The 69525-nt window shown below is 51.7% G+C and overlaps 2 protein-coding genes across 3 annotated transcripts; one reads left to right on the forward strand and one right to left on the reverse strand.

The window, feature by feature from the left end:
- Positions 1–6109: 6109 nt before the first annotated feature.
- CLDN18 (claudin 18) lies at positions 6110–21702 on the forward strand. 2 transcript variants are annotated; one of them, XM_051781815.1, is made up of 5 exons: positions 6110–6329; positions 17787–17951; positions 19879–19984; positions 20302–20412; positions 21246–21702. In XM_051781815.1, exons 1-5 carry the CDS (start codon positions 6110–6112, stop codon positions 21412–21414), a joined length of 771 nt encoding a protein of 256 aa, XP_051637775.1. In that variant the 3' UTR covers positions 21415–21702. The 2 variants fall into 2 exon arrangements, with proteins under 2 accessions (XP_051637775.1, XP_051637774.1); XM_051781814.1 differs by lacking the exon at positions 6110–6329 and adding an exon at positions 13636–13855.
- An 11583-nt stretch (positions 21703–33285) lies between these two features.
- Positions 33286–44682, reverse strand: A4GNT (alpha-1,4-N-acetylglucosaminyltransferase). Its single transcript, XM_051781800.1, has 4 exons — positions 44548–44682; positions 36858–37067; positions 35749–36198; positions 33286–34587 (listed from the first exon to the last, which is right to left on the reverse strand). Exons 2-4 carry the CDS (start codon positions 36972–36974, stop codon positions 33976–33978), a joined length of 1179 nt encoding a protein of 392 aa, XP_051637760.1. The 5' UTR covers positions 36975–37067; positions 44548–44682; the 3' UTR covers positions 33286–33975.
- Between the last annotated feature and the right edge of the window lie 24843 nt (positions 44683–69525).

Genomic DNA, 69525 nt, shown 5'->3' on the forward strand with positions numbered 1-69525 from the left:
AGTCTAGTATATATTAATTTATATTTTTTCATATTTTAATTGATATACTATAGCATACATTAATTTATATAATATATGTAATAATTTATATAGTATATATTTTAATTTGTATAATCTTTCCTTTACATTGTTTGATTAATAAAGTAGTTTAATTTCTATAGTATAGTATAGTATTTATTTATTTAATTTAATTCTTTCTGTCTACCTCTCCCAAGCAGCAAACTTTTCCATGGCTGGTTTCCAGAATGGAAATTAGTGAAGGTGCCTATAAGATATAGCAGTTTCCCTCTTCTTTTAACCTCACTTTCTGCTTTCCTTGGCTTTGAAGCACTTAACTATGGAAGCCCAGTGGTTTATCAGCACGGGAGGAAAGATTTGTAGCTCAAACTATCCATTAATTTGGGCTGAGGCCTCCGATTCTTCCCTGCAAAGCTCTGATCCAGGAGGCTTTGGAAGGTGAGTGTTGGGATCTGCTCCCAGGGAACAAGGGACAGGAGAGGGAACGGCCTCAGGTTGTGCCAGGGGAGGGTCAGGTGGGACATCAGGAGGAATTTCCTCATGGAAAGGCTGGGCAGGCACTGGAAGGGCTGCCCAGGGAGGTTTGGAATCCCCACCCTGGAGGTGTCCCAGGAAGGCCTGGCTGTGGCACTCAGTGACAAGGTGGGCATCAGGCACAGGGGGTACTCCAGGATCTCAGAAGTATTTTCCAACCTGAATTCTGTGATTCTGTGATTCCAGTGATTGTTCAGGACTGTATTTATTGCACAGAGACCTGTGCACGTGCTCAGCTTGTGACAGTGCCAGGGACACAGATCCTGTGTCTGCAGCCCGTTGGTTCCTCCTTGCTCACATCCTGGGCTCCCACACTGAGCTCTCGGGGTCATCTCAGTCCAGGAACTTGGTTTAAACAACCTGTTCCCAAACACCAACAGACCTTGGCACAGGTTGCCCAGAGAAGCTGTGGCTGCCCCTGGATCCCTGGAAGTGTCCAAGGCCAGGTTGGACAGGGCTTGGAGCAACCTGGGCTAGTGGAAGGTGTCCCTGCCCATGGCAGGGGGTGGAATGAGATGGGCTTTAAGATCCCTTCCAAGCCAAACCATTCCATGATTCTGTGCTCTACAGAAGACATATCAGAGCCCTGCCAGCTAAACTGGCAGAGGTGTCCATGTGCCAACCCAGGGCACTGCAGCCCCTGTGACAGGGGAAGTGCCATTCACCTTGTGTGGTGGATGAACCTTGTCTGGGGACACTGCAGTGCAGGGCACATTCAGGACTGAAGAATGGTAGAAAAACGTAAATTGAGGTTGGGTGGAAACAGGGCTTTCCCTACATCTTCCAGCACTGCTTGTGTGGCTGCTCCTTAACACAAAACAGGGAAACAACCAGCAATGAATGACTTCTCCTGAGCTCGTTTTGGTGGACAAAAGTTCTCCTGCCCATGTGTTTCCTCCTCCTCCTCCCGGGGCCAGGCAGGAATGTAGCAGTTGAGAGGTTGGGTGAAGTTCACCCCTCCTGAGAAGCTCCTCTTGCTTGGGCATGTCCCCAGGGATGTCATGGTTGTGGAGGGCAGGTTCTCCTCGCTGCTCTTGGGAGACCCTGAGAGTGTGGAGCTGTGGGTGCTGTTGGGACTTGTTGGGAGCACCAGAAATGCTCCGTGTGGCTCTGCCTGTGCTACAAACCCTGTCCTACCCTACCCTGCTCCTCTGAGTCACCCCCTCCACCCAGCCCTCCCTGGAGAATTGCAAAACCCACTGTCTATAAAAGATTTCCTGGTGTGCCCAGCACTCCTGGGGCAAAGCTGATGATGCCATCGAATGTTAGAGGTCGGCCAAGGGGGGAAGGAGGGACTCCTTGGGGTGCCCTGGCAGCTCCTTTCTCACCTCATGGCCAACACTCTTGATCAAACAGTGAGAGAAGTTTGATCAAGCGACACCATCAGAGCTCTTGAACCTCACGAGGGTAATGAAAAGAATAAATAAATTTTTTGGGGTGTGTTGCTAAAAAAAAGAATCACAGGAAAATACAAGTTGGCTGGACCAATTCCTTCTGAATTTCCCTCTCCCTCTCCTCTCCCTCTCCTCTCTCTTTTAAATATTTTTCTGTTTTTGTAACTAAAATTAGAACCAGAAATGTGATTTCAAAATGCAAACTGGAGAAAATTTCCCCTTGGTTTATTGTGCCTATGAAGATCTTGGCTTTTCTTTCCCCAGATCTTTAAATCCAGGACAGGATTAAACCTCTCCTGAGCTCATCTGCTGCCACACTCCAGTTCTCTGTTTCCCAGTGTTTTTGCTCTCCAAAACAAACCCCAGACAAGCCAAGTGCCCCCAGGTCCCCAACCCCAAATTCCTTTACAAATAACACGGACAGCACTGCAGTGCTTAGCCCTGGAAATGGTTATGCCACCGTTTCAGGTGGGCAAACCTGGTTCCAGAGGTATTTGAGGCTCCTACCACTTTCCAAGCTTGTTTTTATTTAACCTTTGTCAGGCTCTACGCCTGGAAGTTTTATCTCCTTCACCACGCAGCAGTTCAGCAAGGCTGGGAAGGAGGGATCCGAACCAAGGTGTTATTAGCAGGTTATTTGGCACTTAATGGGGAGAAGAGATGCGAGATTCTTTTGGCACAGTGGTACTTCTTTTCCCTCCAAAAAAAAAAAAAAAAAAAAAGGAGGAAAAAGGATTTTAATTGAAGCCTGCAATGTTGTATAAATGGAAGATCTAAGTTTTAATTGAAAAATAATTATAACCACTTAATCATTTTAAATGAGGGCTGTAATTGCAGTCAGTTCATAATAGCCAAATACAGACACTTAGATTCCCGCAATAAAGCAGGGATGGTACAGCTTGATTTGCTAATAGCTCTTCCACTTCTCTCCTCTTTTGTCTCAAAGATTAATTCAGGCAAGGGCTATTAGTGCCGTTAATTGGTTCTGCAATTTAGACCTTGTGCTGGTGAATGAGTGAGTGATGCAGACCCATCAGCCAATAATGTGAACACTTTGTCAATGTGTTGCTCATTGTCCGGCTCCTCAGAATTCCCGCGGCGGCTCCTCCGCCACCCAAGCCCGGCTCCCGGGGGGGATCAGGGCGAGCGGGGCTCCTCGGGGGTGAGGGATTCACTTAGCTTTAGATAGGTCACCCAGATGCCTTTGAAATCATTGCTGCCTTATGAATAAAATAATTAGGCAGCCGAGGCGTCCTCCTTGGCGGGGACAAATCCCGTATTCAGGAGGAATCTTGCCCTCTGTGCTGGAAGAAGGAGGTTCAGTGGGGTTGTGAGGGGTCCCCTTCCTTGGGGCAGCAGCACGAGTAAAGCCAGTCTAAATCCCTGAAATCCCAGAGAACCACAAAACTCGACTTTTTACAGGTGTTTTGGCCTCAGCATCAGTGATGGGCAGAGGGCACAGCCGGTGGGCACAGCTGACAGGCCTGAAGTGCCAGGGCAGGCTCAGGTTGGATCTCAGGCAAAGGTTCTTCCCCCAGAGGGTGGTTGGGCACTGCCCAGGCTCCCCAGGGCAGTGGGCACGGCCCCAAGGCTGCCAGAGCTCCAGGAGGGTTTGGCTGATCCTCTGGGGCACAGGGGGTGTCTCAGTCCTGTGCAGGGCTGAGGGTTGGACTGGATGATCCGTGTGGGTCCTTCCAACTCAGCCCATTCTGGGATTCTGTTCCTTGGAGCAGCCTGTGGTATCATTCCTTAGGAAGAACACCCGGGGAAGGCTTTGCCCTTGCCATGTCCATGTTGTGGGAGATAACTGAGAAGGTGCTCTCCCATCAAGTGGGTAAGTTTGGGTGGTTGAAGCAGTTCAGTCCCTGGGTATTTTCACTGTGAGATGCTCTCAGCAGAGAGAACTCTCCTTTTGGTTACAGTTTGGAACTTTTTGCTTGGGAATGATGCTACTCACATACCAGGGCCCTACTCTTCTGCCTGCTGTAAATTGGCAGAGCCCTTGAAATAAATGGATTGATGATTTGGACGAGATCTGCCCCTGTGCAGCACTTCCCACCCCAGAACCGATACGCACGAAATTTCTCCTTTGAGGTAACTTATTGAACACAATCCTTGGCTGCCAGGAGTCTTTTCTGTCTCCAGGTGAGTTGTGACAAACACAGGGAGTGTGTTTGTGCTCTGGCCTGGGGCTCTGTGTTTGGCTCTGTGATACTGGGAACGCTTTCCGTGATTAAGCTCTGTTTGACCGATACCGAGAGCAATGACCAGCCCCAGCACAGGGTGAGGTGTGTCACCAGCACTGGTATCGCTGTGCCCAAAACCAGCCCAGGGAGGGAGAGTGGATTAGGAAAGCGCATGAATCACCAACACTGTTCTTTTGGGGAAAATGAGGAGAATGGGGTAATGTTACGTTTGAACCTGGGGACTGTTGGTGACACGCGTGCAGTTGTCTTTTCCCTGGTTGGTGTTTAATTTTGGGCACTAATTTCATGAGTGATGTGTAACAAACTTCAGTATTAGGCAGAACATTTTCAGAATTGATAATTGAGACTCTGGGACAAATAATCTGAAGTGAGAGTGACGTCTCCCTCATGGATACTCTCTGATGACTGCTCAGAGCTTCAGGAACAGCGTTGCTCTGCTTGGGGTGTGGGAACAGACTGGATGACTTCCCAAGGTCCCTTCCAGCTTGGTTCTCCCCAAAAGATGCAGAGCCAAAATAATCTCTAGGAGCCAATCACGGTGTTCCCACAAAAGGCTGGATCTTCTTCAGAAGGAGCTTCACAGGGAAGTCCTGGAGACACTTCAGACTGAGCATCTGGGAGAGACCCTTGAGCAAGGGTGAGTGTAGCCAGATGACAGTGGCCACCTCTTCGTGCTCCCTGATGACTTTCCACTTCCACCACCTGAATGTCACCCCACTGAGCTCCACTTCTTCTGAAGGTCCCTTCTGGAAGCCTCCACGTGCCGGGTGTGAGTCTGGCACTGCTGAAACAGGGCTTGTCATCCCCTCCCTCCCATGGGGAGCAGCTCTCCTGCACATCCCCCTTTCCGTACCAGCAGGAAACTGGGCAAGGAAGGAGGTTTTGAGAGATGGAGCAGAAAAGTCATTCTTTTCTTGCCCTGTTTTTTTGTCCATCTAAACAAATCCCAATTCATATCTGGATGAGGGGTTTAAAGTGAATGAGGATATCCAGCTTCTCCTGTTTATTTATTTACCCTTGGTGCTCCCCCAGCAAACTGCAGGTTTCCCCATTCCCTCCTCAGCAGCTGCTGCCTGTCCCACGTGCTCCCAGCCTGCCCTCCCTCAGCAAGGTCCACCCCAACCCCAGGGCCTGCCCTTTGCTGTGGGACTCCCTCCTTTACACACAAGTGTTTTGGTGGAGCAAACAGAGCAAACAGCCCCAGACAGAGGCACAGTAACAAATCATGGAATCAGCCAGGCTGGAAAAGCCCTCTGAGACCATCGAGTCTGAACCAGCACTGCCAAGGCCACCACTAACCCATGTCCCCAAGTGCCACATCCACAGGGCTTTTAAATCCCTCCAGGGATGGGGACTCCACCACTGCCCTGGGCAGCTGTGCCAGGGCTGGTTCAATCCCTGGGTGAGCCATTCACTTAAGAGTTGGACTTTGATGATCCTTGTGGGTCCCTTCCAACTCAGAAAGTTCTGGGATTCAGTAAACCCTTTCCATGAAGAATTTTTCCCTAATATCCAACCTAAACCTCTCCCCTTGGCTCAAAAGCATCATCCTTGCCAGGGAAGGATTAGGCTCTCCATAATTTTTATCTGTTTCATCCATTTTAGGCACCTCTGTGCTTGTTCTCCCGGAGCTCAGAGTCGCTCCTGTGGGATCTCTCCGCTGGCTGTTCCAGAGGGATCTGCTGGTCCCCGTGGGACCTGTGCTGGCTGCACCTCTGCCTGGAGGGAGAAGGTAAACAGAGAGCGAGGCGTTCACGGAACAAACGGCTCTCGGTACCGGGCGAGGGAAAATTATCTCACCAGAAACAGATAAAGGGAAGGGGAGGTTCGTGTGGTGCCAACCAGGCCTCTCCTGACTCCATCCGTGACGTAGGCGCTGCCTCCAGCTAAAAGTGCCCCGTGCCCTGGCTGCCTGCCCCACACCCGGCTCGGGGAGGCTCCTGCTCGCCTGGCACCATGTCCGTCACCATCTGCCAGTCCATGGGCTTCGTGGTGTCTGCCCTGGGCATCGGGGGCATCATCGCATCCACCTGCATGGACCAGTGGAGCACCCAGGACCTGTACAACAACCCGGTGACCGCCGTGTTCAACTACCAGGGCCTGTGGCGCACGTGCGTGCGGGAGAGCTCCGGATTCACGGAATGCCGAGGGTACTTCACCATCCTGGGGCTGCCAGGTAGGGCCCGCTGGCTCACAGGGCAGGGGGTGGGGGGCACCTGCCAGCAGCTCCGTGGGAGTGGCTGTGATGGGTGGTTTTCAGTGCAGAGCGGGAACCCCGAATTCCAACCAGAAGGGATCTGGGGTGCTCCCCCGGTTTGGGTAACAGGTCCCTTGGAGAGACCTCCAGCCAAGCCCCCTTCTGTGGCCAAGCAACTCTGTCCTAACCAGAGTGGGGAGGATCAGCAAAACTCACCCCAGCTGATTCTGGATCGTGTTCCTGAGGTTTGTCCAGAGCTGCTCCGTGGGGCAACTGATCCCCTGCGCCGTGGGGTCAATTCCTCCTGTAGAATTCCAGCTGTGTGGCTTCCTCCCAGAAGCCACTAATATTCTTGTCATTGGAGCAGATCCTTTCCTAAGAGGATATGTCACAGTTTGGCTCACAGTATTTCGGGATGGGCTAACACCACCAGGCTGGATTTCCCCCTAATTCTCCTTTGGTTCCAGTTTTCTTCTTCCACGGGAATCATTCCCGGGCCGGTTGTGCCCGGAGTATCTCGGGGTGCAAACAATTAGGTTACAACAGGATTATCTGGGGTTTTTTCTTGCCTTAATACAGTGAGAAAAAAGGCACTTAGGCTGTTACACCCATCTGGCCTCTGTGCTTTGACACAGCGAGGATGGAGGGAAGAGCTGCTGTCTGGTGTTGGATGTGCTGCAACATCCCAGAGCAGGTGCCAGGGACGTGTTTTCCTAGAAGGAAACGAGCCTGATCCTGCCTGGACATCCAAAGCAGGGTGTTTGTGCAGGGCTTGTGTTCCATCACAGTCAGCAAAGCTGAGCAGCTTCCCCGAGGGAAAACTCACGGAGCAAAGGGCAGGACAGGTCGGTAAAACTTGACTCCAGCAACTAATTACTCGTTTAATGGTTGGACTTGATGGTCTCAGAGGACTTTTCCAACCTTTATGGTTCTATAAAGAGATTAAAGTTGCCACATGAAGAATAAATTGAAGTGTAAAAACCCAAATCCTCCCCACACACAGATACACCCACAACACGCCGCAGAACTGCCTCAATTCTGCTGCTCTAAAAGCTTAAAATGACAAAAAAATGTGACTCCATGGAAGAAGCAATTAAACTTTTCAAGTGTTCAGCTCTGGGAACTGCTTTAATCTTTGAAGAAACCAGACTAGTTGAGATTTGGGGGGTTTTGTTCTTTCCAAATATCTTTGTCGCTAAGCTCAGCGTTACAGCAAAAAAGAAAAAAAAGGGATTTTTTTGGCAATTCCCAAACCTGCAGACTGGTGTCTGTAGGGTGGGTGTTAGTTTTCTAAAATGGAAATGTTGGGGGGGTGGATTTCCTGCAGGAGCAGGATTTTCCTGCTTTGAGACAGGCTGTGGGAGTTCAGTCTGTTCGTGTCCCTGCCCGTGGCAGGGGGCTGGAATTAGATGGTCTTTGAGGTCCTTTCCAACCTGTGATTCCATGAATCTGTGATTCAGTGAGTCTGGGATTCCTCACCTCCATCCCACAAGCTCTGTGGATCCCTCCCAGCCATGACAGAAATGAGCATCCTATCCTAAATATCAGGATTTCCAGGGAAACCATCACCTTCTGGTGGAATTCCCAGCTGGGTTTGCCGGGTTTCTGCTGCCACCCATGAAAAAGGGGTTTGAAAGACCCCAAGAAAGAAATTTAAAAGACCCCAAAAAAGAAATGTAAAAGACCCCAAGAAAGAAATTTAAAATAAATCTGAATATAAAGGTAGGTGGGTGCCTGAACCCCCCAAATTTGCCATCTCCACCCTCAGGGCTGTGGGGGATCTCTGGGAATATGAATATTTATGTGCTTTTTGTGACCGGTGTTATCAGCTCTGCCCTACAAAATGAGGTGGAATTTTTTCCTTTCTTTTTAATGAATTCTTCAGAAGTCCCCCCCTCCCTGCTCCCGTTTCCCCCTCCTGTTATAGATTGGCTGACACTTCCCAGTCTCTGGAGGAGCCACAAACCCACTCTCCCCATTGCTGTGTTTTATGGATTGGCTCCATCTCCCAGATCCATCTGCTCCTAAAGGCGTTTCTTCCCACCCACCACCAGCAAAGGGCAACTTTATCCCAACCAGAGTGTGGGGGAAATGAGGCTAAAAAATCAAATTATTAATTTAAGATATTATTTAAGAGCATGCTCCCCATGTTTATTTTCACCTCGCTCGCCATTAAACCCCCCTCTCTACCCACCCCGTGGTTAATGGTTTGTCAGCATTTCCATTATAAACCCCTATTTATTATTCTGACAATGGCAATTTATATTGGGAACAATAGTGCCAGAGTGAATAAAAATAATAGGACTCTCACAAGCAGTGAGGTGACCTGAGCACATCGAGGAAGTTTTGCTTTCCAAGGGTTTTTTTGCCTCAATCCCTCGCTCCCCTAGCAAAGATTAAACCTGTCTTGCCCATCATCTATCTTCAATTTGGTTGGGAATTTTAATTTCAAATAGATGGAGGAAAAATCAAGATAATAGATGAAAATGAGAAATAACCCGGGTTCTTTGCTGCTCAGTTATAAACAGTCAGTCTCTGGTGGAATATGTCACTTGAGAACTCAACCTGCTTGCTCTGATTTGGCTTTCTCATGTTGTTTTTTGCTGCTGGTTTGGTGTGGGAGGGTCTGGAGGACACAGAGGGAATTAGAACACACAAAAAAGGCACAAATAGCAATAGCTGAGCTCGGGCAAGGCTGGGAACTTCACCTCATGAGGAAATCAAGAGGCACCTTCTGCTAAAAGGAGCATTTTTCCAGTTGCTTCCAAGTTTGCTAAACTGCAGGAACAAGGGCAGTGATTTTCCTGTTTGTTCTTGGTGTCCTTCTCCCAGCTCAGTGAACCTGCTCCAGCCATTTCTGAGGAGACAATTTATTCCCTTTCGACCCTTCCAGAAGGGCTGAGGCAACAAAGCTCTGGGGGCTTGAAACAGAGGAATATTTTTGCTTTTCCAACAGCAAGCTTTGAAAGCCTGAGAGCAGCCTGGTAAACTTCTCCAACCAGTAAAAATGTCCATGTTAGAGGGGTCAGAGTGAAACCAATCCCTGGGAATGTAAGCATGACTTCTCTGTGACACAGCTGCTCTCAGCTGGCTGGTGAGAAAGGGTGGCAGAGGTGCAGAGATCTTCCCTAGGAGAATTCCTGTCTAGGAATTATTAACATTGGCTTCTCTGCATTTCCTTCCTTCTGTATCCATGTTCTGACAAGGTTCTCTTTGAGTTCCTACAGCCAACACACATTTTGTGGCAAAACCCTTGCTTTTGGAGACAGCCAAGGAACAGCATCTCTGCTCCCTGGAACTCTTTCATGCCCAAAGTTTGTGAGGATGGGGGCTGCTGATGACCTGTCATAAACCTCCACTGGTGGTGGCCATGGGAAAGTCTCTTCCACGTTCTTTTTGCTGCTTAAAATCCCTTAACCCAGTCGAATTTCGAAATATCTGCAGGTAACTCCTGTAACCTTCTTGAAGCCTTGGGAGACCCAGTTTTGTGCACAGAAGGATTTAGGTGGCCCAGGTGGGCTGGAGACTTGCCATAAACCCACCAAGGGCACCCGTGGGGCTGGGGGGGGGGGTTTGTACTCCCAGCAGGAGCTGAAGGAGGTGCAGGGATGGGGGAAGAGCCAATGGGGGACCCTTGGAGGGGTCTGGGGCACCCCAACCCCCAGTGACATGTGGGGTGGGAAGAGGTGGCAGTGAGCTGGGTGCTTGTGTCACATTCTTACTGTTTTGTGCCATCACACCATGCAAAGGTGAGAGACAGGTTAAAAGTGTTCTAAAGGATCTGGGATAAGGGCTGGAAGAGGAGCAAGGCAAGGGAAATCCAAGGGGCTGTGGAGATGTGGGGCTGGGATACAGCTCATAGGCAGCTTCATGGGCCACCTCAAAGGACCCTCTGGACCATCTGAACACCAGTGGGGTGGATCTGAGCTGGGATGGGGTCCTTCCATGACCCCTTTTCCCCACTGAGTTCCAGAAGGGCCGTTCAGCCCTTCTCCTGGTGGAGCACACGCTCCTGGAGCCCGCGGTTGTCACAGCAGCGGAGGGCAGGGGGAGAAGGGTGGGTTTGCCTTGGCTGGGTCTGGACAAGCTGGAACGGTGTGAACAACTGGCAGGGTGTGAGTTCTATTTGCAAATTTGAAAGCAAACATGAGCTGTAGGTGGTTTTTGTGGGAGAGGCAGCGATAACATTGCGGGGTTGCCATGGGCCCGGAACGGTCGGAGATAACGGAGAGCCGACGCCTGGGCAGATAAAACAAGGGGGAGCTGAGAGAAAGGGGGCAGAGGGGACTGGGCACAAAGCCCCCTTCCTTCCCCTGGTTTGGGTAAACCACTGGAGATGTCCCAGTAGTCACAGGAGCCCCGTTCTCTGCTCCTTGGAGAGGGAGCTTGGCCTTGGCAAGAGCTGTGTCCTCACCGAGCTCCTTCCCAGCGTTTCCACGGGACATGGGAAACCCTCTGGCCCAAGCTTTCAACCAGCAAGCTGGAGAGCAATCCATCCTTCAGCCACTCCTGGCTGTGGACATCTCCCACAGGTGGCTGGAGAGGAGCACCAGGTGGTGCTAAAGATGCTCAGACTTGTCCTACAGCTTTCCTAGCACCCAACCACCTCTTTGGGTGTGCTCTGAGCCAACAGCCCAGGTAAAACTCCCAGGTGACCTTCTGTTATCTGTGGAAATGGGATGATGAGTTTTTGCAAAGGGAAACGTATTTTTCCCTGTGTGGTTCAGAAACAACCTTTAAAAATAAGCTTAAAATCAGAATTATCTGAGAGGGGCAGAGGAAATGTGCTGGGGAAGGGGTGGGATGGAAACAAGTGTAGGTTTTTTCTCCAGAACTTTGCTTCAACCAACCACTGAGGGAGCTTTGACTTCCCACTGTTTCCAAGTGTGATGCTGATTAGAGAGTAAGAAAGAGCAAATGCTGGGATGGCTGGATAACACCTTAGCCAATATTTTTAGGGATGAGCAAACAGAACCCCCCCAACCACAATAACTCTTCCAAGATGACACCACGTGGAGAGCTGGGCGTGGCTGGGTGTTTGTCTGGCTCTTAGCTCAGGGCTGCAGCACGAGCATCATCACCAAAATTGCTTCTTCAGCTCCATTTTTGGGGGAGCAAACATGAGGCTTCAGTGGGAAACACACAACCCTGAGCTGGTTTATCTTCTTTGGAGACATGATTCAATCTGGCCCTCAAAATCCAAGCCAGACTCATCCACCTGGGCTTTCCTGGAGGCTGTTGGTGATATTTTTGGGTTGCTCTGGGGTTTAGGTGCCCCTGAGTAAGAGTATGGAGGAGAAGCAGCATCTCACATCAACAGGAGGAAATTCTGTCCCCAAGAAAAGGTGTGTGAGGTGACAGATTGGGTGGCAGACCCTGGCTCAGGGCACATCCAGGGATGTCCCTCTTTCCAAGAGGTGTCTTGGGGGAGCAACAGAGCTTGGGATGAGAAATGGTGGAGGAGGAGAAGAAAAGGTGGGCTTAAAGAGCTGCTCCAGCTTCTTCCAGCTGAAATCAGCAGGAAGGGTTTGAGGAAGGACTGGTGGCTCTGAAAAAAATTTTAATTCTCCCCCTCTCCTTTGCTTTTTTCTCCCCTGGGGTTATTTTGAGCTGTCACCAGTCCCTGGGTTCATTTCTCTGGGCAATGTTGCACACTCAGGATGCACCCCTTCTTGTTTTCCTGGCTTCCAGGTCCTCCCCATCCCTAGTTGTCCCCCCAGCTTCTAGGTCCTTCCCAGCCTTGGTTTATCACAAAGATGAGCAATGTTCTCATCCAAGGTGAGCAATGTTAGCCCATGCCCTCTCCCTCACAGAGGATAAGCAGTTCCTACCCCCTCTGGTTCTCAAGGGCTCCCTGCTGTGAGTTTTGTTCACCTTATTAGTTTTGCTGGCAACTTGGCACATGGCAGAGCCAGCCCTTCCTCTGACATAAACTTGCCAAAGTCGGTGAAAATTAGGAAATTTGAATAAAACTACTGGAAGCAAAGACATCTCGTGCCTGGGCCGGTGGTGGCCGTGACTTGTGGCCACCAGCCATGGAATGGTGCTCTGGCTGCCCCAGCAGAGCCCAGCACATCTCTGTGTGCTGCCCACCAGCTTGCACAGCCCCACGAGCCAAAGGGGTGCCCTGGGAGGGAGTTCTCCAGGAGGCAGAAGTGAAATCCAAGGGGTGGTAACCCCGTTGTAACTCCTCCATGCACAGAAACAGCCTCTCTTCCTCGTAGCTCCCACACGTGCTGATGGTGCCTGGGGCAGGGAGGGGGACCAGGACTGCTTAAAGTGGCAATTTGTTTCTAGGTCAGAGCTGAAGGCAATCAGTGGAGAGGAGTATGAGACGGGGAGGGATGAGTGTGAAGTCTGGAAGGTCCTTGTAGCTCACTGTGCTCTGCTGGCAGTGGCAGGGTGGGTTTATATGGCTCCTCTAAACCCAGCACTTCTCCCCCGTGCAGAGGAAATGAATTTCCTGTTTTTTATATCCCCACCCCTTTTCCAGGACCATCCTTCCAGTCAGTACAGACAAGCACCCCAAAAAGGCCATTTCCCAATGGTCCCTGTGCTCTCCTTCCTCCCCTGAGGGTTTCAGTGGGGCCACGTGTTGGCTGCTGGGATGTGGGCGGGTGGAGAGCTGGGCTGGAGGAGCTTTGCTGGCCTCTTGGTGCCTTGGGTTGTGCCATGATCAGCATCCCACACAACCTCAGCGATGCTCCAGGGGCCTGCAGGGAGCAGCCACGTCCTTGGGCTGGGCTGGTGGCCCCACACCCTCTCCCAGAGCCACCACTGGTGTCCCTGGTTGTCGTCGTTGGTGTCCCCGGTCGTCATCGTGCCTCTTGTGGGGACACCTCCGTGGGTGCTGGGGTATCGAGATCCCCCGTATTGGGCTGGTGGCATAAGCAGAGGGCGGCCTGGGCTGAATTCCCCTGGGAACAAGGTCCTTCCCTGTGCCAGGAAGGCAGGAGGAGCCCGAGGGGCAGCGCAGGGTTTCGATTTGGGGCCGGCACAGGCCCCAAGTGGGTTACTCAACGCTCGGCAGAGCGTGGCTGCTCCAAGGGGGAAGGACAAGCACTCTGAAGGACAAAAGCTCATATCTGCAGCCCTGCCAGCACAAACCTCCTCCCCAGCCAGAGTGAAACTGGACTATCTTGCAAAAACACTTTGAGCAAACAGCGCTCCACGGAAAGCATCTGATAAGAGCGGCCGCGTTCCCGTGGCTCGGGGAGAGGACCCGGCTGCTCCCATTAGTGCTGCTGCTCCCCCGGGCATCTCGCTGCTCTGCCGGGGACACACCATGTCCACCACCCTGTGCCAGGTCATGGGCTTCCTGGTGGCCTCGCTGGGCGTCGCGGGGACCATCGTGGCCACGGCCACGGACACGTGGAGCACCCAGGACCTGTACGACAACCCCGTCACCGCCGTCTTCCAGTACCAGGGGCTGTGGAGGAGCTGCGTGAGGCAGAGCTCCGGCTTCACCGAGTGCCGGCCCTACTTCACCATCCTCGGCCTGCCAGGTAGGGCTGAACACGCTCCAGGTTTGACCCGGGAGCTCTTCCTGGAGCTCTGCGCCGTTCTCATCCAAAAATGAAGCAGTAGGAGCTTCCCAAAGGAGTTATTCCTCTGGGAGGAATAACGTTTCCAGGCCACTCAGCGTAAAAATGTGTGTTTATTTATTGCCAAAATGATACTTTTACTCAGTGGAAGTTACACCTTGGAGAAACTTGGAGCAACCCGGGGGGTGATTTCTGGCTGAGCATCACAAGTTCAGGCATAAATCAGCCCTGCTCCGGTGATGTGAGGGAAGAGAGGGTGTTAAAACCCCCAGGGATTGTCCCTTTGAATGGGAACCCCAGGAAAACAGCTGTGTGGAACTGTGTGTTGGCAGAGAATAATGAAAAGGATTGGTTTTTCCAAAGGGAAAACTGGAATTGGAGAAATCCACCCGCGAGCAGGAAGGGTGAGGAGCGGGGGAAGGCATGTTGGGTCACTCCACATTACCTGGGCAGGGTTGGTGCTGCAGAATTGATTGCAGGGGGGGTGTGTTATTTTCCTGTTTGCTTGCCAATTTTACCAAAAGAGCTGATTTTGCCTTCCCACTGCACGGGAGGGTATTCCAGTGCTCCTGGCCCATGGGAGAGGGGCAGCCAGCCTGGGAGCTCTGGTGCCAGCCTGGGAGCTCTGGTGCCAGCCTGGGAGCTCTGGTGCCAGCCAGCAGGAAATGTGCCCTGGGAGTGTCTGTGGTGCCCAACTGCAAACAGGTCCCAGCAATGACTGCTGCCCACAGGCCTTCTGAGTGGATGTGGGCTCCAGCCCTGTATCCTCAGGGATGCCGACCTGGCCTCTCTCTGGGAAGCTTTGCTGAGGACCAGGGTTTGCTTTCTGAGGGCTGAGATGGGGTAAATGTGTCTCTGGTTTTCTTCAGGATTGCTCAGGCCACTTCTCTTCCATTTGGAGGAGCAAACCTGATATTTAGAGTCCCTTTTCCTATGGCACCATTTGTTTTAAGGAATAACAAATATATTTATCAAACTATATATATATGAATGTTGTCACTTTATATATATTTAGAATGCTGTGTGCAGGTGATTGGTTTTCAAAGAGCAGTGAGACAATGGCAACCATCCTTTTGGTGTCAATTTATCTTAATCCAGATTTTACATTTTAAATTATTTTTAGGTAATATGGCAAATATGCAAAGCAATATCACAGGCAATATCTGTTGTGTCTTAGAGATATTCTGTCAGTTTGGATCTTTATGTGTCCATTTAATTGATGAATACCTTAAAACATAAGCAAAGAATGCCCCTGTTTGAATTGGGTTAACTTAAAGACTGTATTTTTTTTCCCTAAACTTTCTATATCCCATCAATCATTTGTCACAAAGTCAGATTTCCATTTTTTTCCCCAAATTTTGTATCAGCAACAGAAACGCAGGTGATTTTTACCTTAAATGACTTAAAGTTGTTTTACTTCCTCACCTCTCACTACTCTGGGGAGAAAGAGGACTCTTTGGTTTCCCTTACATCTGGAAAACACAGGGATGCAAACTGTGCTTTCAGATCACTGGCATTTATTTTGGTGAAGAAACTTGAATTTTTGCTATTCCCTGGTTGTGGGACACCACCCCTTTGTACAGAAATCAGGTGGGCAGATATGGAGCCAAGTTCTCCCCCCTCATGCAAAAAGTTTATCCCAAACCCCAGTGGTTTCTGTGCTTTCCCTAAACTCCAGGGCTCTTTGCTCCTCAGGCAATTTTTTTCCCTTACTCTCCTATTTTGTTTGTCTAAACCCTTCCACTCCCTGCTGTGGGAGGTCATTCACCTCTGTTCAGAGGACTTTTGGTGGAAACACACTTGAAGCCTCAGTGCTCACTTTCCAAAGGGCTTCCAGTCCCAGGAGCCAAGTGAAGAGTCCTTCACGGCATGGGACAACTTTCTACTCCTTCCCATCCCTTTGTGGAGATGGTGCCTAAGTCACTCTCATGGAGACAGGAATGGCCAATTGGCATTTTTTCCTCTGTGTTCCACTCCCTCCCCTTCCCAACAGCTCCTTTTCTATGGAGAGTCACCAACTTGGACTTCGGTGCTCCAGCAAAAGTGCAACATCCTCGGCTGCCTGGCCTCTTGTGTCATTCCATGGACACACCAGGAACACATCTCCTGGGGACCAACAAGCTCTCTGTCAGATCTTGGCTTAGGGTCCCTTCTTGATGAGTTGCAAACACCTCATGATAACACCACAGAACCACAAGGTCTGTAGGAAACACCCAGGAATGAAGGACCGTGTTAGGGCCGAGGAGCCCCTTCAGGATCCCCGGTGTCTGGATTATCAGCCTCTCCTGCCTGCCCTGAAACAAAGGCACTTGCAAAGGAACTTCGGTGGTTGTAAAGACAAATGAGATGGAGCTTTTCTTCTCTTTGCAGCTTTGTGCTTCCCATCAGGTGCTGCGGAACAACCTTTGAGGGCTGATAAGGCGTATCCGCAGCTCCTTGTTCTCCGCTGGAGAACAGCTAATGAGCTCGCACCTGGGGGCTGATGAATGGCAGATTGAAAATCCCCGGCTCGTTAGCACTTGTTATCGGCTGATAAGGGCAAATTGAGTCATAAGAGGCAGCCCCGGTGGGACTGCCGGTGGTGTGTTCCCAGCTTGTGGGTGGCAGGGTGCCTGTTTCTGTGAGCCCACGGTGCCAGTGCTGCTGCTCGGGGTGCTGGTGCCTCACAGCACGCCACCACCCACCCTTGCCCTCCTGCCCACCCTGTGTGAAGCCAGCAGAGTCCGCTCTGTGCTCCCTGGGCACCCTGGCCTGCTGGGGTGACAGCCAGGCTGAGGGAAGTCCCCGGGGCTGCAGAACACTCTCCTTGCCCTTCTCACCCCACTACGAGCCCAGTCACCTTCCCTGGAGAGGGACAGTCACGCCTGGGGAGCATCAGAGCCAAGCCCAGGGCTGGGAGAGCTCGTGGGAGGGCAAAAGGAGGCTGCAAAGTGTCCCGGCCAAACCCCAACAGCCCTTGAAATGCTTTTGGCCCCCCCTCCCAGCGCCGCCGCCTCCCTGTCTGTGCCCGGGAGAGCAGGGGGAGAAGTGTCTGGGGCCAGCTCTGGATTGCAGGAAAGATGGGATGTGTGCCACCTTATTAGAGAATCACCTTGGTATTCACATCCCCTTTCCCCCTCCACTTCTCTGTTTTTAAAGGTGCAAGTTTCTCTTTGATCTCTCCTTTATTTTTCTAGGGAGTCTTGAGGGGTTTTGTTGCCTTCAGCCCTCAGCTCCCTCAGGAATGACCCACCAGCATCCCAGCCTGCCTCCAAACAAGCATTCCCACCTCATGGCAGGCTGCTGGACAAACTCAGGCTGGGGGCATTTGTGTGCTGTATTAATGAACATGGACAGTTTTATACAGGACTGTTACAAATCACCATGGAAGGGATGTGGGGAGGGAGGTCGTGGCCAAAGTTTTGTTGGTGTGTAATGTTTGTCAAGATGATTTTCCTCTTCTCCTGTGCCATGTGCTTTCCTGTGGATCAGGAACATCCAGAACTGCATTTGGAGCCATGCAGTAGCTGGAAGTATCATGGAGAGCTGGGTGGAGCTGTCTGCTTTCCTTGCTGCTCAGGGATTAAAAATAAGAGTGTTTTCTTAGTCAATTTAGTAATGAAACAATTCGTGCTTCTCCCAGCTCCCCACTAACTCTTCTCCATGAATTTCAGCTGAATGAACCATGACTGATGAACAGTCATAAAAAATCCTGTCTAAGCCATCAAACTCCTTGGGAAGCTGGGGCAGAGAGCCCGTTCCAGAGATAACACTCCAGTGTAAACCCAGCGCCCGTTTGCCGAGGTTTTCTTCCTTAGAACTTATCTTTTCAGACAGAACCAGCCTTTAAAATGCTCCCAGGCTCTGGCAAGTCTCTTGTCAGTCACTGCTTGTGTCTCCCTCTGTTCCATAGCCATGTTCCAGGCCGTGAGGGCACTCATGATCGTGGGCATCGTCCTGGGCATCCTCGGCCTCCTCGTCTGCATCTTTGCCCTCAAGTGCATCCGCATCGGGACCATGGAGGACTCTGCAAAAGCCAACATGACTCTGACCTCTGGCATCATGTTCATTGTTGCTGGTAAGTGGGTGGTGTCCCGTTTTCCCCGTGCCTGGAATTGAGGGTGGCCAGGTCTCCACACAGCTGCTCTGGAGCCACCCAAAGCGTTGGTGCTCTCACGGAGTTATTGGCATCTGTCCTCCAGCTCGGCCTCCTGGGGTCAAGTGGTTTCTACCTCTGCTTAGTAAAAAAAAAACACCCCAGAAACCAGAAGTTTGTATGAACAGAACAAGGAAGACTTGGAAAAAAACCCCACAGATAGAAAGGAAAACATCTCTCTTAATTTGTTATATATGTGTTGTTGTCATGTACTATTTTATCCTTTATTTATGTATCATATTTTTTATGAGTTTCAGGCTTTATATGTAATAATTTTAGGAATAATTTTAGGGGTTTCATGGCTCAGCTTGTAATTTTAAATACCTTGGGTTATCAGGAGGGCTGCAGGAATGCCCAGTGTTGCCCAACTACCTCATTTTAAATGTTTAACACATCACTTACAGGTTTTCCTACTTTCTTTTTTTCTGAGATAGTAATCAAATCAAATCCATATCCTAATGAATGGAAGGAGAATGCCCCTATTTAAAATCCTTAAAATCCCAACACTTAACTTTTGCTGGGACATGAGACATACAACACAAGTTAAAGGTATTTCATAACTGCAAGTTGGAAAGAGGAACAACATTCTGCAAAACAGCTTTAATTTTGCACGTTAAAACTGCCACTTCAGAATCACAGAATGGTTTGGATCAGAAGGGACCTTAAAGACCATCTCATTCCAAACCCTTGCCATGGGCAGGGACACCTTCCAGTGGACCAGGCTGCTCAGTTTTACTCCTTTGAGTCAGTGGGTTGAGAATTTGGGCAATTAGAAAATCCCACTCGTGTTTCTGAAGATGTGACCGGCTCCTGGGATGGGACATCCCTTGGTTGCCTTCACCCATTTCCAAACAAGGTCCCCAGGCTCAGCTGGTGAGGAGCTGGGCCCCCACATGCCTGGTGGAGCTGGCCCTTGGTCACACCTCTGCAAGCTGGAGGTTGTTCCCTCCTCAAACAAGGGGGAGAAGTGTTAAAGGTTTGCTCAGATTTCCCCAGTGCTGTGAGGAATTGTTTTGGGAAAGACCCAAAGGTCTTGGTGGGTGTAGGAATGATAAATAGGACTCTGAAAGCCCAGGAGATCTGGAGTCCACATATCTGGGCCAAAAATCCTCACATGACACTTGGTTTTGTTTTGTTCCTCCTTCCACAGTGTCCCAGGCCAGGTTGGACAGGGCTTGGAACAACCTGGTCCAGTGAAAGGTGTCCCTGCCCATGGCAAGGGGTGGAATGAGAGGAGCTTTAAGGTTCCTTCCAATCTAAACCATCCTGGGATTCCATGTTCAAGTGTCCTATGAATCCCTCTGCTAAGGAAAACAGGGGATTGGCATCCCTGCCAGGCTCCTCAGGGCTGGGCATCACCCTGAGCCCTTGTGCACATGGATGGAAGAAGGTCCCACCTCTTGAGGCTGGGCTGCCAGACCTGGCAATGAGCAGGTTGTGAATCAAATGTATCTCTTCTTCCACAGGGCAGAGAACGTGTTTTCCACTCAAAAAAATAATTCCTGGCAGGGAACCTTTTGTCCATGTTTGTCACTGTAAAACAAACCTTTAACACTGGGTATTTTCAGCTGCTGAAATGATCTGTTTGTTAAACTCACTTTCTGTGAGAAAACACATCAGGAGGAAGATTCCTGCTGGGATGATTTGGGATTGTGGGGGGTGACATTGCATTCCTGCTGTCGGAATTGTAAATGCAAGGAAATCCTGTCAGAAAAGTGTAACGTGTTGTGTTGCTGAAGGACACAGAGCAGTGTCTCACCCAGCTTTCTAGAGCTGGAAGGTGCTTCCCCAAGGCCACAGGTGACTTTTGAACCGTGTGGGTCTCAGTGTGTCCCTCTCTCCTGTCCAGGCCTGTGTGCCATCACCGGTGTGTCCGTGTTTGCCAACATGCTGGTCACAAACTTCTGGATGTCCACCACCAACATGTACCAGGGGATGCAGAACGTCCAGAACAGGTGGGTGGTCAGCTGGCTCAGGGGGCTCCACAGTGGGGATCTCCCTCAGGGCTGCAGCCAGAGGAAAGGTCCATCTGGGAGGACGTTGGGATGGTCACAGGACTGGGAAGATTCAGTCCCTTGGGAGATAAAGTCTCTTACCTGCCCTGGAGACGTTGGCTGGGATGTCTCTGCTCCTGCAGCTCAAGGAGGAGGTGGGGAGCCCACTGAGGGACTTCTGGGCACTCCTGCGGGGCTGGGGGAGGATGACAAGGCTCGGTGTGTTCTGGGGGAGCAGCCTGGCCCCTGCCCAGCCCTGAGCAGTCTCTGTCCCACAGGTACACCTTTGGCTCAGCCCTCTTTGTGGGCTGGGTGGCCGGCGGCCTGGCCCTCGTGGGGGGCATCATGATGTGCCTGGCTTGCAGAGGGCTCATTCCAGAGGAATCCCGGTAAGCTGAGCTGTGGGACACGTGGGAAGGTGCTGCCTGAAACCTTGGCTGTTGGGGTAGCACCCAACCTGCCCAGGACGTGTCTGTGAGATCCCCATCACAACAGTTACTGTGATGGTGGAATCACAGAATCATTTAGGTTGGAAAAGACCATCCAGTCCCACCATTAACCCAGAGCACTACATCAACTCCACCAATACATGTTTATTTATTTGCCCTTTTTGGGTCAAAAGAGACCATTTGCCTTCTCTGACTGTGTGACTTGCAAACAAATAGAACAGGAGAGAGACCTTAAAATCTAAAATTTGCAATGTGCTGGTGAAGTCAGGCCCATTAATTGCAGCTTCATTTGCAAGGTGCACAGCAGATCATTAGAAGGTGGGGATTGCATCAGGTGACCCCTGTGATTTATGCAGAATCATAGAGTGGTTTGGGTTGAAAGGAACCTTAAAGACCATCTAATTCCAACTCCCTGCCGTGTGGGACACCTCCCACCAGACCAGGTTGTTCCAAACCCCATCCAACCCAGCCTGGAACACTTCCAGGGATGGGGCAGCCACATCAGGGAGAACTTTGTACGCCTACACAGCTGGTTCTTGTACGTGGGTCTTCACTCAGCCAAGGAATTACTGATGAGAAAGGAATCATAAGTTCATGAAAAACCAGGAAAGGGACTTGCAATCTGTCCATGAGTGGATGGTTTTGAGCTCACTGAGTGTCTCCAAGTGATGATGAAGTTGCCTAAAATCCAGCAGCAAACAGGCACAGAGGGTGCCAGGTTGGGTGGTCCCAGACCCCCCAGTGCCTGATGCCACCTCTTGTGTCTCTTCCAGGTACAAAGCCGTGTCCTACAACGCATCAGGACCGAACATCTCCTACAGAACGGGGCCCTACAAGGGCTATGAGCCCGACCCAAAGACCAGGAAGGGCCCAGGGTATGAAGAAGCTCCTCGGAGTGAGGAGGGAAGACGCTCCTACCCTTCCAAACACGACTATGTCTAGCAGACCTTCTGGGCTCAGCTTGTGCTCTCTCGTGTATTTGTAACTTCAGAAGCAAAAAGTGCAGCAACCAAAGCAGTCTGTGAACAGGATTGTGTTTTCTGTCGTGTTTTCTACTCTGAGGTTGCATCCTGGACATCAGTTTTATTGGACTGCCTGCCACGAGGAGGTCTGTAACAAAACACTGCCTTCTGGTGCTCTCAGAGTAGAACATTTTGCTCCTGTTTTATGTATAACTGATATCCAGGAGCGGTGCCTTGTGCCCTTTCCCAGTTATTCCAGTAGTGAAAATTCCCCTTTAATAATAGCTGTGTATTTGAAGTAAATTCAGCCGTGTCCCTTTGGATGTGCCCAATGCAAACAGACCCCACAGTCATGGAATTCTCCTCCCTGGTGACTGTTCCTGCTCAGTCACACCTTTGCTTTGCTGGTTGTACTGATCTGCTGGGAGATTTAATCTGATTTATGTTCCTTAGACATTTGCTGTAACCCGTGATACCAAAGTGTATTTATTTCTTCTGATCTCTCCAGGGAATATGAATAATCCATTGTTATTCCTACAACAGATCTTTGCTGTAACAGCTCCAAACCTCTGTGTGTGACCAGTGTTCCTGCAGATGTCATCTTTAATGAGGCCAGGAGAGTTTCTCATTTAGAATTAATTACAGTTACGTTTGGAGCAGAAATCCCAGGGAGCATTAGATATTTAACTCCACACCGACACCAGGACTTGCTTGTGTTAATTCTTCCCCCAGTGATGTGAAGATTAACTCCTTGGTGGGATGTTGCCTCTTCCAGTCAAGCCATCAGAGAGGGAGTTGATTTTTGAAGGGGTCAGAGGAAGGGATGTGAGAGCTGAGATGGGAGGGCAGAGCTTTGTGCTGTCACCTGGCTCCAGAGCACATCCTAACAAAGCTCTGCCAAGTGCCCATGAGCAGAGCAAAGGGATGAGTTGGAGAGAAAAAAGGGCTCCAAACCCTCCCAAGTGGCCACTTTGGTGGGCACCTGCAGGAGGTTTTGGCACCACTTGTTATCGGTTCTCTGCAGGAGTTCACTGGCACAATGGTTTTGGTGACATGCTGGTGTTGGTTTGATGTTCTGGAGGGTTCAGAGTGGAGCTGAACGTCCCTCCAGAGCTGGGCCTTTGGTGGGTGAAGCTGCCACCAGGCTGGTGGCATCTCTGGTGGCTGGCAGGGATGCCAGGGATGCCAGGGGGCAGGCTGTGCTCCCAGTGGGCACAGTCTGGGTCCACCACCTCCATGTCCATCCCTGCTCCAGGACCATCCCCTGTCCCCAACCCCCAGGTCCCCACAGCCACCATCCCAGAGGCAAATCCCAGCAAGGTCCAGGAGGGGGGAAGCTGCTGCCCCTGGGGAAGGTCAGCAGGAGGAGGAGGGAACACCTGGGAGCTCATGGTTGGAGAGAGGTGGGAAGAGCTTCCATCCAGCTCTTGGATGAAGAGCTCTTGGTCCCTCTCAGGCTGGACATTGGCCCCTCCTGCCACCTGGGATAAATCCCTCCTGGATGTCAGGGCTCACCTTCCCTTTCCTACTACTCATGGGCTTGTTTGAAGGATCTGTTTTTAAAGGAGAACAATTCAGTTTTGCAGAGGTAAATCCTGTTCTATCTTAAAAACCTTGACATTCTTTTCCATGGTTTTATCTCCACTCTCAGTATAAACTTAGATTTTTCTGCTTTTTTTTATTTTTTTGCATGCTGGATTTATTTTTTGGCTTGTTTGTTTTGTTGGTCGTTGTTGTTTTTGTTTTTTTTTTTACGTGAATATTAAAAAAGAAAAATCTTAAAGACCAAAATCACTGTTTCCAGCTGTTTCCATTTGTTCTGTCCTTGTCATGACCAACATCTCCAACCTTCCTGCTCAGCTAAACTCCCCTCAGCTTTGGGTCCTGCGGGTTCTTGGGAGGAGGATGGACAAATACAAGGAATTGAGGATAAAAATAAAAGATTAAGGTGTGTTTTTTTCCTGTTAGTCACATGCTGAGACAAAATCCCAGAAAATCAGGTGGAGAAGCATCAGGGGACCCCAAGTCAGTGAGGTGCTGAAGTCAGAGCTCCTTTGCTGGGAGCTCTCTGAGGAGCAGAGCTCAGTTTCAAGGCAGAGATTAAACACTTCTAAATACTTCATTGTTCTTAGGAGGGGGAAAAAAATTGCTGGTATGTTCTCAGCTCCACTGGAAAGGGGCTGAAAAGCACGGGAATGTTTAATTTAGATAGGAAACACACAAGTGGTGACAAGCTGAAGGTACACAGGGGGATGGAAACGAAGGGAAAACCCCCAGGAAAAACTGAAATGCAGGTTGAGGGCTGTGTTAGAACTAAAAGCATCCCAAGGAAGCAGCTTGGAGAGTTACATTTTATTTTTATGCAGCACAAATTCTCCAACAAATTCCCTGAGCTGGTTCTCCCTGGGCTACACTTGGATGGGTGTAGATGACAAGAGTGTGGGCAGGAGCTGAGGTAGACCTGGATCCAGGAATTCCTGCCCTTGGAAGGTTCCTAATCTTCCAGCCATCACTTTTCATTTCCCTCGGCCCAAAACTCGCAGGATGGAATATTTCAATGCAGGGAATGTCACTGGAAAAAAAAAAAAAAACATTCCAAAGGGGAGAATCCTTTCTCACTGAGCCCATCTGTGGTGTGTCCACTCCTGCTGTGACACTGCTGGGACACTGCTCCTGTGTCCATGGTGTGACCAGTCCTGCTGTGACACTGTCCCATGGCTGTGGCTGGAAGGGACTTTATCTCCTGTGGTGCCTCGGGGACTGTGAGGATCCTGCTTTAGGAGAAGCTGCACCCCCAGCCCTGGAGCTGCTCCTCCTGCCCAGGGAGAACTTGGGGCTTGGGCTCTGACTTGTTGGAGTGAGTCCAGAGGAAGCACCAAGGGGATCAGAGGGCTGGAGCAGCTCTGCTGGGAGGAAAGGCTGGAGAGTTGGGATTGTTCAGCCTGGAGAGGAGAAGCTTTGGGGTGATCTGATTGTGGCCTTGCAGTGGCTGAAGGAGCTACAGGAAAGACTGAGAAAAGACTATTTCCAAGGGCCTGGAGTGACAGGACAAGGGGAATGGCTTCCCACTGCCAGAGCAGGGTTAGGTGGGATATTGGGAAGAAATTCTTGCCCAGAGAAGCTGTGGCTGCCCCTGGATCCCTGGAAGTGTCCAAGGCCAGGTTGGACGGGGCTTGGAGCAACCTGGGCTAGTGGGACGTGTCCCTGCCCATGGAGGAGGTGGGACTGGATGGGCTTTAAGGTCCCTTCCAACCCAAAGCATTCCAGGATTATGTGATTCCCTGTCTTGGGACATGGACCTAAATAGCCCAAGGGGAAATCTCTGGGTCTTTACTGAGGACAAAGTTCCCATTTCCAGGCTTTCCTCTGCAGGCTGAAAAAACCCCGAGAATACCCTAATTATTTCTTGGTCTTGGCAAACAAAGGGAGATCCAGAAGCACTCCCAGGATGCCCCAATGCCTTGGTGGCAGCTCATCATGTCCCAGGGCTGTTCTGTCCCAGTGTCCACAAGCAAAGGACAAACCCTCCTGTGCCTGTGCCAAGTCCCTGACCTGTGGTGCAAAGGGAAGGGGACACTCGGCCCATGGGCTGCCCCTCACCCCAAACACATCTGCCCCCCACACTGGGTACTGCAGGGGCACCTGCCACCCCAAAAGGTGTGAATTGGGCTCTGCAATCCATGCCCAGAGGAGCAGGAGCTGCTGGAAGGAGCAGCTCTGGAAGGAGCCTGGTGGCTGCAGGCTGGGAGGAGCAGTCCAGCACTGGCTGGGCTGAACTGGGCTCACTGGTTTGGCTGATGGGACAGCACCCAGGAGCTCTGAGCCTCTGGAGTTCTTCTGGCTGAAGAACTGACACAGAAGCCAGAGGCTGCACATCTCCTGCCCTGTGAGCAAACCCAGCCTTGCCTCCTGCTGCTGTCCCTGGGGAGGGAGGGAACACAACCCCCTCCCACCTGCTGTTTTACCTTCACTGAGAACAAACTTCAGGCCAAAGGACGGTTTTGGTAGCACCTGTAGAACCAAGTCAGGGCAATCCTGACCAGTGACTGATGTGGTTTTGTCTCCATAAATTTGATCACCCTCTGACAAACACATCTTAGAGGAGCTGATTAAACACAGGCTTGTCCACCAAAGCCAAGGCTGCAAAGCCTGGCTGCATTTTCTGCCAGCACAGCTCTCTGTGGGTTCTTGCTGAGCTCCTGCACCATTTCTAAGGGTGTGAGAGCAGATTTGCATGGATTTGGAGCAAGGGAAGCAAAGACACCTATCTGAAGCTACAAATTGGACTAAGAGATAAGAACTCTCCTGAAATCTATATGCAATTAAAAGCCCAATCTTCCTTCCTACAGTGACAAGGTTATTGCTTTTATGGAGCTGAACAGAGATGGATGAGTCCATGGATTAATAGCACTAAGATTTATGACACTGTGCTTGCCCCAAATATTCTGGGAGAATAGCTCTCTGGGTGAGATATTCCAGCTGAATACATTTGATAGGGTTTTTCTTTTCCTTTTTTTTTTTTTTTTTTTTCCAGCTTGGTATTATTTGGGAGAGTTGTGCTGCATTCAGAGCTTGTTAGTGCTGTGGGTTGAATATTTACTATATTCACAATTTATAAAAGTATTGCCAGGAACTGGAGCCCCAGGAAGAAAAAGTCATTGAGAAAAACAAAATACAAAAGATATTATTTTGAAGAGCTCGAGACTCCAGTGGCATTAAACTCTCCACAAGGGCCTGAGCAGTGATTTTAGTGTAGCTGTGCTGTTTTGTCCCATGGGAAGAGGGTCATGCTCCAGGGATGTCCCAAATCTCTGGCTCTGTTACAGCACCTGGAAGCTGATTTTTCAGGAATCAGCTGGGACAGGAAAACCAACCCTTCAATTTGGCATGGCAGTGCAAAGGTTCCCTTTTTTCCCCCCCAGAAAATCACTGATCTGGGTGATTTCTCCTTCATTAAATTGGCTCCTTCTGGACTTGTTTTACTATTTCCAGAGACTCCCAGGGAAGATAAAGCCAAAGGAGTCACTTCTGGCAGGAGAAATGAGGTGTCAGAGTTGGTGGAGACCCTGGAGCACCCTCTGTGCTGAGCTGAGCTGGGGACGAGGCTAAAACACCAGGAGGAAATGAAAACCTGGGGGAATTTAAGGAGAGAGGTTTGAGGCTGGAAGGGTTGGAGTTCCACACCTAGGCAGGGCACAGGGGGGAGGACTGGGCTGCTGGACTGAAGGACAGGGAAAATGGGGAAAACAGGGATATTGGACAGGCCCTGCTCCTCCAAACCTCCCAGGATGGGAGGGCTGCAGCATCCAGCGGCTCAAAACCTTCAGGGATTGTTTTGGGCCAGGCTGGAGGGGTTTGGAGCAACCTGGGAGAGTGGAAGGGGGTGGGAACAGGAGGACATTTAAGGTTCTTCCAACCCAACCCATCCTGGGATTTTATGACTTCGAGGAAGAGCCTCTGGGTGTTAAACATCCCCCTCTGCCTGCCCTGTGTCTCCTACCCCAGCCTGGAACTCCCTCCCTTCCATACCCAAACCCAGGGGAAGTTTTCCCCCACTTTTCCAGGACATCCTGGACTTGGTGTGGAGAGGGAGAAGCTCTGAACCACCTCAGGCATGAAAACTGCTGGGAAAACCAATTTAAAAATGACTCTTGCCCTTGCTGGCAGGTGAATATGCCCTGGGCAGGGCACCTACCTTGGCACCCACTTTGCCACGTTGTCCAGGCAGAACAGCTCCTGCTTCCTGCCCTTTTCCTGCCTGATTTCTTTCGGGAAGAAGTTCATTTTCCTGCTACTTTTGGATGGTGACAGCACCAATGCTCAGCCCGGGTTTCCTGTCACCCCTCTCCCAACAGCAGATGCTTTTTGCTCCCTGCACCTGGAATTTTTTACAGGTGAAAAGGCGTTTTCAGCATCTTTGTGGACAGTTTTGTGGAGGGTGTTTTCCTGGTTCAGAGAAAATTAAGTTAATCCTGCTTCCTAATATTCAAACCCACCTGGAAATGTCAGAAATAGGGATGGGTAGAAGTCTGATCCAGGAGTGGGTCAGAAAAGAGAAGGGGGAAAAGGGAGAAGTGCCAGTTTTCCTGTTACATTGCCCAAAATGTCCTAATTTTAAAGGGAACAAGCTCATAAATGCATTGCTAGAAATGTAGGAAAGAGAGAGAGAATTGGGAAAATGAACTTGATTTTCACTGAGCAGCCGGGTCAGGGTGGTGTGGTCACGTTCACACTGCAAAAAGTCATCTTTGGGTTGGAATTTCCCCCAGTTCAAGCAGGAAAGGAGCAGCTGCTGCCCGTTCCTGGGCTTGTGGCACCATCCAGTGGCTGCTGGCAGAGCATTGTCACCTCCTTGTCCCCTCCACGTGTCCCCTCCCCGGATTTCCGGAGCATCCTCGGGCTCTCAGCCGGGTCCTCCAGGGAGGAGATCCCCAGGGCACCTCACAGAGGACCCTTTCTCTATTTCCAAGCTCTCCCCAAATCCTCCTGCTTCAATTTTATTTTCATTTGGCCAGGTGAAGGCCTGGAATTTCCTTTTCGTTGAAAATAAGGAAACAAGGAATAAAATAATAATAACAAAATAAGGCATAAAATAATAATAAGGAAATAAGGCATAAAATAATAATAAGGAAATAAGGTATAAAATAATAATAAGGAAATAAGATGTAAAATAATAACAGGGAAATAAGGAAAAAATAAGGGGGGGAAAAAGGAATTAAAAAAAAAAGGAAAAAAAAAATCTTCTCAGTATTTGTGCCAGACCTTCCTTGGGTGAAATCTTTGTTAATTTTTTTTCTCCTGCTAAAAAAAAAAATAATTTAAAAAAAAGCAATTTGATTCTGACACTGCCACCACTTTAATTACATCAGCTCTCCCCATAAATTGAGGTTATGTTTAAGTCCTGCTTTAGTAATTCAATCATTTTGTCATTGCATCACTCCAATTATCTCTAGATTTGTTCCAGAGACCTTTTCTCCAGTCGATTCTCTGGTGAACAGACTCACTGCTTTGTTCCCAATGGCATGAATACTGATTTTTTTTTCCCCCCAAAAAGAGGGTGAACGGCCAAACTTTAGGGAAAGGGCAGGTGTCTGCAGCTGGATGAGGGGCCAAGGGCTGCAGGTTGGATCTCCCTGTGCCCAAACTGTGCCCCTGCTGACGGGCAGGAGCTGAGCAGAAGGCCCTGCACGACTGGGTTTTTTTATTATTTTAATGGAAATCATGTCAAAACCCCTCCCTGCGGCCCTTTGGCACAGGATCCCTGGTGGGCTGGATGCTTTGGGCGATGCCAAGCTCACAGCTGGGAAGGGTTTCACCCCCTGGGTGGTCCCTGTGCCCCTGATCCAGGTGTTCTCCCACCATGGATGTGGCTGTTCCTGCAAGGAAAAGCAGGTTCAGTGGCAGTCCCAGGGCATGGGGGTGGCACAGGGGGACAAGACACCCACCTGTGGTCTCCTCTGGTTTCCCCCTGCTCAGGGGGGGTTTGTTGTGCCCTGGGCAGGTCCCCTGGCAGGGTTGGGCACTCAGGGTGCCCGTGGATAAAGCCACCAGTGGGCACAGCAAGGAAGGACTTGTCCCACTGCAGCCCCAGGAGGGGGGTGACACAGGGACACTGCTGATGCTCACCAGTGTTGCCTAAAACCAGCCAATTTTGAGCACAGAAAGGCAGAAAGCAGCTCTTTAACTAAGGGGCCTTAAATGCACAAAGGTGTACATGGGCCTTCACAATTTTTAGAGTTCCATTTAATTATAACACCTGGACATGTGCTCGTGGTTACACCCAGCCCCCAACCCCACCCTCACCACACCTCCCCAGTTTGGGTCAGTGGTCCCAAAACCACCACCCCTTCATCCCCATCCTCCTCTTCATCATCTCCTCTGCCCTCCTTGGAACAGCTTCAAGGGGCTGAACTTCAGAATGGAACTACTTCTCAGCAGTTTTGACTTGGTTCTATCCAGTCATGTGCCTTTTAGGTCTTTATTCTGAGTATTTTTTACATTCTGTATTTTCTAGGGATGAAATGTCCCTTGGAATCCCCTAATCTTTGTCCCTTGGAATTCTTGACAAGAAATGTTCACCAGCACTTTCAGAAGCCTTGTCCAAAGGTGATGGACTAAAAGTGCTGCACTAAAATCTATACAGTCAAAGCTGTTCTTTTCCTTTGCCACATTTCCACCTGAAGTTTCCTAATTTCTAAACTGTAAGTTTGTTAAACTAAGACATTTATAGATTTTAAGGCATCCCCAGGGCCGTGCCCACCACCTCACTGACCCACCCTACAAGAACAAGGTGGTACCTGAACCAGCTGTTTCCTCCAGCGAGTCCAGATGTGCCCCAGAATCCATGGAATTCCCTGGAATGGCTGTGGAGAGCACGGGCTCCTCCTTGGGGCTGGGTCTGGGGGATCTGCAAGCACTGCCAAAGCTGTATTTCACCCTGCTGGGGTTTTTTGGGGTCAGTTGGGGGTTTTCCTGACCCCACATGGGGTCAATATGCAGAGAGCAACTGCAGGGACCTGCATCACCACAAATCCCCTTTTCTGGGGTATTTGGGGGGCATTTCTGGGGCATTGCCCCCCGGGGCAGGGCACAGCATCCCATGGCCATCAGTGGGTGGCCAGAGGTGCCCACGCTCAGGGTGTGAGGGGACAGGAGGTCACCTCAGTGGGATAGTGGAGAGCTGTCCAGGCAAAGCTCTGCTGGGCCTCTTGTATGGCCTGACTGCCCCCAGCACGGGGACCAGCTCATCCTCAGGAGGAGGGAGCAGGGAATTCCTCAGCCTCCTGTTCCTGAGCCTGACCAGAGCCTGGAGTCTCCTGCAGGTCCCAGTGGGGATTCCCTGCACAACCTGGAGCAGAGGGTGGCCAAGGAGCCTGACCTTGTCCTCCCTCAGGACAGGAGACAACCCCTCAGCACCATCACCCCAATCTCAGGAGCATCCCTCAAGCTCCAAGCCCTGCCCAAACCCCAAAGTTCCCACCAGCCCTGATACCCACCCTATTCCCAGCACAGCTCCCAGGCAAAGAGCCCCCAGTTGCTTTGGGAAATGACTGAAGACAAATCTCTGCAATTTTGGGGCATTTTTTAGGCTCCAGGCTCTGGGCAGCATTTTCTCTTGGGAGGTTTTGGGACCATGAATGTCCCGGGCTTGTAGGGATGTAAAATATGGGAAGTGAAGGGTCAGGTGGGGTCTGTGTCTGTAGGACCGGCTTTGGGCACCTCTGCTGCCTTCCACACCCCCTCAGTGTTCCCAAAGGACGTGCCAAGGCAGGAGGGGCTGTGCCAGTGCTCCAGCCTACATGGAAAAAAACCCCCAGGAATGCTCCTTAAAATCATCTCCAGGGAACAATGTAAAAAATCCTGGAGTCACCGCTTTTCCTTCGTGCTTTGGGACCCGAACCGGGACCTCTGCCTGGCTCTGGGGCAGGGATGGATGGATGGACCCCCCCGTGCTCCCTGCCCGGCCCCTGCAGCAGCTCTGCCGGGTGCTAGGGGGGGGTGTTGCATCGCCGGGAGCTCGGGAATGCTGGCAGGAGGCACCGCTCCATAGGCTCGGCACGAAAAAGGGTTTGGACAGCGAAAGTCCCCTTGAAAGCCCTGGGACAGGGGCTGCTGTGCCCTCCAACACCCTTCTGCCCTCGAGGAAGGGTAATTTAGCACAGGAAAGGCTGCCTGGGAGGAAGATTTGCTGGAGAGACACGAATAACCAGGCTCAGAGGTGGGAGCAGGGGGTTTATCCCTGTGTAATTCCGCCTCTGCCATCCCATTTTCCTCTCAGAGGGGGGTTGCTCCACGTGGGTGTATTTTTGATGTTTTGGTTGCTCCTCCCCCCCCAGAATAAAAATAAAAATAATCATTTCAGAAGAGTTTCTGTGGCCCTGCACCAGCTCAGGGCTGGCACTGAAGGACACACTCACCCTCTTGGCCTCCTTCTCTGGCTTTTCCTCCAGCACGTCCTCCAGGACGGGGCAAAACTGCTCCAGGAGATTTGGGGTTCCCTGCAGAGCCTTCAGCAGTCTCTGCTTCCCACCCGGGGGGCTCCTCCCTGGCTGGAGTCAGGGTGGTGCTGGGACCAGTGCAGGGAGGACTGGCAGGGGCTGCTGGGACTCCCATGTCCAAAACAGGGGGAAGGATCCCACCAGTCCCAGAGCAGGGAAGTGGTTGCTCTCAGCAGAACAGCCCCCTCTGCAGAGCAGCAGCTTCCTCCTGTAATGTGATTAATTCCTGCCCACAGTTCACCCCACACCCCACCCCAGCCCCCTGGCACAGCTCTCCCAGGGGCTCCAAGCCCTGGTGGGATTTCTCCTCTCCTGTCAGAGGTGGGCTTGTACTCCTCTGTAGAGGAGCCACAGCAGAGCCTTGGAAATGTTTCTCCCCTGAGCTCATGTTGAGCAGGGAAGTCTCTGCCTGTCCACCAGCCCTGTCCCTCCCCTCACAGACACAGGGGAGTCTGGACAGTCGAGTCATGGAGCACAAGAGGCAAATACTCACTTGTTTCCAGAGCCTGAGCTATAAACTGGAGAGGAGGGATGAGGATGGAAGCAGAGAGATGAGTGTGGGGGGTGAGAGGCAGGAGGGACCAGCCAGGGGCTGCCTGGAGCTGTGAGGGACTCTCTGGGCTGTAACCCTCCCCTGCATTCCCCCAGCACTGGAAAGTCAAAGTCCTGGAGGAAAAGCAGATCCTGCTGCCACAGGCAGGAACATCCAGCTGGGGTGGAGTGTGGGGCAAAGCTGAACCAGTGGGGATGGAACCAGAGCAGGAAACTCGTGGCCCCAGGGCTGAGCCACGAGAGCTTCATCCCAGGAAAGGGAATGGAAAAATATCCCCCCATGCCATGTTGTTGCTCCAACCACAGAATCATGGAATGACAAAATCTGCTGAGCTGAAAGGGACCCACCAGGACCATCCAGTCCAACCCTCAGCCCTGCACAGGAACATCCCCAAGAGTCCCCCCCTGTGCCCCAGAGGATCAGCCAAACCCTCCTGGAGCTCTGGCAGCCTTGGGGCTGTGCCCACTGCCCTGGGGAGCCTCTGGGGGAAGAACCTTTCCCTGAGATCCAACTTGACCCTGCCCTGACACAGCTCCAGCCATTCCCTGGCTGCTGTCCCTGGTCCCCCCAGAGCAGAGCTCAGTCCCTGCCCCTCCTCTGCCCCTGCCCAGGCAGTTGGAACTGCACTGAGGTCTCCCCTCAGCCTTTTCTGCTCCAGCTGAACACACCAAGTGCCCTCAGTGTCCTCCCACGGCTCCAAATCAAGGCCCTTCCCCACCCTCAGCTCTCAGCTTGGCCCCCCCTGCCCTTCCTGGTGCAGCTGGGCTGGTTTTGGGGGAACACGGGGCTGGAGGGAGCCTGGAGCCCCGTGCCCCGAGCCCAGCACAGAAGGCCTGTGTGCAGAGGGCTCCCTTCTCCCGATAAATCCCCATCAATCCCGCATTCCTGGCTGCAGAGGCTCATTAGCTGCCGTGTTTACAAGAGATAACATTGTGCAGATGGCAAACATTGGATGAGGGCGACTGATCCACCCCCGCCTTTCTGCTCCCGAGCTAAAAACAGCTGCTCAGACAGACTCGGGAGAGATTCGCAAGCTGGGCTTCTTTTTAAGGAATGGGCTGGATTGGCACCACCCTGGGAAGGGAAGGAACTGCCAGGGGATGCTTTGCTCTGTGGTAGAGAAGGTCTCCAGGTGCCCTGGTGGGATTCAGTGGGGATTTTTGCACAGCTGGACATGGGTGGCCACCTCATGTCATGTCAGTTGAACTCCATTTGTTTCAAAGGGATTTGGGGAACCCTGGAGGACCATCCCCATCCTTCCTTGGCGCCTCAGCATCTCCTTTCCAAGCATGTGTGGCTCTACAGCCAGAAGTGACCCGGGAGGATGGGGCAGCACAGCCCTTCCGTGGCAAAAGCCAAAGTAAAAGTGCAGGAGTGCAGACATTTGGAAAATGTGACTCACTTTCCAGGGAGAAGCAAGCTCAGAGGAGTGGTGGTTTCTTAACCCTTTTATTTTCACTTGCACTAGAAATGTCCCTCTCAAAAACGTAGGGGGTAAAGTTCATGTGAGAACAACACAGTGACAAGGTGGTGGGTTGGGCTTCTCTTCAGCAGAAATTTCTGTCAGCCACCCTCATTTGCCTCAGAGGCCTCAGCCCAGTCCAAAGCCTGCTGTGTTTCCAGCTTTTCTGAGGTGGGAGCTGCCAACAGTGTGGAGATAAAATTCCTCCCAGGAGGCCATGCATCTCTGTAGGAACTTTTCCCTTGGAGAAGCTCACTAGGAGGCTCAAAGGCCCTTTGATTCAGGAAGGTTTGGTTCATGAGCACCTCTGAGGAAGCAGAACTGAGGCAAAGGTGTCCTTAGTGTCCCTGGAGGCAATGTCCCATGGATACCCACCACCACCCTCAGCATCCCAAGGGAATGGGGATGGTGGTTATGGAAAGTTCTTCCTTTCCCCTGCAAAGCCAGGTGTGGACAGCGGTGCTGACTGTGTTTTGGGCCCAGCACGGGGAGGGCTGGAAGGATCACCCCTCTCCTCCTCAGCCCCTGTCACACATCCTCCTCAGAGCCCGTGGAGTCCCCGTGCTTGGCATTCTGGATCAGGTCCTCGTAGGTGCTGGGGCAATAGGCCTTGTAGAGCTGCTCAGCCAGGGTGTTGCTGCCGGCCACCACGGCCTTCCTGTTGTGGTTCATGAAGTTCCAGAGGTGCAGGGCGTAGGAGTGGTTGAAGTTGGGGCTTTCATCCCACACCTGGTAGTACCTGCCCCAGGCCGGGTACGGGATGGGGTAGAAGCGCTGGGGGTTGAGGAAGGAGATGTTCTGGCAGCTGTGGTCCTCGGTGCCCTCGAAATCCGTGAGGTTGCAGAGGGTCTTGAGCATCCTGGTCATCAAGAAGGGGCCCTGGTTGCCCCAGATGTTGCCGTTGTACTTGAGGACGAAGTTCTCCATGCAGTCCCAGACGAACTGGTGGCGGGCGGGGAAGCCGAAGATGCCGTTGCTGGAGAATCGCGACTTCTGCGCCGCCAGGAAGCTGCGCTCGGGGATGGGCCTGATGGAGATCACGTCCGTGTCCATGTAGATGCCTCCGTACTTCCAGATGAGTGCCAGCCTGCTGGCATCAGAGCTGACGTGCACCCAGTTCTTCTCCTGCTCCGGGACCACCTGCGGGGTTGGGAAGGGGAGACGGCGACGAGGAGATCAGAGAAGGGATCTCATCTCTGAGGAGATCAGAGAAGGGATCTCATCTCTGAGGAGATCAGAGAAGGGTTCTCATCTCTGAGGAGATCAGAGCAGGGATCTCATCTCTGAGGAGATCAGAGAAGGGTTCTCATCTCTGAGGAGATCAGAGAAGAGTTCTCATCTCTGAGGAGATCAGAGAAGGGATCTCATCTCCGAGGAGATCAGAGCAGGGATCTCATCTCTGAGGAGATCAGAGCAGGGATCTCATCTCTGAGGAGACCAGAGCAGGGATCTCAGCCCTCCTTCGGGTGTGAAACTGCCCCTGCAAACATCCCTGCCCACCTTTGCTGCTCCAGCCCCTGGATTTCGTTGGAATAAGATAAGGAGCAAAGCTCTGTTAACACAAAGGGAAGCAGGAGCCTTTCCCAGGCGGTTGGATGGGACCTACAGAGTTAAACCAACGCTGCCATGAGTCACTGCTGCTGTTCCAATGGGACACAACCCACTTAACACACTCCCAGAGCACTCCCAGCTCTTTGAACCGGGCTCCTCACTGGCATTGTTGGCGTTTGGAGTCATTTTTTCTCGGGAAAAGAAAGAGTTTGGAGGAAATATGCCTGCCCTGCCTGACAGATTTGAGAAAAGCTGCTTTTCAAGCACTTTGCCAGAACTTTTTCCAGGGTGGAGCTCCTGAGATCCCACCTTGGCTTTGCATGTTGCTGCTAAAGAACCTGAAATCTGTCCCCCATGGTATCTGCTGCAGGTTCTGTCGGTGTGTGGCAGCATTAGCAAGAGCTCAGGCAGCACGTTTTGTTCGACCAGCTTCTGTTGGGGAAGATTATTAAGCGCTGCTTTCTCGAAACATGTATGAAATCTATTTTTATCAGTGTTTCTTCTGCCAAAAACAATCTCATTCTCCAGATAAGGGGGAAAGCTGAACCCAGCCGGTGATGTGTTCAGTAAACAGATTGATGAATACATGGCAAAACACAACCAAAGTGAATCTATTCCCAACCAAAAAAATAAACCCAGTAATTTCACACAGCCAGTCCTGTGTTCCTCGTTCTCCCTAACCCAACTTCAGGCCTTTTCCCACCCCTGTTTATGGTTGTTCTCCTATTTTCCCGTTGTTACAACACTCACCTGGTTGTACCACTGGAGCAGAGGGGTCTCCTGGAAGACAGTTTCCATCTGGAGAGGAAAAATGAAGACATTCTTCATAGAAGACAGCAGTGAGAAGGCTGCATAGCTGGTGTTGAGGTCCAAGGCCGTCTCGTTGGTGAGCCCCTTCATGAAGAGGATGACAGCCCTGTCCTGGTAGATCCTGGCAGCAGATTCCACGGAGCAGGACACCAGCGGGGGCGGCTCCAGGCGCTCCGTGGTCTCCAGGAAAATGATGCTCTTCCCAAGGTTCAGCACCTGCTCAGGTGTCAGGTAGTGCTGGGACATGGGCAGGTAGTTGAAGACGCAGCTGGACAGCAGAGAGATCTCGTACAAGATGCCCGAGACAAAGCAGAAGCAGAGGCATATCTGGATTTTCCTCAACATTCTTGCTTTCCCGGGGCGTCTGGGGACATGCCTCCGGCATGGATGCTGGGGAGAGACAAGGAACAGCACAAGAAGATGCCAGTTCTTACTCAGCAGGACTGGGAAATGGTAGGGCCTGGCTTTGGACAGTGACAGGCCCGGGGACCAGCTCTCTCAGGGTGGGCTGAAGTTTTGGGGTCCCATCTCCTCATTCCCAGCTAGGCAAGGGGAATAAGGAAAGGCCTTGGAGGAGGGACAGGCAGCTGTGCCTCGTGGCACATCTTCATTGGGTTGGCAGAGAGGGAGGAAGGGCCCAGGGAGAGCAGGGTGAGAAGGTTCACCTCGTCCATGCCAGGGCAAGGACCCCCAGGCCTATCCCTGGGGCAGGTTGGTGTAGGGAATTTTTTCCAAGCACTGCAGCATCATCCCAGCACGTGCTTGTCCAGAAGCAGGAGATACCCAGGGAATCTGTGGGATTAGGTGGCCAGGGGGCTGTGAGAGTCGCAGGGAGAAGGTCATGATTAGGGTTTGGGGGGTGTCAGCCTAAGCTAAAACATCAGCATGGAGGCACCAAAGCCCTTTTCCCACCCAGGCTCTTCTGCTCCCACTTGAGCCCTGAAGGATGGGAAGGGTCCTGCAGGGATCAGTCTGCTGAGGGACCAGGGAGAGGCAGCTGGAAGGACAGAAGGTGGGTGGTTCCACACAAGCAAGGAATCAGGACCTACCTGGAGGACAGTTCTGAGGAATCTACATCTCCAGCTCCTTTTTCTGCCCTCGTGCTGACGTTCAGGCTCCCTTAAAGTCCAGCTCCCTGGTGAAGACACCCAAACTGTCTGGAGCATGCAAAGGGATTTCTGGAGGCAGACACTGATGCACAGGGGAAAACCAGCTCTGCTTCACCTGAACCTCAGTCCCAGGGAAGCCTTGGGAGCCACCTAAAGGGACAAAGAAGGGACAGGTTTTAGGTGAGCCCCATCTCGTGCCCACATCAGCCAGACCAAGCTCCTCACTCCTGGTGCCACCAGAACAGGAGCCTGCACAGCCCCAGGAGTTCCTGCATGGAATCTGCTCTGCACCATTGGACAGGCTGTGACACAGGACATTCCCTCCTGAAATGCCACCTGGGATCAGCAGCCAGGCTCCCACAGAGGGGACACACCTGGAATTACCACCCAGTGTCCAAGAGGCCCCTGGAAGTGTCCAAAACCTGACTGATTAAAGGGAATGGGAGTAAACAGAGCTCTGTGTGTTCAGGTAATTAATGAGCTGCATTTCCATGTCCCCCACCAGAATACAGATAAGTCCAGAGCACAACAAACCCCGTGGAAATTCCCCTGCAAGCACCAAGCTGTGGCAGCTCCTGAGCCATTTCTCAGGGCTGGATCTCATCACATGAAATATTAAAGCTGTGCCTGTTCCCTTCATTGCTCCTTTCCGTGCTGCACAGCAGATTGGGTTGTTTTCCATTGAGTTTCCCATCACATCCCAGATTCCCAGCACGGCGTGGGAGAAGATGCCAGGGGTGAAGTGGGTGACAAAGCTGGAGCCACCAGGCACCAGTGTGGCCCTGGGTACAATCTGCTGCACAAAGCAGGCTGCAGAGGAGGGAATGCTGCTTTTTTGTTAGTAGTAAGAAAAAAGATCAGGGTTAGATGGGATATTGGGAAGAAATTGTTCCCTGTGAGCGTGGTGAGGGAGGGGAATGGAATTCCCAGAGAAGCTGTGGCTGCCCCTGGATCCCTGGAAGTGTCCAAGACCAGGTTGGACAGGGCTTGGAGCAACCTGGGCTAGTGGAAGGTGTCCCTGCCCATGGCAGGGTGTGTAAGGGGATGGGCTTTAATGTCCCTTCCAGCCCAAAACATTTGATCTTTCTATATAATTCTGTGATAATTTTCCCTATGGTATTCCCCACTGTCTCTCATTGTCCCAGCACTCTGCTGGGAGAGGCAGCACCCAGGGCCTCCCTGCACACATGGAATTTGAGCAGAAGATGGGGAATGGAGAGCAAATACCCATGGATTGGATCTGCCGTGTTCCCAAGGCTGGGATAACACAGCCCTGGGGATGCTCAGCTGTGTCACCCTGCTCAGCCCAGCTCAGCTCCACAGCAGCAGGAGACTAAAATAAACTACAGTGCTCAAAAGACAAAATTTCCCTCCACCTTCCCCTCCTGCCTCTGCCTCAGACAGGTGATGCCAACTTACTCCTGGCATTGGAAAAGACAACAGGAAGAAGAAGTTGCTCCCTGGCTGTTCCATCACCCATCTCACTGGGCCCAGATTTTCAGGCTTCTGGGTTTTTTTTCCCTAAACCCAGCTCTGAATCCCTGGATGGTTTGGGTTGGAAGGGACCTTAAAGCTCATCTCATCCCACCCCCTGCCATGGGCAGGGACACCTTCCACTAGCCCAGGTTGCTCCAAGCTCTGTCCAACCTGGCCTTGGACACTTCCAGGGATCCAGGGGCAGCCACAGCTTCTCTGGGAATTCCATTCCAGTCCCTCACCACTGTCACAGGGAAGAATTTCTTCCTAATATTCCATCTAATCCTACCTCTTCTCAATTTAAAGCCATTCCTTGTCCTGTCACTCTATGCCCTTGTAAACCATCCCTGCTGCTGCTCCAGCACTGACCAGGCACTGGAGCTTCCTCCTTTTGTTCCTTTTCCCATCTCAATGCCACTCTCTTGAAGCAGAAAATCCCAGCTCTGCTCTCATTGGAACTGGGGCCATCAGGACATTCCCATTAGTGAATCCATATTCCCTCTTTGCTGGCTGACAGATCCGAGGGCTCAGGTCCTTGTGAGCATCCCAGCAAATCCACGCTGCCAACAGTCCTTCAAACTTAAACCAGCCCAGGAGGCATTTTATTTGCAAATTGGGGGGGGGGGGGGAGAATAAGGAGCCACTCCAGCAGATCCCTGCCCTGGGCCTTGGGAGGAGAATCTTCAGCAGCTCATTCCGGGAAATGGTTTTGCTTGGATGGTTTTCCAGAACCCCTCTGTGGCCAGTTTTGAATTCTCAGCACATTTGACCCGGAGGCTGCTGTTATCAAATGTTCCCTTCCCTGCTCCATTAAAGGCACTGCAGAGCCCAGTGTTCAGAATAAATCCTGGCCATTAAATAGATCATCCTGAGGAGGGGCAGGAGTGGGATGAGTGGGATGAATGAGATGAATGGGATGAGTGGGATGAGTGGGATGCTTTCCAGGATGTGGTGGATGCTGTGCTGGCTCGATGGTCCATCTTGGAAAGAGATTTTTTTTGGGGGGGAGGCAATTTCCACGTTCAGGTACAGGATGAGACTATGAGGGAGATTACTACAGTGTGCACCAGTGCTGTGTGATAACTCCTCCTGGGACACAGGAGCTGGGAATACAGGGGGATTTTTCAATAAATCCTCCTGCTGGGGTGCTGGCAGCCCTACCCCCCTGCACATCCCAGCCCCACCAACACTGGAGTCCCTGCTGTGACCAAAGGGATCCTCCACCCAGCACGGCCCATGGGGTACAACCAGCCCCACAGGGACTCGGGATCAGCTTGAACAAGGATTGAGACTTGTGCTCATTTGCCAAAAGGAAGGTTTTTTTAAATACCACTTTGCCCAGCCCTCGAGTTCAGAGTTGATTTCAGTTTTAGACTCTCCCAAGCGAGTCCCCTGCATTACAAATTACACTTTGTGCACCCCAGGCAAATACTGCACGGCTCAGAGTCCCCTGGCAAACTCCTCTGCCACTGAATCCTCATTCCCACAGCTCCTGGGCATCCCTTGGGATTCAAAAGAGAGCCCTCCATCCTCTTGGCTATTCCCAGTGCTGCAGCTTTCCTCTGAGAACCACAGGGTCTGCACCCATCCAGCTGGGTGGCTCCCTGTTTCTGGGAATAACCCCCTGGCAGTCCCTGATTGCCACACAAACAGCACTGCTGGACCCCACACTCTTTACAGAACCTGCTCAAGGAAATCACAGCTACCACCAAGCCAGTGCACGTGCCCGTGCTCCAAAGCCAACTTCCTCCCGGATTTAGCACCAGGCACATTTGGAAAGCGCCTGCAGATGGAAAACCTGTGCAAGAATAGATGGTATTCATGGCAGATGAATTAGTGCAGCCCTTCTGACACAAACCAAGGGGCTTCTTGCTGCTTTCCCATCCTACAACCCCCCAGGTTTGGAGACAGAGCCCAACTCACCTCGTGGCTGCAGAACAGGACGAGTGTGCAGGACGGGGGGACAGGACCCCGGGCTGGACCCTGCTGGAAGGTGTCCACAAGCACTGGAGAGCCCAGGAGCTGAGCTGCCTCTCCACTGTGCCCTGCCCTGCCAGGGCCCACAGCAGCCTCATGGCTTGCCCTGAAGCAGCTCTGCTGTTTGCATTTGTGCTGTGCTGAGATAAGGCTGAGCGGGGAGCGGGGCTGTGCTCTGCCAGGAGTGGGCAGAGCGAGGTCCCTGGGCGGCCAGAGGTGAGTCCCACCACCCTCCAGGCTCCCAGAGAGGGGTGGCACTGGGAAAAGGCCCCTTTTGGGGGTGGTTTGCAGCATATTCAGCTTTTTCTCTGTATCCAGATCCACACTTATGGAGGCAACTGTGGGGTAAAGGACAACTTGGTTGGAGTGGGATTGATGCTCTGAATACTTCCAAGAGAGGCAACAACGGGGCTTCCTATGCAAACACATCCCAAATAACACCACACACCCTGAACTCAGGTACCTGCCCAGCACCCTGGGAGACATCAGGCAGCTGGGGAGGTTTGGTGATCCATCAGAGCCTCTGCTTGTCCCCACAGCCTGCCCCCAGTGGGATGTCTTGGGGGGAACAGGAGCACCATCAGGTGCCCTCCAGGTGGGATGACCCACCTCAGATTGGATGTATTCCCCACAGCTTTCCTGGCCCTGGGGTCTAAGGGGAATGAGCTCCAGTGGGCATCCTGTGCTGGGACAGCAGAAATTGTAATGGAGAGGTGGAGCTGGAGCATCCCATGAACTCCCCAGCACATCCCTCCTGTATCACTGATCCATGCTGGACCAGTGCTGTGAAGTGACCAGAGCATCCAGCTGGGATGCAACCCCTGGCTCCCAGTCACCCACAGCAATCAGCTGCCTTTCAGCTCCCCTCCTGCTCTTTTTTTTTGCCTTCTCCTCCTGATTTTTGGCAAGTCCCATCAGTGCCAGCAGCCCCACGTGTCGCAAATGTGGCAAACCCACTCGTTTGCCGCTCAGAAAACCACCTCTGTCCACCATTAACGCTTAGAAGCCACCAGAAGGTGCTCAGCTCATCCCCTGTGCAGCCTGTGAGGGCAGCACAGAGCCAGCCAGCTCCTAAAACTGAGCCGTGAGCATTGCAGGGCGTTCCCTTCGCTCCGGGCCAGCACGGGGGCACCGAGCCTGCGTTTCCTGTGCCAAAGGATCCCAGAGCAGCCAAAGTCCCGCAGCAGGCAGAGCAAACACTGCCCACGGGAAGCTGGGGAGATAGCCAGGGCTTAATCAGCAGATAACAACCCAGGCCAAGATGCCAGGAGGGCTCTGGTTCCATGAAAATCCCTGGGGCAGTGACGTAGGTGAGGAGCCCACGTGTCCCGGCATGCCCGGCATGAGGAACCCTCTCCTTGGGCAAACACTGTGGGGCCATCGCTCACAGCAGGCTGGGAGGAGCCACAGGATAGTGCCCAGAGCTGGGGCACCTCAGGGATCAAATTCATCCATCTGGGAGGGACAGTGTCCAGCTCCAGAGCTGGGGCTCCACAGGGATCAGCACATCCATCCATCCCTCCATCCATCTGGGACAGTGTCCAGCTCCAGAGCTGGGGCTCCACAGGGATCAGCACATCCATCCATCCATCCATCTGGGAGAGACAGTGCCCAGCTCCAGGGCTGGGGCTCCACAGGGATCAGCACATCCATCCATTCATCCATCTAGGATGGACACTGTCCAGCTCCAGAGCTGGGGCTCCACAGGCATCAGCATCCATCCACCTGGGAGGGACAGTGCCCAGCTCCAGAGCTGGGGCTCCACAGGGATCAACACGCCCATCCATCCATCCAGGACAGTGTCCAGCTCCAGGCCCTTTCATTTGCTATAATTTTAATAATAAAATATTGTAATATTTTATTTATATAATCAATTGATATTGCGATATATTATTTTATATTATTTAACATAAAATATTTTTATTATATTCTTATAGATATTTATTATTTTTATTTGTTTTATTAAAAGTTCCAGCCCAGCTTTTATCTTCCATAGCGTGAAAACACCCCCCTCCTGTCCCAGCTCCCCCCATTGCCCTCATGGGCTATTGAGACCCGTGCCCTGGATTTAGGAGGAGACTTTTCCCTGCAGCCACTGCCACGGCCTCACTTGGGGGTTTGGATCCCCAAAAGTCCGTTGGGGGACACCAAGAGGCTCCCACCCCCCCGGCAGCCCCGTGCCCTGCCGGGTCACAGGGACTGGGACCGTGAGTGCTTCCCACCCGCTCCCACTGAAACTAAATCCCGGGAGCAGCCAAAGTGCTGCTGCTGCTCTGCATTGCCCCCTGGGGGAGTCTGTTTTCCAAGGAATATGGGAATCTGGGAGCAGAGCCCGTGCCTGCACCTCCTGCATCCCAAGGGCCGGGTGACACAGGCAGGGGAGGCAAAACCCACCCCCAGTCCCATCAGCACACTGAGCTCCCACAGCCCTCCACCCCTCCAGCTGCTGCACATCCAACGTGCTCCCAGCAACATTCCAGACTGGAACACCACGGGAGACTGCCCACAGCCACAGGGGGAGTGTCTGCTCAGGTTGGGTTCTCAGGCTTTTCCATCCTCCTTGCTATTCCTAACTACTGGCATTTGTATTTTGGGTATTTACTCAAAGCTTCAGACTTTTTGTGAATTGTGTTGATACAGCAGAAAGTTCAGAGAAGCTCTAAAATAACGTTTTCGTAGTTATTTCGCCAAAAATCAACAGCTGGTGCTTGGAAAACAATAAACCACTCATAACTTACATGCATATGGACAAAAATGAGGGGAGCTCTTCTCCCTGCTCTGAACAGGGGGACTCAGAGCTGCATCTCCCAGGGGAAAGGGGGATATCCATCCAGGGGAAAGGGGGATATCCATTTGAGGAAAGGGGGATATCCATTCAGGGGAAAGGGGGATATCCATTCGGGAAAAGAGGGATATCCATTCAGGGGAAAGGGGGATATCCATTCAGGGAAAGGGGGATATCCATCCAGGGGAAAGGGGGATATCCATTCAGAGGAAAGGGGAATATCCATCCAGGGGAAAGGGGGATATCCATTCAGGGAGAGGGGGATATCCACTCAGGGGAAAGGGGGATATCCATCCAGGGGAAAGGGGGATATCCATCCAAGGGAAAGGGGGATATCCATTCAGGGAAAGGGGGATATCCATTCAGGGGAAAGGTGGATATCCATTTGGGGGAAAGGGGGATATCCATTCAGGGGAAAGGGGGATATCCGTCCAGGGAAAGGCACGGCCAGGAATGCACAGGAGAGAAAAATATCAGAGGAAGGAACACAAGGAGCTGAGCTGGGCCAAGTCTCAGGCAGTTGGAAAGAAATATCTTTGTGCTTAAAGATAAAGCTTTGTGCTGGTTGAGGCTGGCACAGAGTTAATTTTGTGTTTGTCATGCCCAGCTGGGGGAAGAAGGATGAAAGGAGGAATATTTGGAGTGAGGGCATTTGCCTTCCCAAGCCACTTGTGCCCAGGATGGAGCCCTGCTTTCCTGGGAATGGCTGAACACCTGCCTGCCCCTTGGAAGTGTAGCTGGTTGTAGTTGGCTTCCCACCAAACCTCACAGACTACAGAGAAAAAGCTCCCAGGAGAGAGAGAAGAAAAAAAAAAAACGGAATAGCAAAAGCTATATAAAAAATATATATATTTTACGTATTTCACATATACACAATTAAGCTGCTAAGTACATATGAACACAGGAACCCCAAATGGCTCCCAGAAGGGAAAGAGGGGAAGGAAAAAGGGACAAATAAAGGACAAAACCAAAACAGGTATGCACAATCATCATGTCAGTCATGGCTGGGCTTCACAAATGAAGATTTGGGAAGGACTCTACCCACGTGCATTGGTGGCTAAAAAGGCCAATACAAGACAGACACGTCCAGTTGCAAAAGGCACAGCAAAAAGACTCCTTAGGTGGTAAATTCTGCAAGGCACGGTTCTTTCTGCGTTGTCTTTTCTCCTCCAGAGTGAACCTGTGTGTGTTCTCAAAGGCATCAGCAGCGTTATAGATGGTGTGTCTCCAGACCTCCCGACTGGAGGCCAGAGCAGACCAGTTCTGTTGATACAAGGACTCCCTGAAACAACATCTCGGCCTCGGCCATGCTGATCAACGTGTGCACAATCGAGAAACTCGGTAACCGACAGAACAAAGAACTGACAAAACAAAGAACTGGCAAAACCTCACCACTTCCCTGGAGAAGAGCAGGCCGGCCGGGCCCGGCCCAGCGCTGTCCCCTCACGCGCGGCACACACGGCGGTCGCTGCAGCCTCAGCTCCGGATCAGCGAGGCCGAGACGGGGACCCACCGTTCCCAAACCTCGCCGGGAGAAAAGAGAGAGAGAGAAGTCTCTCCGGTTGGCTTTATTTATACCTCAGTTTACGTACAGGAATAGCGTGGAACACTTCCTTGGTCGCTTCCCTAGTTCCTTCCTGGTTACAAGTTCATCTCCAGGAAGGTCGAGACCGAAACAATCACGGGAAGTGAGGAATGGATTCCTTCGTTTTGTTTGCCTGTGCACACACACTTCTCACTTCCCAATTAAACTGTGGTGACCTCAGCACAGAAATTTTGTCACTTTTACCCTTCCAGTTCTCTCTCCCAGCTACAGAGTAGAGGGAAATGGGTTAGTTGGGGGTGTTTTTAATCTGCCTCCACAGCACCAAGGCTTTTTGTGCTGCTAAATCAGAGAGCAAACACCATTAGACCTCGGGAGCCTCATTTGGCAGAGCCACCTTCTTTCCTCCTGCCATTAGGAACAGCTCTGCTTCCCTGACCAGCACCAAAGTACAGGTTTCCACCCTGCAGGTTGTATTTCAGCTGCCAAATCCAAGTTGTGTCAGCACAGAAAGGCAGGGATCCCACCATCAGCGACGTGCAGAGCAAACCCACCCATGTCCTCCCCGCTGCTGCAACCTCGGCCTTGCTGGACCCCCCAGAGCCCCTAAAAGAGAGAAACACTGGAGAGTGGGAAAACTCCAGACCTGGGGCTGGTTTGCCTCTAAGCAAAGGCCTTTTTTAAACACAGCAAACAATTCTAAATAATTGTAAACACTAAAGATGAGGAAGAAATTGTTCCCTGGGAGGCCTTGGAAGAAATTGTTCCCTGGGACTGGAACGGAATTCCCAGAGAAGCTGTGGCTGCCCCAGCCCTAGAAATGTCCAAGGCCAGGCTGGATGGGGATTGGAGTAACCTGGGCTAGTGGAAGGTGTCCCTGCCCATAGCAGGGGGTGGGAAATAGATGTTTAAGTTCCTTTCCAACCCAAACTATCCTGGGGTTTTATGAAGCACTATTAGCACGGGTTAACCTGTCTCACATTGATCCCTGTGCTCCAAACACACAGTGGGACCAGGAGCCAGGAGCTGAGCAGTGATGGATGCACCTCTGGAATAAATGCATTAGAAATCTCCAGAAAAGAAAAAAGTCTATCAGGAACTCAGGCTTGATTTTATTACCATTTGGTGGACAGGCAGCAACAAGAGCTTTCTATATTCATGAATTCATCAGGCTCATATTTCAAAAATAATAAATGTTGTTGTTATTATTATTATTATTGGAATGAATATCTCTATTATGTACTGAGTGATTGTAAGCACTTGCTGCCTCCAGCACAGGAACCACCTCAAGAAAAACACAATCAAATGATACTTCTGTAGTGGCTGCCACAGGGCTGTGTTGTTTGTGTGTTTATTTTTTTTTTTAAGTGAGAAAGGTATTAACCAGAACAACAGCAACAATCATAACAAATAAAGTCATTATGAGGTTGTGTATAACACTATCAGGGTTCTTTCTTTCAGGCAAATTGAGTTTGGGGCACGTGCTTTGAAAACGGTGAGGTTTGCCTTGTTTTCTTGGAGACACACATTCCCTGCTTGCTTTAGCCCACATCCAGAGGAAGGGAAGGGAGAGAAATCCCGGGGGAATGCCGTGCTGCTGCAGGCTGGGATGAAGGATGACAGGGCTGTTTGCTCCAAGCCTCTTATCACCACCCCTTTGCGCCCGTGCCCCTCTGGGCCTCCCTGGCTCGTGTACTTTGGGGGTGGGGCTTTCCCTGCCCCTGGGCACCTTCCCTGCTGCTCCTTCCTCCCTCTCCTCTCCTTTCACAGAATATTCCCAGCTGGAAGGGACCCACAAGGATTGAGTCCAACTTTTAAGCTGGGATCAAACCTTGTCAGGAGCACTGAACCAACTGAACTAAACCCAGGCTTTACAAAGAGCCAGGAGAGGAACCAACTGGCCATAAATGATGCACTTTCAAGCTAGATCTGGAGAGCTCTGGGTTGGAGCAGGTGGGCTGGGATGGATGGCTGTCCTCCAGCTCCCTGGCAGCCTGGGAAGTGGGATCAAGGCAGAAGGGGCTGCAGAGCTTCCTGGGAGCACAGCCTGGTCTCCCCTGCCATCCCAGAGGGCTTTAGGGCAGAATTAGAGTCCCTCTTCACCCTCCTTCCCCACTGTCCCCTCCCTGCCTTCTCCAGGCTCCCTCCTGACCCCCCTTCCCACCCGATCCAAGAGCTGCCCTGCTGTCATGAGACAGGAAAGCAGAACCCAAGATTTCTCCAAGAGGCCCAGCCCGGCTGTCAGCACGTTTTGACACCGGTCCAACGGGATGGAATCCAAAAAGATGGGATCCCACCGTGCCAAAAACACAACATTTGGTTGAGCATCTGCCAAAACAAAACTAGCAGACTGCCGGGAAGGCGGCGTTTTCCAGGATTTTTTTTTCTTTTTTAAGGAATGCACAATGGCAAAGAGGATCACTGGGAGCATCTTCAGCTCCCCAGGCTATGAGGGCAAGGACCCCTTGAGGGCTGGAGGGGACTTTAACTACAAATCACAGAATATGTCAAGTTGGAAGGGTCCACCAAGGATCCTGGAGTCCAACTCCTGGCCCTGCACAGGATCATCCCCAAATGATGGTCAAAACTTACACTTCTGGCCCTGGTGGGATGACAAAGTGCTCTGCTGGAGCAATCTCAGCACACCCCTCTCCAGAATCCAGGATTTCTCCCTGGAATGGTTGTGCAAGTTGCAGAGCCTTGGTCTGTCACAACTTCCATGTCACCTTCATTCCAGTCATGTCACGCTGGGAAAAATTAGAATTGCATTTTGGAGGCTTCAATTAATGGAGAACTCGCCCTCATTAACTCTGACCTGTGTGTCCAGGACATCAGAGATGGGAAAAGACCTTCCCATGAGCAACACTCTGGCTCCAGAATTTAAAGGAGGTTTATAACAAAGATGAGGACAGAGTTTTAATAGGTCCTGTTGCAGGCAGGCAAGGGGGAATTGCTTCAAACTGACAGAGGGCAGATTCAGACTGGATAGAAGGAAGAAATTCTTCCCTGAGAGGAAACAGAATTCCCAGAGAAGCTGTGGCTGCCCCAGCCCTGGAAGTGTCCAAGGCCAGGTTGGACAGGGCTTGGAGCAACCTGGGCTAGTGGAAGGTGTCCCTGCCCATGGCAGGGGGTGGCACTGGATGGGCTTTAAATATCCCTTCCAACCCAATCCATCCTGGGATTCTGTGATCTCCAGATTAGAGAGGACAGGGAGGGACAAAAATGCCAGGGTGGCAAAAAGGTTCATCTTCACAGTGAGGGAAGTCTAGAGGCTCTTGGAAAGTTAGAGAAATATGTACATTTGGGTCGAAAGGGGCACTGCCAGCCAGCAAAAGCAGGACCAGGCTATTCCCTGGTTTTCCAGGAATTTCCTTCCCAGCATTCCCTCCAAATTAAACAGGTAATTAGTGTTTGATGATAGAGGTGGGTTGGGGAGGGAAGGCAGAGAGGAACTTGGAAGAAGAGGTGGGGAATGAAGGCAGCCACATGTGCAGTGAAAACCCTGGAGGGGACCTGGAGGAATCTTGAGGGATTGGGGGATCTCCATCCCATCCAGGGAGAAGCACCACGTGGTTTGCAGAGGAGAGGGCAGAGATTTCTGATGAGTTTTGTGGGTCAGATGGCACTGCTTGAGCCCCTCTGAGCCGCTGGATCAGAGGGAAACTGAGGGAAGATAAGGAAAATGAAAAACATGAGTGAGCCAGCTCTGGATGTTTTAACCCCTTTCTAGTCAGACACGAGATTGCAGGACAAACTCTGAAGGAAACATTAATTAAAGGCACTGAGAAAAATGAGATAAAGTGCAACACGGGTTTACCAAAGGCAGTTTGTGCCAGACTGTGCTGACATCTTCCTTTGATAAGATAATTGGTTTCCCAGACAAGGGAAATTTGGTAGATCTAATCTATCTGGAGTTCAATAAAGCATTTGATATGGTGCCACATGGGAAATTATTAGTGAAGCTCGAGAAAATGAGAATTAACACGACTCCGAGGTGGAGGAGCCGGGGCTGGAGCAGCGGGATCGGCGGGGTGGGGCTCCAGAACCCCTGTCCTGAGGCCGATCCTGGGAAAACCCCCTCAACTCCAAGGCTGGGAGAGGACTGGGGAAGTTGTCTTGCTTACCTGGATTTCCTGCAGAGTGCCCAGAGCCGGCGACCTTGAGCGCCGGGAGCGGCCCTGCGGAGTTTGCAGGGCTGGAGCTGCGCCGGGAGATGGCAATGTTGGTCCGCAGGAGAGCAGCCCTCGCCTCTCGTCCTCCAGCTCCCGTTTGTCCCTGCCTGGACACATTTCAGTGCGTACTCCCAAGAAATCTGGGATTGCAGCTGTGAGACGAGGGGGATGGTGGAAGGGAAATCAGCCCTGGGAAGAGAACACGGTTAAACAGAGCTCAGATGAGAACCAAGGCATCCCGGGCTTGATCTTCACTGCAGGTCCAGCCCAAAGAGCCTTTCCCAGGGCACAGAAACCCCCCAAAGCACCAAAGCCAGGCAATGTTGCTCAGGGGAAGCAACACTGAGAGAGAGGGAGAGGAGGAGACAACTTTATATAGAAATTAAATCTGCTTATCCCTTTCCCTGTATTTTTAGCTTCAATTACACCTAAATGCCACCTGATCAATTCAGCTGAAATGAGCCCTTAATCCTAATAAGTCTTGATCACCTTTTTAAACCTGGTGAAACAGCAGGGAAGGTGTTTGCCTTCAGTATTAACACCTTGATTCAAATCTCTCTGGCATGGAGCTCCCTTCCCTCGGCAGAAAATGCTGCCATTAATATTAAACAAGGAACTGGAGAGGGCCAAAGGCGTGCCTTGGGCTGCTGCTTCTCCCAGTGCATCACACCTGGTCACTCCAGCTCCTTCCTCCAGTGGGAAGGTATGGAAGGCTCATTAAATCTCTGTGAATTCACCAGTCAAAGCAGGTCATTCTGCCTGGGCTGAGCTAAACACCCCACCTGGGCCATTCCTGTTTCCCAGGGATGCTTTAACCCAAAGTAAAGCAGGGAAGATCAGGGAAACAAGGTTGGACTCCACGATCTCAGAGGTCTTTTCCAACCCTGAGGTTTCCCTGGTTCTGAAGACACCCCCCAGGAAAACAGCTGGTGCTAAATTCACTGCCACAGATTCAGCCAAGAATAGGAATTGTGGTTTTCTTCAGTTCTTCAAAAAATAAAAGCTTGGAGGAGCTCATTATTCCTGAAACCCAGAACGGTTTTGTCAGTTTTAATAAATCTTCAGGAGCACTTTGAAATATTGGATTTGCCAAAGGATGCTGTTCTAGAGAAACGTGGGTGGCAGCAACCCACTGTAACCCTTCCCTCCATCATTAGCCATTGTGAGTGCTGGAATTTATACATTATTATTGCTATTTTCCAGATTCCTTGTCTTTTTTTTAGCACCAGTGCAATCACTTCTTTGCCAATGGTAGCCTACACAATAAAATAGTTTCTTTCCCTCCTTGTTTTCCAGCTACCCAGGAATTCCTTTAGGTCATCTCTCACTCACCAAATGATGGGTTAGAGCTGTAAGAGAGCAGGGGCTGGTGGGCAGAGTCTCTTTTTATAGAAGTCTTGCTCAAGCCTGGCCCCAGCTGCTCCAAATTAGGGGCTGTAAATCCAGGTGGATCCATTGGAATGATTATTGTTCCCAGCTGGGTGTTTGATTGGGGAGTGGCTGTTTCTGGTCACCTGCTCATCACCCTTTGGGTTCATCAGTAGAGCTGGTTCTGAGTGTGCTTGAGGTCTCCTGAAGGGAGAGGAAAAGGATGGAGGGATCCTGAAGGTGGTAGCATTTCCATTGCTAACAAGGAGCAGATCAACTGGCAGCAGCAGGAAAAGCATCTGGGAAAAACAGGGTGGTGCTGGAGGTGCCCCAAGGATGTGGGGTCAGCTGAGCCAGGGGAGGGGAGAGAAGAGGATGCACCGAGTGTGGGGATGGGGATGAGATGAGCAGTGTGGAACTGCCTGTTCTGGGAAACAAAGCAGTGGGGAGAGAAATCAAATCAGGGTTGCAGCCTCTTCTGGAGCTCAGGGCTTGCAGGTGTCAGTCAGGAGGTGGGAAACCAAGATCAGGAGGGGGTCAGATGGTGGGGAGACCACACTCAGGTCTCCAGCTCAGCTCTCTTTTTGGAAGACTGAATACAAACCATAGAGGGTGGATTTTACCCCCCCCATTCACCCCCAAAGCAGGGTGGTGGTAAAAGTGTTTCAGGATCTCATTTTCCAGGGGCTACATGGAAATGGGGCTCCCCTCCTGGGATCCACACTGATCTTACCCCCTTCAGCAATGGGACTGTTTGGTCTCCACCTTCTACACATTGTCCTGAAGGACCAAATGCTGGTTTTGTAAATCCTTTGGAGCTCCATCCCACAGCTCCTTACACCTGGAGCACTGTGCAGCTCCTGAATGTGGCTGTGCAAACATCCCTCCTCAGGGCAGCATTTCCTTCCTGACCCCAACAGCAGCGACTGAACAGCTTTGGAGCTCCCTCCTATTTAGCAATAAATAAAAGGATCAAGGCCTTGACCTCTGGAAACCCACAGTGACCCCACCATTGTGCTACCAGGCCCAAAGCACTGCATTCAACTGGCAGGGAACATAAATCTGGGAAGAACTAATGAAGACCCCCAGGGCCACCACTCTCCACAGCTGTCTTGTTAACATGATCTAGGAAAGACAGGGGGGCCCTTAAAAAGATAAAAACCCAGAGATAAGTGACACATCAATGTCAAGGAGAGACACTGTCAAGGAGTGCTGGATGAAGGGATGCAGAGCTCCCAACCCAGCAGCACCACTGCCAAGGGGCTGGGGGGAGGGGGGCATTTATCCCTCCCAAACCCATCCAAAATCAGCGTCATCTTCAAAGGCAGGGAAAGGTCTCACCCTGTGGCACATCCCTCCTCTCCCTGTCCAAAGCAGAGCAGCTGTGAAAGCCCTTTTGGTTTTGTCTTCACGCCAGCAGGGATTGAAGCTCTTGTGGGCAGTGGGACACAGGGTCTCTCTCTCATCTAAAAGGCCCAAGATCAATATTTTGTGAGGGGCAGGAGAGTTTTCAGAGGTGCCCAGTGAGAAAGGGCAGGGGTTGCTCTGTTGGAACAATCAGCCTCTTGCCCAGTCCAAGCTCCTGAAGCTGGAAGTGGGACTGAAGGTCTCTTGGCACTGAAATGGTTTTGGGTTTAAGTGTCACCTCTGGGATGGCTGATCCAGGCAATCATCCAGGTGGGGATGGCCAGGAAGCCTTGGTGGCCAGGGCCATCCCCCTGTGGGTGACAGCAAAGCAGGATGAGGTGAAGCAGAGCCTCAGGTCCCCAAACTCGCCTGTCCTTGCTCTCGACCTTCCAAAATGACTGGCAGATGGATGGGAAGATTGCATGGGACAACAGAGAGCCAGGTAATGATCCTGAAACTGTTTCCAGGCTGGCTGCTCCAGCACAGTTCTCAGATGCTCCAGGACAGAATTACACTGGCTTCCAAGTCCTGCAGGCGCTGATTTCCCCTAAAATTGTGTTTTGGCCACTCTGTGTCCCAGCTGCCGTTGGGGATCCCAGTGGCACCAGGAATCAGGTGGGTTCCCATTGTGTTCATCTGTCAGCGAGGACGACGTGCCAAGAATGGATTAAACCTTGACCCCAGAGAGCTGGACAGCCCCAGGACCAGCCTGTGGTCCCTGCTAATCCTATTCCCTGTTAATTTGTTATCCCATTAACACCTTGCACGTTTCTTTCTCTCACCTGGGAGACTTCTGGGGACCTTGTAATGTGGTATTTTGTTGTTAGGAGAGCGAGGCAGCAAACTCTTCTCATCTCAGCCTAGAAATCCCTTGATAGAGAGAAAGAAAACTGCTGCTTTGTTTCTTTCAATCAATACTATCCATTAAGATCCGTGTCTAACAGCTCCACGTCCCTGTGAATAACTGAATGAGCTCCCTCCTGCTCCCTTAAACCTTTGGAAATAGCAAAAAGAACAATTTGATATCACAGCCCTGCCTGGGCCACGAGGGGCGGAGGGGGGGGCTGCTTTCTTCTCTGAGGGATGGAAACAAAATTGCTCCTGACTTGTATAGAGAGGAAAAAGAGGGCAGGGGGAAACATGGCCCTGCTTCTCCAGAGACCCAGCAGAGGTGGGTGATGGAAGCTGGGACAGAAGTGCCCTCCCCAGCACTCCTGCACCAGGCTGGCAGAGGCTTCAGGGGGTAAAATCTGCAGCACTGAGCCAGCAGGGGTGGGATCTGTGCAGTTCCATGTGCTTTAGGGTGGGATCTGTGCAGTTCCAGGTGCTTTATAGGTGGGATCTGTGCAGTTCCATGTGCTTTAGGGGTGGGATCTGTGCAGTTCCAGGTGCTTTAGGGATGAGATCTGTGCAGTTCCAGGTGCTTTAGGGGTGGGATCTGTGCAGTTCCATGTGCTTTAGGGGTGGGATCTGTGCAGTTCCAGGTGCTTTAGGGGTGGGATCTGTGCAGTTCCATCTGCTTTAGGGGTGGGATCTGTGCAGTTCCATGTGCTTTAGGGGTGGGATCTGTGCAGTTCCATGTGCTTTAGGGGTGGGATCTGTGCAGTTCCAGGTGCTTTAGAGGTGGGATCTGTGCAGTTCCATGTGCTTTATAGGTGGGCTGTGAGCTGAGCTGGGCCTGTCTGAGCTGGGTCTGGGCTGGGGCAGGGCAGGGATCACAGGGAATATGGTCCCTCTGGAGCACAGCTGGATCGTGGTGGGCCAAGGGCAGGATCCTGCTGTACTGTGCTCACGCTGGAAGGAAGTTTTACTCTCCAGAAGGGCTCAGGAGCCTCGTGGTTGGAAACCTTCCCATTCCATCTTCCCCCTGTCCCAGTGCAGCTCTCACACTGTTGTCCTTGTGCCTGTTACTGCAGGTACAGCCTGTGCTGCTGGGGGATGATCCATTCCTGGAACATTCCAGGTGAGGGCTCTGAGCAACCTGCTCGAGTGGAAGGTGTCTCTGCCCACGTTACTGGAACCAAAGCAGTGCCAAACTTGATGTCTCTCTTCCCTTGGGAACCCTGACACAAACTTCCTGTTTGGAGCAGGGAAGCTGACAGCAAAAGCCCAGGTTTCAGCCTAGGATGGCAAAGCTGCAGGTGATCCTGCTGGGAAAACACACACAGAGCCCTCAAATGTGTCAGCTGAGGGATTCCTGGGAAGGGAAATGGGAAGGGAAGGGAAATACCCACTGCACAGGTAGCTGCAACGGAGTATTTCTCCCTGTCAACATTTCAGAGAGACATTCCAGCCAGAAAGTTGGAATTTTCCAGCTTGGGAAAGGCTGGGAGGGGCTCGCAGTGATGCAGAGCCTGTCTGAGGGGGGTTTGGTGCCCAGAGGAACCAGCCCATGGAGCAGTGGCTGCTGCAGTGCCTTGCAAAGACGTAGAGCTATGGAATGCTCCTCCCTGCCCTCCTGCCCCTCCAGGAGCATGGCACTGAGTGAGCAGTAACTGGGAGTGCCCCAGGAGTGTGATCTGTGTTCCTCATTGCTTTGCAGGTTCATTGGTTACCGGCACCTGATCAATACTTTATTATTGCACCGATCGATCCCTGCTTTGTTTGTGAACAAATCCATTGATACACATGAAAAAGTTGAGCAGCCCTGAGAAGGTTTAAATCTCCAGCTCGAGACACAGAAGAAAAAGAAGCTGCTTTGAAGCCAGAGCTGCCAGCACTGCAATATCTCAGTGGATATGCTGGGGGAGCCTGGGGTGCTCTTCTCTCCAGGCTGGATGGTCAAATGACCTCTTGGTCTCCTAAAGACTAATTAGAGCCAGAGCCTGGGTTGGAATGAGGTGAACAGGCTCAGGAGGGTTTGTGCATGTAAAGCTGCTGGAGCAAATACCAGTGGAGGCTGTTGCTCCCCTTGTGGTCCCTTCTTGGCTCCAGGGGGTGGTTAGTGGACTTCATTCTCCCAAAAGCAGCTGAGCTTGGGCTGCCAGAGGTGCCCCTGGGTTGGGACAGTGGTGGTGGTCTCCTCAAGGAGCTCTGTGCCAGTCCAGACTCCGTTCAGGACATCCTGGTGTAGTTCCTGTTTCAGCCCTACATGTCCTCATCCTCAGGGTGCTCCTGCTCCATGCAGGCAGGAGGAGCAGGAAGTCTCCTGACAAGCCAGGACCAAAATTCCTTGCAGCCCAAACCTGCACAGTGGCCTTGGAAGGAGGCCAAGGAGCTCCTGGCTGCTGTGCCTCCATGAGCAGGACCCTCCTGTGCCCAACGTTCCCCTGGCCATCCATGGCACAGGAAAACTCCTGGATAAGATGTAGATTTGGGAGTGAAATCAAGCAGCTTTCTCGTGGCAGGATGCAAATGGAAAAAGGGCCCCACACAATGATTTTACAGGACAAGAAGTGCCAGGGAGGTGGAACCACAGTGGGGTTGGGGTTGTACACAGTGTTGGGGTTGTAGACGGTGGTTTTGGGGTTGTACACAGTGTTGGGGTTGTACACAGTGTTGGGGTTGTACACAGTGGTTTTGGGGTTGTACACAGTGGTTTTGGGGTTGTACACTGTGCCTTTCCTCACCCTCCCTCTGCACACTCAGTGTTGTTCTCCAGCTCTCCCAGTGACTCCCCTTCTGTCATCCCAGATTTCAGATTTCCCTGGCTGCACACCCAGCTGTTTGTTTGCCATGTCCCCTCATCTGGAAAGGCAGGAGAGGGGTTGAAGGTGGGGATTTCAGTGCCAAGGGCTGGCCCTGGAGCTGTGGGGTGAGGAGCCCCTGTTCAGCACTCACCCCCACACCAGCAAACCTGGCAGTGCTCCCCCTCAGCTGGTGCCCTGATGACCCCATGGCCAGGAAGACCATTTCCTACAGGGGCTGCTTCAAACCCTGCACAGGTTGCCCAGAGAGGTGGTGGATGATCCATTCCTGGGAACATTCCAGGTCATGTGGAATGAGGGTGGTTGGGCACTACCCAGGCTCCCCAGGGCAGTGGGCACAGCCCCAAGGCTGCCAGAGCTCCAGGAGGGTTTGGCTGATCCTCTGGGGCACAGGGGGTGGCTCTGGGGGATGTTCCTGTGCAGGGCTGAGGGTGGGACTGGATGGTCCTTGTAGGTCCCTTCCAGCTCAGCATATCCTGGGATTCTGGGGTTCTGTGAGTGGGGCTCTGAGCAGCCTGGTCCAGTGGAAGGTGTCCCTGCCCACGGCAGGGGGGTGCAACTAAATGTTTTAGGTCTCTTCCAACCCAAACCCTTCTAGGATTCCATGATTCTATGACTCTCCCACTTTCTAACTGGGTGCTGGTTATCTCCTGACTCCAGGGAGGAGTCCCACACCCCTTCCAGACATCCCATTTCTGGCTTTGAGGGCACTGCAGGTGCCAAAAACCTGTTCATGGAGCGTCCTCATCCCCAGTGTCTGACCTGGCACTTCCTTATCCTGCCTCCAACATCATCCTGCTAAGGACACAATTCCTTCAGCCTTCCCTCTTTCTCCAGCAGTTACTGAGGCAGGTGTAAAAAATATCAGGCAGCTTTAGGGGAAAATAAAACACGTACACAGACCTGTTTTACCCAAAGCATCCTGATTAAAAGTGATTTTCTAGCGGGCTGTGAGCTGCAGCTGGAGTCAGCATCCCGCTCCCACCAAACTCCTCGGATATTATTCACAGTTGTAAATTGCTTGGAGATTTCTGGGAGACATTAGAGAGGATAAAACCCCCATTTCTCTGCAGTCCATTTAAACATCCCATTGTAAAATGTATTAACATTCCGAGGGATGCACGGGGATGAAAGGCAAGCAGGGAAAAAAAGCCCCCCCTCAGCAGGAGTGTGCAGTGCCCCCAGCTCCAGCAATTTTACCTCCAAATGAAGCTTTTGTCGGTGTCTTTTCTCCCTGGGGCTTTTCCATTCCCTGATGGAATCTGAACATTTTACTGTTTGTGTCATTACAGAACAAAAAGGGGGGAAATGTGATTTTTTTTTTTATTTTTTTATTTTATTAAAAGGCTTTCCCCCCCTCCCCTCCCCTATAGAAATGGCAAAAGAATATCAAATGCTGGCCTGACAAGGTGCATTTCTGACAGAGGATCAGCAGAGTACAGCAGATCTGGATCTTCTCTCTCTGTGGAATGGCAGGGCTGGGAGGGAGCAGGGGAACAGATCTCAGCCAGGCAGGAATTCAGAGTGTGGCAGGGGCTGGGAAGGAGCAGTAGGAACCTTATTGAAGCCTGAATTGTGGGTGAAATGTGTATGAACCAATTTTAATATTAATGAGCTGGGGCCACATGGGGGGGGGCACGCAGGCACAGAACATCAGCAGGAGGCTGAGGGGGAGATTGTGGGGGCTGCTCTTCCCTGGGAGCCCCAAAATCGCCCTGGCCTGTGCCTGGAGCTGGGATGGGGATGAAGGGAGACGTGGCTCCTCTTCTCACCACAGCTGGAGACCTTCTTGGCCCCTGAGAGGAGCAGGAGGGGGGTTCTTGGTAGCAAAGGGTGGCCCAAGGTGGATGTGCTGCTGCATCTTCCTCCTCTTCCTCAGAGTGTTCTGAGTGGGAAGGGACCCCCAAGGGTCATCAAGTCCAGTTCTTAATGAGTAGCCCACATGGGGATGGAAGCCACAATTTGCCCCAGGAAGAAGCACCAGGTCCTGTATTTTCATGGGGTTTATTTTTGGGGGTTTATTTTATGTAAGAAACACCAGTTTTTGACATGAGCAAAAGGCCCTGGCACAGGTTGCCCAGAGAAGCTGTGGCTGCCCCTGGATCCCTGGAAGTGTCCAAGGCCAGGCAGGACAGGGCTTGGAGCAACCTGGGGCAGTGGGAGGTGTCCCTGCCCATGGATCCTCCATAAAGTCTGGATTAAAGACACCAAACTCTGTGCAAACAGGGAAAGGAATGAGATGGTCTTTAAGGTCCCTTCCAACCCAACCCATTCTGTGATTCTGTTAAAACATCATCATCAAAACTACTTTTCATATAATCACTATTTAATATAGTTTGGGTTGGGAGGGACCTTAAAGCTCCTCTCATTCCCTTCCCCCCCTTTGGGACAGAGTTTGTTGTCTTTAGTCCAGACTTCACAGAGAGTCCTCCAAGACCCAAACACCCACCTGAGGCCTGTGATTATTTAAGGGCACTGCTTTAATTAAACCTCACATAAACACTTCCCCCTCCTGCCACTCCTCGAGCCACGAGTCCTCGCCTCTCTTTTAATTGACGGGGTTTTATTTGGATTTTCCCTTCGTGATGTATCCTCTGAGTAATTCCTTCGGATAGGAAATCTTTTCTTCACAAACATTTTCTCAAACAGCTCTTGGATTACTGGCTCCAGTGTTCATAAATAGCTTTTCTCCATAACACACTCTCATATATGGTTTAACAGGGAGAGCTGCTGATTTATGGGAACATTAAGCACGTACGTGAACTTACATTTGAGACTGATAAATACGAGTCTTTAATATGCACATGCATCATTTTTATGTTTCTTTTACAAAGAGGCTTTGAGTTGTGTGCACATTATAAAATTACCCTGCAAAGAATGCCTGGAGTCTGCATGGGAGCTGCTGAGGGGGATGAAATATGCATTTTCTGGAATACTGTGTGCAGGTTTGCTCTGGGAGCAGCATAAAATTTATGATATCCTGAGCTATTCATTTTCATGGCTTTGGAGAACTTGGGCCTTGTAAAGGCTGTTGGGGAGAACTGTGGAAGCAGTTGTTGGTTTGCAGCTTTAACTGCTTTTTTAATGGCTGAGTTTTATTGCTGTTGTAATTAGTAAATTAGGCCTTTTTCTTTTTTCTTTTTTCTTTTTTTTTTTTTTTTGATTTTAAGCTGCTTTTCCTCCACGTTTTGCAGCCTGGTTTCTTAAGGCAGCAAGGTTGGCAAGCTCTTCCATAAGCTTTGCTAAACTGGGGATTATTCAACCCCCACTTGGGGGTGCAGATGGTGGCTTGGAGATAAAACCCTTGCAAGACTCGTGGGAATGTCTGACTGGGAAGAGGAGGGGACAAACATCCCCCACTGCTGCCAGGAAGGGCAAGGGTGGCAGGATTTGGGTGTGGCTGTGCCAGAATCCCCCTGCAGCTGGATTTCTGAGGGAGGCATTTCCCAGAATCCCAGAACTGAGGTGAGAATCCCAGAACTGAGGTGATAATAACCACGAAGGCTCCTCCCCTCGGCTCCCAGCAGGGAAGGGTGTTTTGGGACCTGGGGAGGGGGTGGTTGGAGGTGAGGAGATGTTCTAAGTGCAGTCACCCCTCTGCAGCTTGTCCAAGGCCAGGCTGGACGGGGCTTGGAGCGACTTGGGATAGTGGAAGGTGTCCCTGCCCATGGCAGGAGGTGGAACAAGATGATCTTTAAGGTCCCTCCCAACCCAAACCGGTCTGGGATCGCTGTAAGAATTGTTCTGGGTACAGATCATGGGACAATCATCCAGTTCATGCTTTTTTTTAAAAAGTGAGGTCACCACATTTATGGTCTCAGCAGGATGAACCTGTTGCAGCCCCCCCGACCCCCCTCCCAAACAGGAGCAGAGGGGTTGGGGTCCCTTCCAGCCCCAGGGAGGGCACAGACAGCCCCAGGAGCTCAGGCCTTGGAGCTGAGACTCCCCAGGGAGACCCTGAGGAGCTGTTGTTGACTTTGTCTGGTGCTTCAAACCCTCGACTCCATAACCCCCCAGCGTCTTCCCGGGGAAAGGAGAGGATGATGAGCTGCACAAGCACCAGGAGGAGCAGCAGCAGGAGGGAGAGGAGGGTTCTCCAGGTGCAGGGAGGTGGGGAGACCCAGAAGGCTGTGATTCCCAGGAATGTTGCCCGTGGACGTGGGAAGATGCTTTCTCACTCAGGCAAAGGCCAGGACGTGAGTAACAGCTTGGATGCTGTGTCACAAAAAAAAAACAAACAAACAAACAAAAAAACACAAGGAAAAGGGGATAAAACACATGGAAAAGTGGGGAAATGCCTCTGTTAGCTGTGCCAGACCTTGGCTGTTAAACAGGGAAATAGGAACTTGTTACTCTAAAGCCTTCTGGAGAAGAACAATATCCCAGTGACACCGTGGGGCTGGATAAGGATAAGGTGGATAAGTGTGGACAGTCAGACCTGGAGAGCTGGGAACTGAAAGGATCATCAGGAAGAAGCTGGGATGGGAGAAGCAGGATGAGGAGCCAGAAGCACTGGGACTTTCCAGGCTTTTCATCTGTTACCATTCTCAAAACACAGCAAAACCCTACAAAAAAACTGCATGTTTTCCCTTTTTTTTTTTTTTTTAGGTGGACAGAATCCCAGAATCCCAGAATGGTTTGTGTAGGAAAAGACCTTAAAAAACCATCCAGTGCCACCCCCTGCCATGTGTAGGGACACCTTTCACTAGCCCAGGTTGCTCCAAGCCCCCTCCAACCTGGCCTTGGACACTTCCAGGGATCCAGGGGCAGCCACAGCTTCTCTGGGAATTCTGTTCCAGTCCCTCATCACCCTCCCAGGGAAGAATTTCTTCCTAAATCCAACATGAAATGCTGTTTTTGGAATGCTGCTCCAGGCAATATGGAAGAACCTGGGAAATGCAACTGGTAAGAGCGTTTTTCAGATCCTTTTTCAGGAGTGTATCATTCCAAAAAGAAATTTTGTGTGGATTTTCTTTTTTTTATTTTTTTTTTTTTTTTCAAAAAGCCAAGCTCTGGGTTCCAGCTCCCAAAATATCCCACGGCTCGTGGTTTGAAGAGGGTTTTGGAAATGAATGGAGCACTGATCACAATTAGTACAAAGCAATTTAAAATTATTTGAAGGGCTTTCATAACATGAAGTGTTCCAATAATTTGTAATTACTTAACATTTCACCTGCTCTGAATCCCATTTACTTCCCAAATCAAGCCCTTGAAGGGCTCTGAAGTGGCACATTTCAAAATGAACAGGGCAACCTGGAGTAGCTGCTAATTCTAGAAGCACTTCTGGTGCTCCTGCATAACAACCAGGCTTTTTTTGGATGGGTCACTTAAAGATTATCCCCCAAGGCACGTGGGAAGGGCCGAGGTAAGGCATGGCATGGAGCAGGACGGGTGTGCCATCCCGTGGTGGCTCTGCAGAGCAAACCCGAGGGAGTGGAACCTGTGAAAAGTGATGGAAAGCCCCCGAAAAATAGCAGAGAAGTCCAGGCAGTGACTTGTCAGAGCAACGGGAGCAGCCCTGCAGTGCAGGAGGGTCATTCCTGCTCCAGGCTCCCACATCCAGCCCCAGCAGGAGCAGGATCTGCAGCACTGCTGGGCTCAGGTTGTCACAGGAGCAGGATCTGCAGCACTGATGGGCTCAGGTTGTCACAGCAGCTCCAGGAGGTCAGGGCTGAACCCAAACTCCAGGGACTGGCCTTGGAAACTTGGTTTGCACCTCTGGGGTCTCCCTGCTGGTTCCTTCTCCTGCTCCTGCCTGTCCCCAGGGCACAGGAGAGCAGGACTTGGACAGGGAGGTCACCCTGGAGAGCTGCCACTAATTCCCAGGCTAAGCAAGGGCTGCAGCCCCCTGGATGTGTCAGCTGGGCCACAGAGGGGGTTTGTAGACTCAGCTCATCCTCCTCGGGCAGAGCAGGGTCCTCCCTGCTGTACACATCCACTCCCCTCAGCCAGCAGACCTGTGAAAATGCTTTACCCTTGTCCTGAATTTAAGTTCGTAGAGTCACTGAATGGTTTGGGGTGGAAGGGACCTTAAAGCTCATCTCATTCCACCTCCCCTGCCATGGGCAGGGACACCTTGGAGCCCAGGTTGCTCCAAGCCCCGTCCAAGCTGGCCTTGAACCCTTCCTGTCTCATTAATGCTGGGGTTTGATGTCGTTTCCCTCTGCAGAGCCTTCCAGAGGCTCCTGAGCCTCCTGTGAAGTTTGGCTGGAAATCCAAGGCGTTCACACCCCTGCCGAGCCCGCGTTGCTCCCAGGTCACACCCACCTCGGGATGAGGAAATGTGGGTTTCTCAGCACAAAATCAGTCAAATAAACAAGGATACAAGTCCCTAAGTGGGGCTCTCGGGGCTGAAAACGTGCTGAGCAGCTCAGCAAACACGGGGTGAACCAAGGGCTGGGCAGGGAAACCTCCTCCACCCACCCCCAGGAAACCTCCTCCCTCCCAGCTCTGATCCAAAGGATTTAACGAGTGTGACGAGAGAGGGCAAATATTTGCACGGATGAGCTCAAGTGGGCAAATAAACCAGGCTTTTAACAAACGAGGCACACGCGACACAGGCTGGGATTCAAAGGCCAGTTTGGATTTCGGGGCTGGGTCTCCCGAGTTGCTCTTTTCCTTGGACAAACTGTGCTCCCTCGTCACAGCCTCGGGAGCAGGGACGTGGATTTGGTCCCTGTGGTATTTGCTGCCCTAAAGTGGGGTGGAGAAAGGAAGGTTTGCAGTCACATCAGATCAATTTTTGCCCCTTTGGCAAGCAGGGACCAGCTTCCCAATCCTTGTGCTGCCGGCGGGGCACCTTCCAGCCCACGGTAACCACCTCCCCGCGAGCCCTTTGTGGCAAATAACTCCGAAAGGTCCCCGCAAAGGCTCAAATAAACACGGCGTTGACCTTTTCCTGGGCTCTGCGGGCTCCCCTGAGGGCGATGGGGGGGTCGGAGCTGCCTCGGAGCGGCCGCGGCGGCTCCTCCGTCCGCAGCCAAACCTTCCCGAGAGCCCGGGAAATAAATGCCATTCCCTGCCGCTCCCGGGGCGAGGCAGATGCTCTGGCAATTAAGGAACACGCATCCTAGGAGAGCCTCCATCAGGCTGGGACCTGCGGAGCCGGGGTGGGAAGGGGCTCCGGCAGCGGCAGCGGCTCCCGCGGCAGTTTGGAAAACCATCCATCCCCATTCGGGGCTGCCCTCGGTGCTGCTGTGCCCCTGATGGGTGGGCATGGGGCAGCTCATGCCCCTGGGACCCCACAGGTCGATGTGATACCCCCAGACCTTCATTTTTGGGGCTACCACCCCCAAACTCTGTTTGCAGCAGCACGGGGGGCGGTGGCTGCCTTGGGGTTTGGGGCCGTACCCAGACATGGGGACTTAAAGGGGTTTCCTTGGCTGGCAGGTGCCTCCTCATTGCAGAGGGTTGGGGGGCTCAGATCCCATCGAGGCTGCCCTAAAATCCACAGGCTGTTGCACTTGGTTCTCAGCAGGAAAGCTGGAATATCCTGTCCTGCAGGAACAAAGCACGGCAGGGGAGGACAACAAGTGGCCAGGCAGTGATTTGGTGTCAGATTTTGGGGTCAAGCCCCAGCCAAGTATCAATTTAGTCAAGCAACTGGTTCAGTTTCTTCTTTTAGTTTTTTCTTTTAGTTTCTTTTTTTAGTTTCTTTTTTCAGCTGCAGTCAGGCTCTGTTCTGCTTTCCCAGGGCAGCCCCTGGGTTCCCCCAATCCAGCTGCTCCTGGCACAGCATTCCTGTGGAAGCCCAGGAAAGGGAACCATCCATTAATGGGCATCACAAGCTCATATAAACAGATGGGCTTTTAGGAGTAAATTAGAGGAAGTTGTGCAACTAGAAAAGCATGAAAAATGCATCTGATTCCTCAGACTAATCACAGCAATAATGCATGTTTGCTGACAAGGTTTGCTGCACGGAAAGAGCGACTCCCATTTATCCAATTTATCCACTTCTCTGGGAAGCAGATCCCACGGTAAACAGCGACTCACAGGCAAGTCCACAGCCATAAATCAGCATTTTTTTCCACAGAGCAAATAGAAGGACAGGCCTCTGCACAACAGCTTTGCACCTTGAGTAGAAATCACTCAGTCCCAGAGGCTGAGAGGGCACCAGCAGACCTTGGCTGGAGTTTACTCAGGTTTCTTCTTCATTTGCCATGTCAGCACCAGGCTCTGAGTTAAAAATATTGCCTTTGCTGTGCTCTAACCACGCTCCAGCTGAGCAGCCCCATTGCTTATAGGAAATGACTGTATATTGCTATTACTGCTCACGATATCCCTCACAATCAAATCACTTCTCATTCTCCTCTCCAGGCTAAACAACTTCAGAGCTCATGATGCTTCTCTGCACCAGCTTGTTCTGCTTAATTATTTCTGCTCTCACTCCCAAAAGCCTAAGGAATAGAAAGGCAGCAAGAGAGTGGGGGAAAAAAATCATTAAAAAAAACAACCCACAAAAATTTGATGTGGTTGTAAAATATTTACTTTCTTTGCATGAAAGGGGTATCCAGTGCACTTGAATATATTTATGTCCAGCAGAGAAAAGTGATTTCTGCTTGTAATTAAATGTTTAGCTAGAGCCTGCATCCAGGTTTGTCTTCCATAAGTGGAAAGGTAATTAATGACCTACAGCAATGCAAGGGTTGGATCTCGAGGATTTTTAAGGTCTTTTCCAACCCAAACCTTTTAGGAGCATGGATTTCAAGTCCCAGATCTTGGGACTGGAAATACAGATCCATGGAGATCTGTATTTACAGTTCCCCTCATATATGGGAGGATTCATTAATGGGAAAGGCAGAACCAGGCTGGAAGATGCTTTAAAAGGGCAATTTGTTATTTCAGCAAGATGAGAAACCCCTCGATGGATTGGTTTCCATTAGAGGGAGAGAGAGAGCTAATCCTTCACTCCTTTTCTGTAGTGTGGTGTCCATTGCTGCTGGTGGAGAGAGTCAAAAACCTCCTCTCCTCGTCGATTTTGATCAGGAATTCTCTCCTGGACACGGAGTGGGATTTGTGCTGTCAGTGTTTGCCCCCAGGACAGCGATGTCAGGGTGAAGGGAGCTCTGAAACACAGCAGCAGCTGAGAGGAGGAGTGCAAGTCTCTAAGGAAGTCCCTCGAAGGCTCAGGCTCGAGGGATTGGGATTTTCACAAAGTAAGAACAGAAAATTCTGACTGCAACACTCAAACCTGCTACCTTAAAAATAAAGGACACTAACTAATACCACAGAAACTAATTTGAAGGAACTGTGACCTGAAAAGTAACAAAAGGACTTTTCTCCTTTCTTCCTGGACTCTTGTTGAAGAAAAAGAGAAATTTAATCTAATGTAAATATATTATTTCATCGTAGAAGAGATAGTTAAGTTACCTATATATATGTATGTAAATAAACCTTGTGAGTATTTTCCCCTTCCCCCAATGCTGAGTAGCTGTGTTTTGTCTGAAAACCCTCTCACACTGAAGCAAATTGTGGGAGAGGGGCTTGGACTTGGAAATTGGATTTTTGAGGGTCTCAAACCACCACATTTTTGGACCTTGGAGCTGGGCCTCCCCGGCTGTCCTTTGGTGCTCTGGGCTCAAAAATATGCCTGCAACTCCCTTCACATGGTTTGTATGCCCATGATTTACATCCTTTCCTCTCCCAGTTGTTTTCCTGCCTCTGCCACGTGGATGGACAGCCCACATTCCTGGCAACCCTTGAGCCTCCTAAGCCAAACACAGGATTCCACACCTTCCCAAACGACTGGGATGCAGGACTGGAAGGGACTCTGAGCAAGGTTGGAGATGACACAAAACTGGGAGGAGCTGCTGAGTCCCTGGAAGGCAGGGAGGGCCTGCAGAGAGACCTGGGCAGGTCCGAGGACTGGGAATCACCAACCCCGTGGAGTTCAACAGGTGCTGGATTCTGCCCTGGGATGAGGCAACCCTGGATGGATGGACAGACTGGGAATGAGAGGCTGGAAAGCAGAGCTGGGAAAGGGCCCTGGGGGTGCTGGTGGGTGCCAGTTGTTCCTGAGTGAGCAGTGCCCTGGCAGCCAGGAGGGCCAAGCCTGTCCTGGGGGCATCAGGGAGGGGATTGTCCTGCTCTGCTCTGCCCTGGGGTGACCTCACCTCAACATTGGGGCAGTTTGGGAGGACACAATGGAAGGAAGGGATTGAGCCATTGGAGAGTGTCCAAAGGAGGGCAAAGAGGATGGGGAAGGGCCTTGATTTGAAGCCATGTGGGGACACCGAGGACACTTGGTATGTTCAGCTGGAGCAGAGGAGACTGAGGGGAGACCTCACTGCACTTCCAACTGCCTGGGCAGGGGCAGAGGAGGGGCAGGGACTGAGCTCTGCTCTGGGGGGACCAGGGACAGCACCCAGGGAATGGCTGGAGCTGTGCCAGGGCAGGCTCAGGTTGGATCTCAGGGAAAGGTTCTTCCCCCAGAGGCTGGTTGGGCACTGCCCAGGCTCCCCAGGGCAGTGGGCACAGCCCCAAGGCTGCCAGAGCTCCAGGAGGGTTTGGCTGATCCTCTGGGGCACAGGGGGTGACTGTTGGGGATGTTCCTGTGCAGGGCTGAGGGTTGGACTGGATGGTCCTAGTGGTTCTCTCCAACTCAGCACATTCTGTGTTTCTGTGCTTCAATGAGCCACATTTCACTCTGAAATGTGCTCCTGGGGAGTGTTCTCACATCAGCATCTTGTTGATGTTCCCAAAGTGCCAGACTTGCCAGATGTGTAATGGGAAGAGCTCCTGTTAATGCTCCTGCTTCCCTCCAGGAGCTGTTCTGGCCCTGGGACTGGGATGTGTCAGCTCTGTGAACAAGTGCCACCAAAACGCTCGGTGGCCTGTCTGGGAGCGATGTGCAGATCCAGGTCCTGGAGCCCAGGAAAACCTCTGCCACGAGGAGAAAATTCCCTTTCTCAGCTGGATGACCTGCTGAGAGCTTGTGGAGCTGCAGTCAGTGGATTAGAGCAGCTCCATGGGGAACATGAGATCAGAGCAGAGATCACTAACCCAGAGCACTCATCTCCCAGCATGAGCTCCCTGACAGGACCTGCTTTACCATGACGAGCCAAAAGGGTTTTGGGGATGGGAATCACTGCTGCATGGAGACCCTGGAATGGCTTGGGTGATTCCCCTTGGAGGAACTTCTCTTACATCCCACAGAAAGAGCCTGGATAACAGCTCCTTTTATGTGATATATGACGTATTTTATGGATCAGTGTAACAGTGGGAGCAGCAGGTCGAGGGAGAGGGTTCTGCCCCTCTGCTCTGCTCTGGGGTGACCCCCCCTGCAGAGCTGTGTCCTGCTCTGGGGTCCCAACATCAGGACGTGGAGCTGCTGGAGCAAGTCCAGAGGAGGCCACAGAAATCCCTCTGCTCTGGAGCCAGGCTGGGAGAGCTGGGGGAGTTCACCTGGAGAAGGGAAGGCTCCAGGGAGAGCTGAGAGCCCCTTCCAGGGCCTAAAGGGGCTCCAGGAGAGCTGGAGAGGGACTGGGAACAAGGGATGGAGGGACAGGACACAGGGAATGGCCTTAAGCTGAAGGAGAGCAGGTTTGGATTAAACACTGGGAGGAAACTCTTCCCTGGGAGGGTGGGGAGGCCCTGGCACAGGTTGCCCAGAGAAGCTGTGGCTGCCCCTGGATCTCTGGAAGTGTCCAAGGTCAGGTTGGACGGGGCTTTGAGCCTTATTCCATCTGCTCCTCCACATCCTTTCCAGCCCTGTCCCACTGCTAAACCATCACCCCTCCACTCTCTCTCCCTCCTTCCCATTCCTTCGTTGCTTTTTTCCCTGTGGTCAGAGCCCACATTCTGAGGTTTCAGCTTCCAGTCACCACCAACCAGCAGCTGCAGGGATGGCGTAAACTGGCTTTTCCAGGAGCTGTTGGCTTGGACTAAGTTTGGATGTACCTCCAGGACCTCATCTGCTCTGCCTGGGAGCGCAGAAGCCCTTCAAGGTCGTAAAACTATTTAAATGTGAGAGAGAAAAATGAGAGTTTGCTTACTTCACTCTGCAAGGAAAGCTGAACCCTGTTAGGAACCCAGCCAAGGAAGTTTCAGCCCCAAGAATTAAAAACTATCCAAATTATAAGCAGGATTGTGGGTTTTCTTTAAGGAAATGCTGTCAGCAAACTGACTGGTTCTTGCTCTATGTAATATCAAAGAGCAATAATTGTGTGCCATATATGTGTTCTCATCTGCTCCCTCTCTCTCAGAAAAGGCATTTAAAATAATTTATTATGAAGAAACGCTCAGAAACGAGGAATTCTGAATTTATTATTATTATATATTATTCATATAATGACAACACCCAAACTTTTCTCAGCTCAGAGAGGGAGATAAAGCCTCTGGCCCAAAGAGACTTCTGAACACATGGAAATAAGGTTTGGATCTGCCTCCATGTGTGTGTGTATAATTTTTAAGTATTACTGAAGAAACTGTGGGGGGAAAATTGAATTATACATCAGCTTATTCACCAACAGGGAAAAAAAAAAAAACAGCCAACCAGGACAAGTCTGCACGCTCTTGATAACATTTTAATAATTTACAAACTCAAATTTCACCCTGGGAGTGACTTTCCTGAGGAGTGAGAAATGCTGTGACTGTAAACACGGCTGGGGAGGGAGGGGAGGGGAAACCAGGGTGGATCTGCAGGAGGAGAGGAGGGGGCAGGGGGAGAGGGGGCTGTGTGGGCTGTGGAGATGGGACACTCTGGGAGACCTTGGAGAGGACAGTAGGGATGGGGCAGAGCCTTCCCAGCCCTCAGCAGTGCTCAGGGAGAATCCTCCTTTTAATCCTCATGTTCTCAAAACTGATGGGACTTGGAGCAACCTGCTCTGGTGGGAGCTGTCCCTGTCCCTGCTCCTGGGAAGGGCTTGGAACTGGATGATCTTCAAGTTCCCTTCCAACCCAAACTGCCCTGGGATTGATTCCATGAAAACAGGCAAATTGCTCCCTGCATTCCCCGGGATAGCCAGGATTTCCCGGTGGTAAAGCACCACCCTGCATTCCCCGGGATAGCCAGGATTTCCCGGTGGTAAAGCACCACCCTGCATTCCCTGGGATAGCCAGGATTTCCCGGTGGTAAAGCACCAGGATTTCCCATTCTGTGGCTATTCCCACCCAGCAGGAGCAGCCAGTGCCATGGAAGTGCTGCCCTGGGGATCTGTGCCAGCAGGATTTGCTGCACCCCCGAGGTCTGGGTGTGCCAGAAGTGCCTGTGGCAGCCACAGCCGGAGGGGTTCCAGTGGTGGGAGTTTGTGTGTCCATCCCAGGGCTCCCTCTGGCTGCTGCAGGAGAAGGAGGCAGCGATCCAGGATTCCCAGGATGTCCTGGAGGGGTTATTGACGGCTCCCCTGGGAGTAGCAGTGTGTTATAACACTGTTATAACACCCTTGGAAGGTTGTGTTTCACCTCCCCCATCCCAGCCCTGCCTCACCTGCTCAGGTGGAGTTCTGGGGGCACCACGACACCCCTGCCCGGCTCAGGGGACTGGCAGTGCCAAACTTCCCGGCTGGGCAGTGCTGAAGGACCAACAGCTGGAAAGGCCTTGGCATGGGAGGTTGTGGCTTTCCCACGTTGCAGAGAAACCCGGTGCCAGGAGGCAAAAACGGTGGCAGAGCTGTGACCTCCCTCCCTCCCTCCCTGCGCTGCCCAGCCCTGCCCGCAGAGCTGCAGCACCGCGGGCGGGAACAGCAGCCCCGGGAATCTCCCCGGGATGACTGTTCATGGCTTTTTTTCCTGCTTTTCCAGCTTCTTTGGAGTGAATTCCTTCCCCCAGCGGCCGCGGCAGGACCTGCGTTTCTGTTTGCAGAGGGCACAGCCTTTTTTAACCGTGGGGAGTGTTAGTAAAACCTCTCCCTTTCGCCTCTGGGTCTCTGTGGTTTCCACCCTTGGGGTTATTTTCTTGCCCGGGGGAGCTTGGAGAGCTTTTGCAGCTTGTCCTGGGTGGATGTGCTGGCAGGTGGATCAGGGAACCCGGGCAGGGGCAGGGGGATGTGGAAGCAGGGTTGGAAACCCAGCTGGTGGCACAACCAGGGCACGGGGACAACAAAAGCTGAGTGAACTGAGGCACCTGATCCCCTGCAAGGGAGCAGCCAGGCCCCCCACATCTCCCAAAATCTCTCTCACTCCCTCTGGGAACCAGCAGTGGGTGTTTCTGTCTGGAGAATCCCTCCTACAAAAGCCACCTTGGCAGCAGGAGTGGGAAGCTGGGCCCTCCGTTGAGCTTTCAAGAGCCTTTTTC

Source organism: Manacus candei, unplaced genomic scaffold (genome assembly GCF_025592945.1).
Source record: "Manacus candei isolate 608988 ecotype Guabito, Panama unplaced genomic scaffold, ASM2559294v1 h1tg000015l, whole genome shotgun sequence".
Taxonomy (NCBI): Eukaryota; Metazoa; Chordata; class Aves; order Passeriformes; family Pipridae; genus Manacus; species Manacus candei.

What these genes read in the sequence shown, in the direction of transcription:
- CLDN18 (XM_051781815.1), top strand. Translation starts at nt 6,110, where the DNA reads ATGTCCGTCACCATCTGCCAGTCCATGGGCTTCGTGGTGTCTGCCCTG. An exon ending in CACCATCCTGGGGCTGCCAG is followed by an intron (nt 6,330 to 17,786) that starts GTAGGGCCCGCT and finishes TCTGTTCCATAG; the next exon opens with CCATGTTCCAGGCCGTGAGG. An exon ending in CATCATGTTCATTGTTGCTG is followed by an intron (nt 17,952 to 19,878) that starts GTAAGTGGGTGG and finishes TCTCCTGTCCAG; the next exon opens with GCCTGTGTGCCATCACCGGT.
- A4GNT (XM_051781800.1), bottom strand. Translation starts at nt 36,974, where the DNA reads ATGCTCCAGACAGTTTGGGTGTCTTCACCAGGGAGCTGGACTTTAAGG. An exon ending in TCCTCAGAACTGTCCTCCAG is followed by an intron (nt 36,199 to 36,857) that starts GTAGGTCCTGAT and finishes GTCTCTCCCCAG; the next exon opens with CATCCATGCCGGAGGCATGT. An exon ending in TGCTCCAGTGGTACAACCAG is followed by an intron (nt 34,588 to 35,748) that starts GTGAGTGTTGTA and finishes CCAACCCCGCAG; the next exon opens with GTGGTCCCGGAGCAGGAGAA.